Here is a 72,089-nt window from a genome sequence, read left to right on the forward strand (position 1 = left end):
ATTGCAGTGAAAAAGTATCCATATATTAACTCAAGACAAGATACTTCAAAACACAGCAAATTTAAAAAAAAATGGGTGCATTCCATCTGGGACAAAAACACAAACAACAACTGACTGAATTGGGTATGTTTTCACATCCCTCACACATGGAACAGTGCATGATGTACCATGTAAAACAGAATGTGTATATAAACCAAAAATTATTTTTTAGATAATAACTGATAACTGCTGTAATATGTATTCATTTAAAAGACAAAATAATACAAATGAATACCTTTATATAGCACCTTTAATGACAAAGTTGTTCTAAAGTGTTGCACAAGAGAAAATGAGGCAATAAGATTAAGCCAAAAAGATTATCATCTCAGTTTTGACCTGTCAGTCTGTGACAGGGATGGCTGAGGGTGGTGACGTCAGGCCAGAAACAAGAACTACACAGACAGATACTCGGGTGCAAAAGCACACTGTGGCACTGTTTTTATTTTTAAACAAAAATAAATTAAATATTTAAACACAAAAAACACTGCTCACAGAACAAAAATAAATATTCAGACAAAACAAAAGTCTCGAACACAAAAACAAACCAATACCTAAGGTAAGACTGGGCAGTTGCCTTCACTGATCCTTACTTTTACTTTCATTTTAGTTTCATTTTACTCTCTTGCTCCCTTTCTTTCCTCTAGAACACCAACCCTGAACGCAGAGAGCTGCAGGCTTTTATGCTAGTGACCATCTCCCATTTAGCAACAGATTAATCAATTAATTAAATCAGGAGATGGCCAACTTCTGCACGAGTTTTGTCCCCATCCCTACTGCCAAACAATAAAATAAAACGCACAGCTTTTCATTGTGATTTATATACATCAATAAATCACCATAATAATAATAATAATAAATAATAATAATAATAATAATAATAATAATAATAATAATAACAATAATACAATACTCTGGCAAAGTGCCCGCCCCTGTGTATATTTTCTGTTATACATTGTGTGTTGATGTTGGTGTATAGTCATTGGTACATGGGATATAAACAGGTCTGTGTAACAGCAGTGTTTAAAATGTATATTTGTATTTAGGCACGAGGATTGCACAGCACTTCACGTGCAAGTAAAGAGTAAAAATATGTGAGCACGGGGAATTGCACTTTATTAATTCACGTGCAGTTGTACCGCGACTCCAATTGAATGATTGATTAGCAGTCGAGTCTCAGTACAGCTGCATAAAAGCAACATGTTTTCACATACTCTGGGTTGTGTGTTCGGTGAGTGGAGAATAGGATTGGAGACAGAGGTAATTGTAAAAGTAATAAGTAGTTAAATATCTGCTCACCGTGTTTTGTCTGTATAGTCCGTTTTGTTTGTCTTTTTGTTTTGGCGATGAGTGTCGTGTCCTGTGTGTTTTTGTTACAACCTTTTTATTTTCTGTTCTGTTTATTTATTAAATGCTGAGCGAAACCATTCGCTCAGCTCCACCAAACTCCACCTCTCTCTGTCGTTTATTTCCTGTGTCTGGTCTGACGTCACCCACTCCGGCCGTCTTTCTGACAAATACATGCATACAAGCATGGCTTTGCCCAGCCCCCTCTTATAGTGTGCAAGGCTCTCTCCTGCTGCTCTGCCACACAGGCAGCTGTGCTTTTGGAGTGATTTTAACAATACAAAAGTTATGTCTCCCATAGATTTAAAATAACGCGAAGCTGGCATTATAAGTTCACTGAAAACTGATCTTGTATTTGTTATTTTGAGAAATATGATTTTTTTTTCTTTATTTTCATCCTCCTCATAAATATTCTATAACTTCTTCAGCTCACCTAAAATATGTGTTTCCAAACCAGTCAAGTATAAAAATCCAGCTCTGTACCTCGTGTAATCATGATTTTGAACTTTAATTGTTTTTGTTTGTTATTAAGTACAGTAGTACAAGTGAATATCTTGTTGGAAAAACAAAGAACTGGACCAAGGAGAACCAGGGGAGTATTTACACTGCTGGAACTCAGCCTCACAGAACTCTTGGATTAATGGATTGAGGGCTTTTGGCAGGGCAAAAGCCCTCCCTGAGGCATGTGGATGTGTCTGTTGGTTGGATATTGGAGGGGTAGGGGGGAGTTAAAATTTTCCCTGCAAAAACACATGGGTTTACATAGGGTGTATACATAGGATGTATAGATAGGGTGATCACAGGTGTTAGAGACAATTGGTGTTGGTGTTAATGTTGGTGTTAGGAGGTTTGTGAGTGTTTTTGTGTACGCCTTTTATTTTGGTCCTTGCGCCTGTTATTTTGTTATTGTGTTTTGTTTGTGTTCTGTTTACTGCTTTACTTGTTAACTAAACATGCCATTTGCACTTTGAACTGCAGCTTTTCTGTGCCTTGCATATAACATCCGGGCCGTGACATTACCCTGTCATTCTGAACCTGGTTATTTTGGACTTTATTATTTTGTGCTTGGATTATAACTTTGTGGAAGTTGTATTATTTAACACAAACAGTATATAAAAATAAAACACTGTTGAACTTGAACTTTATCAGCCTTGTGTGACTTTTTTTTTCTGTAAATGCTCTTTACCACATCCTTGGATGTCAGACCGGGATTATAGAAAATGAATACAGAAATCTTGCTCAAGTGGCTCCAGTGGCAGCAGTAGAATTGTATTTGGTAACTTTCGAACAGGTAGTAGAAGTCACCCAGTGGCCAAAAGAACACAGGGCTATTAAGCTGGCCTCATGTCTATCTGGGGAAACTCAAGCAGCCTACAGAGCTATGGATGTGGTGGACGCACAAAACTGTGAACTAGCAAAAAGTGCTATACTTCACCGCTTGGGCATAACAGAGGAGTCATATTGGTTGCCCTTCCGGGAGTACGATATTCCATCAGGAACCAGACCCCGGGTGGCCGCACTGACTTTACGCCAACTTTGTTGCTGTTGGCTAAAGACAGAGACCAGGACTGCCAAAGAGATTACGGACTGTCTGGTAATTGAACAGCTGCTTCAGGTCCTTCCCCTGGATGTCACCGCAATCAACTGTCGATCCTGGAAGAAGCGATGTGTCTGGGAGAGGCCCCATCCCAAACCAAGACCAGCGGAGAAAGGTAAACTGCAAGGAGTGCAGCCAGAAACCCTTTCCATGGGTTCCGTGGCTGGCCCCCCGGTGGGTAAAAGAAGCCCCAGTGTCCGGCAACCTGTAATTTGCTATAAATGTCATGAACTGGGTCACATCAGTGCCGAATGCCCCCTGATGGAATGTGATGTGATGAAATCCCAGGGACCCACTCAGGGAAGTAGCAATGTGCATAATCGGGAGAACCTGTGTTTTGTTTCAGTGCAGATTGGGTTTAGGAATAGCCAAACTTTAGCAGGTGTGGGCAATAGCAATATCTTGTATCCATGGAGATGCCAAAATATATCCTACCTTTAAAGTTAGGATCTGTGTTCAGGATCAAAGCTTATTACGTTTATTAAAGTTTATTACGGGGGTGAATACTTATCTAATGAAGAATGTTCAGGTTTTTACTTTTAATTGATTTGTTTTTTCACCCCCTCCAACCCCCATTTTTTCACACATTGAAAGTGTTGAGTAGGTTGTGTAAATCAAAGGGAAAAAAAGTCCCATTTAAATGCATGAAAATTTCAGGTTGTAACACAACAAACTGTGAAAACGTCCAAGGGGGGGGGGGGGTGAATACTTCCTATAGGCACTGTAATTGTATCACTTTTTATCATCGCATTGCATCATGTGTAATTGTAGCAAGGAAAGTTACCTTGCGGCATCGTTGTTAAAATGAGAAGGTGGAATAGAAGTGTCTGCTTAACAAATACATTTCTCTAATTTTTTTTGTCATTTAAACGTAAAGCGTGGAGGATTCTGCAAAACAGATCTTAATTTGGGATCAGTTGACAATATGTGCCAATGAGTATGTACTATGTTTTTTTTTTTATCGTATTTGAAATAGGTGAATACGTAGAAACAAAAGTTATAGAATGTTTACTTTCATCTTTCTTAGTCTGATGTGTAAGTAACTGATCTCTATTGACAGCCATGTATTTAGATAATGCCTTATTGACACAAGTATATTTAAAAATCTGTTTTTCATTTCCTTAGCTTGTAATATAAAATCATGATTAGTCACAGATGGTCTTAATCTAATCTATATGGCAAATGATGTTTCAATGGAAAAGGATGTTAACTGGATGCATTTAGAAAACTATTAGGATCCATAGGTTTCCTGTACAAAGTGGTTGTCAAGCGATGCCCCAGATTCTGAAATTGCTTGTTATAATTAACTGATGGATGTTATTTATAATTGAAAGTTAATTGGATAATTAGTGTCTAAGGCAGATAAATGTCTGTCCAGTGTGTGTGTTTTTTGATGAAATTTTTGTACTGCACTGAAGATGGCCAGTGGCCACAACACATCTGCATGAGCATGAATTATCTTGTTCTACAGTTTCAATTTTCTTTTTTTTTAATAAGAAAGATATAAGCTTGATAGCTGACATTTGGTGAGTGCTTGGTGTTTGATTATTTAATTTTGGGTATTCAATTTAACCTAGAAGAAGGGGTGAACAAAACTCCAAAGAGGGCAACAGTAAGGGGAGTACCTATAATCCCTGTTTTTTTAGATTGATTTGGCCTGGGAATTTAGCAACAATGACAACTTGTGGTTTGCAAAGGAACAGGTCAGGTCAATTGATGGGAAACTGTGGCAAAGTGGCTGCTGATTGTGAACAGGTGCAGAGGTGATGCAGTGCAGGAATAATCGCAGACAGACAATTGCAATCCGGTTTGGAAAAGGGACGTGGTGACCAAACAATAGGTTCTAGCTATACATATCGATGTGTAAAGTACAGAGAACACATGACAGGGATTGCAGCCCAAATAATAAACACACCTTATCCGCCCCACAATAATACTAGCTGTGGTGCGTGCTGTAGTCCTCGTGGTGGGTGATAACAATTATTTATAGTGACTGTGGAGAAGTGTTGATCCGGCTTTGTACTGGTTTGATTGTCACTCATTTCCCATAATTTTGAACGGATTGGGATGGATATAGTGGGGCCTTTACATGGCACAGAGATGGGATATCAATTTATTTTGGTTTGTCATTGTCCATTCATCAACAGTCCAAACCACCTCTGACCATTGTTCCATCATCCAATTTCTGTGTTCTTGTGCTTATTTTAGCCTTTTAGTCTTGTTCCCCTTACAGAGGTATTAATACTGCAACACATCCTTTAAGTCCTGATTTCAAGAGTGGCCTTCGTACTGTTGATGTGACGGACAATGACACCTGTGCCTTCTGCCGGTTCTGTTGTCAATTAAAAATTCTTTCTATTCCTTAATGATATTATTTTCAAGTATTGCTTATCCTTTTTAGACAGCTTTTTTGGTCTTTCATTCCTGGGTTTGTCAATTATTCTACTCAATGTTTTTCCTTCTTTATGCAAGTCAAGCTTGTTATAAAAGTACAATACACTAGTGGAGGCCTTTGAGTAAATTGGAAGGATGCTCAACCCAAAAAACTCCGTAACATTGTAAACACGTAACATACGAACACGTGTGTTACCCCCCACCCCCCCCCATTGTCCCACTGCGTGTGCACAAGGGGGTGGGGGGGGTTATGTAACAGGGTTCTTCTGACTGTTTATTATTATTATTATTATTACTATTATTGTGACGTACTGTTTTGTGTTGGTTTAAAACAAAGCTTGTTGTTTGACAGCATGATGGGGCATCCTCAGCAGCCAATGATTTATTAACATATTGGCTGTTGACCACATGTATGAGAAAGCCTGTGCCGAAGGATAAACTATTCAACTGATAGCCAGTTAATCCCTCGACCACTTAAGCAAAATAAAGAACAAACAATACAGAAAACAATTGCTACTACTTGTTGGGTTATTGTATGCTTTGTTTTGGCCATCATTTTGTGTTGGTTTGTGTACAGTGTTTGGCTTTTGTTTAAATGTTTTATTTATTATTTTCTAAATGCATGCTCAATGCTCCAACTTGCAGTACTAGTCTGTCTCTTCCTGGTCTGTGACATCACCACCAAGCCATCCTGCTACAGCACCCAACAGATGTTAGTTTCTTTGCATACTTTTGTATCTTATCTGCGCATGTTGCTGTCACACTCCCTAAGATTTGCTGTGTTATTAGAACTCCCAAACCATACCATCAGCTTTTATTAAGCCCGCTCCAAACTCGTCTAAGTATCCCAGTAGAATAATTATCCTAATCTCCCCACTGTTCTGTGTTACTGTGAAACTGCAAACCCCATACAGTACTGTTCTAACACTTTCCTTTCCTTGTATTCTGCTGGTCCAAATTCCCTGAACTCTTAATCTGTGGTAAACACTGAACCACAGCTCCCTATTCTGGAATGTTATAAAAATGATAAATAAAAACAATACCTAACACACAAGTAATATAATTTACTGTATTTCTAATAAAATATGTGATTTTTAAAACTGCAATCATAGGTGCTGCCTTCCGAGTTTGCACAAACTGACCTACCTGCATTTGATTTCTATAACTCTTGATGTTTGTGTAGCAACTTCAATTAACGGATCTAATGAATAATTAAATTATTGAAACCGCAACCTCTTTACAAATATGGCTGTTAAGCCACTGATGTGTAGTGCAAGCCATTCCTAGTGTTTACATTTTAGTTTTTTAATATAACTACCTGTGACAGAGAAATATAAAATGAACAGAGCGTCTTGGACTGGATGGCCTGACAATTAATTCCCAGGTTCAAGTGGAAGTCAGATATCTATAAAGGAGGCGGAACTACAGTACACCAAGTCATCGACCTGGAAGGGAAGCAATATAGCAACCACGGATTGGAGAAGAAACAGTTGCACTCGCTAACCAAGGGGACAGGACTGACAGTACAAAAGGGGACGTAGCAAGGCGATCTGTTCCTTTGTTATGGTTTAGCTGAACCGGAAGGAGTTCTGTGATTTATCATGAGCGTTTTGTTTCTTTTGCCATGTCTAAAAATCTACTTGTTTTTTATTATTAGATGGCTAACACAATCTGGAGCTATCGCTACAGGCAACATTAAACCCAAACAACACTGCACCATTGTATTTTGGGACTGCAACCTGTTGTTTTGGAACAGTCCAATACACATTGCTGTGTATTGCCAGGGATTATTCTTTGCAGTCGCCAGATCAGAATTATAGAAATAAAACCTGTCTGGATCGTGAACTTTGTCCGTCTTCTGTTTCATAATCACATCATCACTACACCTGTGCACTGCAAACCACTTTACCACACTACCCCTTCCTTTTTTTTAAATTAAAAGGGCAATATCTTTTTTTTTTTCCTGAGCTGTTAAAGCATTTGCAAAATGCAATCAAAAGGAGGCTAGTGGCGTGAAAGCTGTAACATTAATTGTTCAAAAATATAATAGTTTCTTTATTAATAAATAAACAAATGTTACAACAAGAGATGCACATCACAGGTGCCAGAATAAATAAATAGTGTATTAAACTTTCCACAAAGTTCAGCTTTTAAGTTATCTGGATGTAAAAAGCATCTGTAATATCTGTATTTTTTGGGTGAATGAGTTGGCACTGGTAGCTGCAGGAGCTGGTATGGACGTGGAGTTTGTGGTGTGGAATTTGCTGGTGCAGGCCTTGCTGAGGGCAGGAGCCCAAGGTCAATTGTTTATAATTTTTGGTAATGGAGATTTGAACTGTCCTGGGCTGATAGAGTCTTCAGGGCACAAGTTTGACTGAATCAGAATGCTGTAGCTGTGTAGAAACAGTATTTCGGTCCCACCCTCACCATTACTGTCCGACAGACCAGAATAGTTGCTGTTGCTGCGGCATTCAATGTCTACATATTCCTCATTTTCACTGTAAGTGTGCACCAACTGTTAATTTCTGAGTCTCTGGTGGTACTAGTAAGGACCATCGGGGGACTAACAATTTGTGCTACACATTTTACAGTGAAAGCTATCTAGGTGGTAGGGAAATAGGCCTGTTTAGTGTAGTCTCGGCATGCACTGGCCCAGCAATAACATTCATGTTCCCGCGGACCAAAGACTGACTTTGAAAGAGGTACTGCTGCATTGCCCTCTTCATGGGCCAAGGACTGGGCTGAACTTGAAACCCTGCTGCTGGTATTAGACCACTTCTTTTTATCAGTTTTGTTATGGAGCTGTGTTGGATTGTCTGCCATAATGACCTTTGTTTAGTAAAGGGAAAGATGAAACTGTGACTTTATAATGTCTTATCAACTTGGAAATTGAATTCCCCCACCCCCACCCCCCAAATTGGTTCGCTATCTCTATATAGAATTGAGATTGACAGTCACAACTGCTATACTGGAGTCAGAAAATGATTCAATATTGTTTCTCCGAATAACAGTAATAGTTACAGATATGTGTTTGTACTTGTTGCTCGGCATGACCCTTGTATTTACAGCAATCAAAATGTAATTACATAAAATTATGTTTTCAAATTTTGTTTTAGTTTTTTCTTTAGGTTATGAATTTTATAATAAGCAAAATAGTATTTGAATAAACAAATCCAAATGTATAATTGCTCCATATTTTGATTCATTTGTTTATTGTAATAAATTCCTAAAATAACAAAACATGTCTGCAGGACAAAAGCAGAAAATATACTTACCAGAAAAAACACTGAAGAAAATATACTATATATATTTTTTATTATTATTATTGTTTTTCAATTGCTTTAAAACTTTAGGTAAATACAGAAAATAAATAAGATAATATATCTATCAATTTCTTTTTTAGGGGTTTCAGCAAAAACTAAAGTAATCAAACAGGCAAAATCAAACAGTTATAAGAAACAGTTGACTCACAAATGAAGAATCATATCTTGTTCTATGTTAGGATCATGTATACACAGCCCCTTTTTATATAAGGTAGGCGTAGGGTACATGTCAGTGTTTGCATACATTCTGTGAAAAGAACAAATTCTCTTGACAGTTAATAAAGCATATTTGCATTACATATAACACCCTCTACTCCAACCTATTATTACAATAAAAAACAACCCCTTTTTCAGAAAGTAGGAGTGTCTTTAGTGAACAGAAGTGTCTATAAATAAACATATTATTTGCACAACCCTTTTTCTAAGGAATGCTGTTAGTGCATTGATCAAGACACTGGATACTTCTAAACAATACGATTTTGTACTATTTGGGTATAACTGCGTCTAGAAATAATATTCAACTACTTGGTGGAAATCGTTTAAAGGTAATGGAACTCTCTACAGATCAGAGACTGGCAAACACAGAACAGTTTTGCTACCCATCAGTTAATGGATCTTGTCCTAAAGATATTTATTCAACGACAACTTGGATTCTGCTCTACATTTTGTTTGTGGCTGGGATGCTGGTTACAATATTTGGCAACATGGTGGTCATGATTTCCATCTCTCACTTCAAGCAGCTGCACACACCGACAAACATGCTTGTGCTGTCACTGGCCCTTGCAGATTTCCTTCTGGGGGTATGTGTGATGCCATTCAGCATGATCAGATCTGTCGAAACCTGTTGGTATTTTGGAGATGTGTTCTGCCTACTGCACTCCAGCTTTGACATGTTTTTGACTTCAGTTTCCATTTTCCATCTGATATCCATTGCTGTTGACCGCTATTATGCTGTATGTGATCCACTGCATTATTCTTCCAAAATTACCATACCTATAGCTTGGCTGATGGTTGCAATAAGCTGGGTGATTTCAGCAATATACACATACAGCCTGCTTTATTCAAAGGCAAACATACAGGGGCTAGAAGAGTACATATCCTCTGTATCTTGTGAAGGAAACTGTGTTCTTTGGTTCAATAGATTATGGGGAACATTGGACACATTAATAGCCTTTTTCATGCCTTGTTCTGTAATGTTGGGCTTGTACGCCAAGATCTTTGTAGTGGCTAGAAGACATGTGAAGCAAATTGAGTCAATGACTGACCAAATGTATTCTGCTGAAGAGAAAAAAAACAAAATGTCTCAAAGATCGGAGAGAAAAGCAGCAAAGACTTTAGCCATTGTAATGGGTGCCTTCATCCTTTGTTGGCTGCCTTTCTTTGTTAACTCTGTTGTTGATCCATATGTTGAATTTTCTACCCCTCCAATTCTTTTTGATGCCTTTGTATGGTTAGGCTACTTTAATTCTACTTTTAATCCAATCATTTATGGTTTCTTTTATCCTTGGTTTCAGAAAGCACTGAAATTGATTGTTACCTGTAAAATATTTAGCCAGGATTCTTCAAGCATGAATTTATTCCCTGATCATGTTTAAACATGTAATCCAGCACCAGTGGGACATGTTGAGGTGATTTTTTATTTTATTATTTTTTTTTTAATTAGTTTTCTGTTTATTGTACTCTTTGTGTAAAATATCATCACATTTTAAGGTTAAACTAATTAACTGAAATGTTGAAAAAGATAGTGGGATATGTTCAGTTGATCTAATTTGCAGTTAATGTATATAATAAAAAATAAATGTAATTAATCAATTGAATGTATTATTTTACTATTTGTTTTACAATGCAGTCATTTTTGTTTTTGTCAATACCAATGTGTATAGATTATGCACTGTAAATCCCACTTCTTGCGCCTTAGTAAATTAAAAAAATATATATTTTATTTTCCTAACTGGTGTCTGTCTTAACTGCCTTACATTATTATTATATTACATATTATTATTATTATTATTATTATTATTATTATTATTATTATTATTATTATTATTATTATGTTCTGCAGCTGTGCATTCCCATGTCTTTTTATTTTGGTTGGGATATTACTAATTCATTTTTATTAGAGCAGTGTTATCTGAATTTGTGTAATAATACACTTTGTGTAATATACATGTCCTATGTTTAATTTCCTACCTGCTCTATTGTAACACGCATGTTTCATCCTGTGTACTAGGCAGCAATGTTATTTTTTAAAGCTAAACAATATACGTTGTAAAAATAAATGACAGCGTTGCTGTAAGTCCATCTAGTGCATCTGATGGGCTTTGTGAAAAAAATATAGCACTCTCTTAGTGTATACTATTATTCTCCAGTTTTCAGTTATTTATACTTTTATTGCTGTTTTTGCAATGTTTTCTAATTATTTCAACAAAAAGAGAGATTTTTTTTTTTGAAAAAAAAAAAGAAGCTCACAGTATTAGCCTTGTATTGTGCACAGAAGGTGAATCCTATGCAAAACTCAATTCACCTAGCTTTTTTGTTCCAAATAATGATTTAAGCACAAACAGGGAATTAAACACAACACATAAAATACCATATTAAACAGGTAAGGAACTTAACGTTATGAAAATGTAGGAAAAAATGAGGGCATCCCTTTATTATTTGTTAATGCGATAATGTTGATGGATGTATAGAAAGCATATAGCCCTGGAAACAAAAGAACTGGCAAAGAAATGACAAGGCAGTCACAACACATTACAGCAGCTGAAAGGCCAGCAAAAGGGGAGTCCACATTAGATTATCGTGTCCCATCTAGAAATCCATCCCTTACCTCCACAAAATATAACAATCTAAATATTAACCCCGTTGCAATGCGATGTGTGCAGTCACAGATTTCCTCCTAATGTCAGACCCTGTTTACATTACAGCTGCCGTACTACATTGCATCTCAGCCCTGCACCAGACTCCACAACTGATTAGCTTGGGAGAGGTAGTTACAGGGACTTACCTACCCAAGGGAGTCAATTACCACCCTTTTCCAGATATCTCAGGCTTTAATGTATTCCATGATAGGGCACAATGATTACAGTGTACCCAGTGTACCAACGAGTAAGCAATAACAATTAAGGATGATGGCATTTCTTTGGGAAGCTGGTCAGCCATGCTGCACGGTTATTCATTCCCATGGAAATGCCCAGGTATGATATAGCTATTATAATCAGTTTTTAAAATAAAAATACATTGAGAACAGTTTTACCTCTGTTTGTTTCATGAGCTCATACTTTGAATATTTTGTTCTATAGGGGCATTCATAGCAGTCAAATTGCTTATTTTGGTATTACACCATTGCCAATTAACAGATCATTGTTTAGCTTTACTGAAAAATATACTTTAATATTTTAAAGAAAACATGTTTGAATGTCAGTCTTTTTAGAAAGTGCAGATGCTGATGCCTACTGTACTACAATGAAGCTTAAACGTATTTCAAACATGAGCAATGACCACACATTTGTGTATATATTGTGTATAACAATATATTTATGTCAGAGGCACTAAACTGGCTGAGCAGTGCAAATCAGTAGTGGATATTTGAGTCAAACAGAAATAGGTTTGACACAGTGTATTTATTCAGAGACTCTGTTCAAGCAAAATATTGGTAAACATATGTAGTGTACTGTATATCTTATGATTGAAAGTTATTCTACTATATTTTGTTTGTTTGCATGTGAGACGTTTTGAAACTGTCCTGACATTCATAAGAATAAATCAGAATGTTTATTCCTAAATATTGCACCAGGTGAATCAAGCTCAGATATGTTTATGTGCTGAAAGAGAGAGAGAGAGAGAGAGAGAGAGAGAGAGAGAGAGACTTTTAAATCCATTTATTCTATAAATTAGAATACAATATAAAAACTACAGTAACAAAAGTACAAAACAGCCGGGCGCAGCCAGTAATGTCCGCTCCAAAAAAAACTGCACAAGGCATTTCTGTATCTCATTTAACAAAACCAGGGGAGGATCTAGCCGCTCTTTAAAAAAAAAAAAAAAAAAACAAACCAAAAAAAATAGCCACTGGTTCATTCCCAAAATAAATACCTAAAAGTTTGACCCCAGTTTTGTTCCAGCTTAAAACTGAAGGTGGTATTGAAGGGGAGGGGTGGGGTATCCTCCCCAGCTGCCAACAAGAAAAGCTTCGATTTTGCCCAGTTTATTTGTGCTGAGGTAGCCTTTCCGTTCATTATAATGCATTACTCCAGCACAGCGACATCTCGGTCAGTTGTGACAAACACGTTGAGTTCATCTGCATATGTGGAGAACTTGACAGGGGTTGCATTGAGTGCAGCTGGTACTGCCAGTCCAGGCAGTTTCTCCCTCAGCTGGTGTAGGAGGGGCTCTATAGAGAGGCCATAGAGCATCCCTGAGAGGGAACAGCCCTTCCGTATCCCCTTCTGCACAGGGAAGGGGACAGTCAGACCATTATTAATCTTCACAACACTAAAAACATTGTGATAAAGGAGTCTTATAAACGAAGTAAAAACAGGGCTTTTAAAAAACGAAACAGATACTCATGGTCAACAGCTTTTTCCTGATCAAATGAAGTTAAACCAAAATCAACATAATGGACATTGGATACATTAAAAAGATCTCTAAATAAAAACAAATCATCAAAAATCGATCTCTCGGGCACACAGTACGACTGGTCTGTGTGCACCACTGATCCAATGTTGGTCTTTAGGTGATTAGCGAGAGCCTTGCAAAGCCGTTTGTAATCAGAGCACAACAAGGAGACAGGGCAACAGTTCTTGATGATACAGATGTCTCCTTTCTTGTGTAGCAGTGTTATGACTGCCCTGTGGCAGCTTCCCATCCCGAACATATTCCTACAGGACCTGGTACAGGTCCTCACCAATGCAGCTCCAGAACTTTTTGTGGAATTCTGCAGGCAGTCCATCCAGTCTGGGAGCCTTCCCTTTGGGGAGCTGCGCCATGGCTGCAGTGAGCTCTGGGAATGCCAGCGGAGTGTCCAATCTGCTGCTCTTCTCCTTGTCCAGGCTGGGGAGATACTGGAGAAGCCTCTCTATCTCTCCCAGGTCGCAGCCCTCAGCCTTGTAGAGATCAGTATAAAAGTTCACTGCACATGCCTGAGCTCCGCAGGGCTGGAGACCTCTCCCCCCCAAATAGACTCAGAAAACACATTGTCTTGTGCTCCGCTGTCTTCCTCTCCAAGCCGAAGAAGGCGGCTGTGGGGGCGTCCATATCTTTGAGTTCAGTTAAGCGGGCTCTGAGCAGAGAGCCCTTCACTTTCTTCTCCAGCAGGCTGCCCAGGAGCTGCACCCTCTCCTGCAGGCCCAAATACGCCCCCCTCATTGCTCTTGCTGGTCTGCTGGCTCTTAAACTCAACAATCTCTCTCTCCAGCTCACTGACCATGGAATCCACTGACCTGGTGACATTTTATCTGTATTGTTGACAGAAAAGTTTTATTAGAATATTCCCTATATCCCACCACTGTCTTAAACTACTATAATTAGTTTTTTCATTTTGCCAATTTTTCCAAAACAATTCAAAATAATCAGTGAAGTTTTTGTCCTGTAGCAGATTGTTGTTAAAATGCCAATATGATTTGGATTGTGATTTGGTTGGTAGTGAAACAGTGACGGAAACAAAAAGATGATCAGAAAAGCTACTGGCTGCTATACTACTTTTAGTGAATTTGTTAATATGCTGTTGTGGAGTATAGAACCTATCCAGGCACGCCCCTGACAGCTGATTTTGATTACATTTGATCCATGTATATTGTCTACTTGTGGAATGAAAAATCCTCCATATGTCAACCAGGTCAAAAGTATTTAACATAGTGGCCAGCTCTCTGACAGATTGGGGATGGGGTTTCCACCACGAGGAAATTATCCGTACTGCAACCCCTGAGTACCTGACTGAGCTTTTTAAAAAATAAAATCCTCTCCTCCTCAACATTTGATGGATAAATATTAATAAAATCAATAAAAATACCAGCGTGTTTTATCTGTACTTTTAAAAGTCAACCTTGAACAATCTCCACAATAGATAAAATCTCCGCCCCAAATCCTGGAGAAAATAAAACAGCAACCCCAGCACTAAAATTAGAACCATGGCTTAAAATACAGTCGTCCCTCCACTCAGACTGCCAGTGAGACTGATTACTGCTGTCTGCATGTGTCTCCTTGTGGCAGGCTGGCGAGTGGATAGAGGCCCAGAGACAGACTGCAGTTCAAAAAAATAACTATTTTATTATAAATAAACAAAAATAAAGTGCACAAGGGCAAAATAACAGATACTCAAACACAAATAAAGCAAAAACAAAACTCACAAAAATAAAGTTTCCAGGCTGGGCAATGCCTTCACTGGATTTAGAAAATTCAAAAACCACAAAACAAACACCAACCTGCTTCCTCAGCTCCCTCTCCCCAAATGAGAAGCAGAGGCCTCCTTTTATATCAGGTGGCTGGGCGCTGATTGATCGTTAATCAACCTAATCAACTAATCAACCCCAGCCACCTGAACATAATAAACCCAGGCAGGTAGGGGAAGTTAACCCCATCCCTGCCAATTTCTAAAGAGCAGAGCTTTGCTCTGCCACACACCTCCCCCCATGTACAACGTACACCGGCCGCAATCGGCCAACTCCCCCCCCCCCCCCCAAGAGTCCAATTATGTCCCTTGGGTGGGCTGTTATGGTGGGTGGTGGTGGGCGGGGTTGATGTCGGAGCCCCCAAGCCTTCTTTGGTTGAGGGGGCCCCGAATCTCCAAGGTAGCACGGCGACGGCGGCCCGGCTCCCTCTGGTGGCGGAGGCGGCGGCGGCGGCCCGGCTCCCTCTGGTGGCGGAGGCGGCGACGGCGGCCCGGCTCCCTCTGGTGGCGGAGGCGGCGACGGCGGCCCGGCTCCCTCTGGTGGCGGAGGCGGCGACGGCGGCCCGGCTCCCTCTGGTGGCGGAGGCGGCGACGGCGGCCCGGCTCCCTCTGGTGGCGGAGGCGGCGACGGCGGCCCGGCTCCCTCTGGTGGCGGAGGCGGCGGCGGCGGCCCGGCTCCCTCTGGTGGCGGAGGCGGCGGCGGCGGCCCGGCTCCCTCTGGTGGCGGAGGCGGCGGCGGCGGCCCGGCTCCCTCTGGTGGCGGAGGCGGCGGCGGCGGCCCGGCTCCCTCTGGTGGCGGAGGCGGCGGCGGCGGCCCGGCTCCCTCTGGTGGCGGAGGCGGCGGCGGCGGCCCGGCTCCCTCTGGTGGCGGAGGCGGCGGCGGCGGCCCGGCTCCCTCTGGTGGCGGAGGCGGCCCCTCCCTCTCGGGCTCTGAGAGCAGCGGCGGCTCCTCCCTCTCGGGCTCTGAGAGCGGCAGCAGATCCTCCTCCCTCTCGGGCTCTGAGAGCGACAGCAGATCCTCCTCCCTCTCTGGCTCTGGGAGCGACGGCAGCTCCTCCTCCCTCTCTGGCTCTGGGAGCGACGGCCGATCCTCCTCCCTCTCTGGCTCTGGGAGCGACGGCAGCTCCTCCTCCCTCTCTGGCTCTGGGAGCGACGGCAGCTCCTCCTCCCTCTCTGGCTCTGGGAGCGACGGCAGCTCCTCCTCCCTCTCTGGCTCTGGGAGCGACGGCAGCTCCTCCTCCCTCTCTGGCTCTGGGAGCGACGGCAGCTCCTCCTCCCTCTCTGGCTCTGGGAGCGACGGCAGCTCCTCACCCCTCTCTGGCTCTGGGAGCGACGGCAGCTCCTCACCCCTCTCTGGCTCTGGGGGCGACGGCAGCTCCTCACCCCTCTCTGGCTCTGGGGGCGACGGCAGCTCCTCACCCCTCTCTGGCTCTGGGGACGACGGCAGCTCCTCACCCCTCTCTGGCTCTGGGGACGACGGCAGCTCCTCACCCCTCTCTGGCTCTGGGGACGACGGCAGCTCCTCACCCCTCTCTGGCTCTGGGGACGACGGCAGCTCCTCACCCCTCTCTGGCTCTCGGGAAGGCGGCTCACCCCTCTCTGGCTCTCGGGAAGGCGGCTCACCCCTCTTTATTGGAGTGACCGGGGCATCTCCCATGTCTACCGCCAGGTAATTAACCACCATGAGGGCAACCTCTGGGAAGGAGGCCGGGTGGTGTTGTTCCTCCCACTGTTCCCACCTCTCCCCATCTCGACGCCACAGCGTGTTGATAACTATGGGGAGATCGTGGACGAGGTCTGCCTCAGGGTGCATCAACCAGTCCCAGATCTCCTGGGACGGTGGTGAAGGTGGTGGTGCTGGAGGTAGTGGGGTGGCCCCTGATGCCCGGGGTGAACACTGCACCTCTTCCTGGGCCTGGTTGTAGGGGCATCCTGCCCAGTTGTGGCCGTCCTCCTCACACCGGCCACACCAGTTTGCCGGTGGCACGTCTGGGCAGGACCGCCAACGATGGTCCTCCTTCCCGCACCAGGAACACCAGGGGAAGAGGCTGGCCGGGTCCTCCAGCGGTGGCTGCAGCAGCTTACATTTCTTCAGCTGCTGCTTGTCCTGCCTTTTCCACTGTCTGCTCTTCTTTCCCATTTTTTTTTTCAAAAAAAATAAATAAATAAATAAATACTGCTCTGAGCCTCTAGGTGGTGCTATCCCACTGCTGACACCAAATGTGGCAGGCTGGCGAGTGGATAGAGGCCCAGAGACAGACTGCAGTTCAAAAAAATAACTATTTTATTATAAATAAACAAAAATAAAGTGCACAAGGGCAAAATAACAGATACTCAAACACAAATAAAGCAAAAACAAAACTCACAAAAATAAAGTTTCCAGGCTGGGCAATGCCTTCACTGGATTTAGAAAATTCAAAAACCACAAAACAAACACCAACCTGCTTCCTCAGCTCCCTCTCCCCAAATGAGAAGCAGAGGCCTCCTTTTATATCAGGTGGCTGGGCGCTGATTGATCGTTAATCAACCTAATCAACTAATCAACCCCAGCCACCTGAACATAATAAACCCAGGCAGGTAGGGGAAGTTAACCCCATCCCTGCCAATTTCTAAAGAGCAGAGCTTTGCTCTGCCACACTCCTGCAATAAAACACTTGCTGTTTAAAAAGTTAAATTGTGCTTTTATTAAAATGCCTGCACCCGTTCACGTTAAAAGAGCCTAAAATATTTTTTTCCATTGATAAAAATAGATTATTCAAAAATAACAAACACGTTAAAATAAGTTTTCTTAATAAAATTAGCCATTAAAAATGTTTAGATGCAGCTAAAGTTTTCCGAACTGAGCTATTTTTTAAGTCTGAACCTTTTTTTCTGTTCAAACTCATTTATAGACGATTTACTTAATATTAAGTCTGCAGAACACTAAAAAAGTCTCTAGTCTGGGAAGAAGGATTTAATGTCTCTTTAACGCCTCTTATCTTTTGTTCTTTCAAGAAAATCGCTGATCTCGTTCAGTGAATAGTTTCCCTCATTGGCTGGCCATGATGTCAGAGAGCTGTGAGGTGTCGGAGAGCCGGTCCTCCCATCCATCCTCGTCCGATCCCGTCAATTTGTCCTCCTCCTCGTCCACATAATCACCATCAGCTGCCGGCATCTCCGCTACCGACCCCGCATGCTGAGGAGTCTCATCACTGGAGGAACGCCAACAGGGCCTACCTGAGCCCGGAGGCTATCCCCCCCAACACCGCTCCATTTCAGCACTGGGTCCTCAGACACGAGATCTGCGGGTTGAGGCCTGCCTTTCTCTTGTTCTTCAGAGTGGAGGGTTGAGACCCTACGCCACTGTCACGAGAGACCATAAAGGGCCCCCACACAGACCCCTCCTCGCTCGCTGCCAGGCCGGCAGCAGCAGGAGATGTTCTTTTTTTAAGTTTTTTTTTTTTTTACGACTGCAGTGTACACCCCCTCCTTTTCTGCGTCGGCCGGTGCTGCAGCCCCCGGTTCGGCTGTAGCCGCGCTGATATCCGGCTCCTCTGCTCTCTTCCCCTGGAGCTGCGGCTCCACCTCATCTCTCTGAACCACCCCGGCTGCCTCCCTGAAACCATCACTACTACTTGTCCCTGCTTCAGATTGTAGCTTGGGGCAGGTCCGTTTAAGGTGCCCCTGTTCCCCACAAGAAAAACATTTAAAAACCTCTGTGCTGGCAAAAACAACATAATCCCTGCCCTCTATGTTAAAACACCAAGCTACATTTAGACTTTTTTCCAGCTTATCAAGCAGTACGAATACTTTGATCGGTGACATTATTTTACCATATCTGGAAAGCTTTCTTTCAATCAATTAATTATTAATAAAAGGGGGAATATTTGACAATATTACTTTGGTAAGAGACGTAGATAACGGTGTTACAGTTGCCAAATAATCATTCAACATAAATCCCTCTTCCACAATTTTGTTAACCAGATTTTCTTAGTTAAGGAAAACGACTATGGCTTTGTTCATCCATGAGGCAGATTTGATCTTTTCAAAACCAACCACCCCTCTCACGGCAAGCAGCACATCTTCAACAGAATCATTATTTTCGGAAAAAACTTTAAAACCATGGCGCCTAGTAAGCCCCACCCCAACCCACCAGAGTTGGAGCCCACAAAAAAATACTTTTTAAAAAATGTTTAATAAATATATAATAAAATAAATATAGAAGTAAATACAGCTCACCACTACTGCTCTCACACAGCTCGCAAACCTTGCTTGCAGCAGGCCCCTCACACAATCCTCAGAGAGAGAGAGAGAGAGAGAGTGAAGGTGCAAACTAGACTACCTTCTATAAATTTCAGGGGATCGACCTTACCATTCAACCAGTAACATAAAACAATGAATTTATCTGAACTGAAGGAGATAGAAAATGTACAGTATTGTTTTCCATCTGATAACTCTACCTGTCCCAAAGAGAAACGAGCCACAGAAATAAATGCAATTCTTTACATTATTGATTAGGTGGAAAACTGATTACAGTGTTGAAACATGGTTGTGGTCATTTCCATCTCTCATTGCAAGCAGACCCATGCACCAGCTAACATCCTTGTGCTTTCACTGGCTGTAGCAGATTTTGTTCTAGGACTATTTGTGATGCCATTCAGTAGGGTTAGGTCTATAAACCTGTTGGTATTTTGGGGATACAGTCTGCCTTCTTTACTCCAATATTGACCTGGCTTTGTCAACTATTTAATTTTCTATTTGATATTCATTGCTGTTGATCGTTATTTTGTTGTGTGTGATCCATTGCTGTACACTGCCAAAATAACAATGTGTATGTCATTGCTGTTTGCTGCGATTAGTTGGACAGTTGGAATACTTTACATATGTGCGATAATTTATATTAAAGGCAATTCTGAAGGTCTGGACGGTTTTGGTGCTTGTCCAGCAGACTGTATAATTATTTTTAATGCTGTATGGGGAACATTAGATACAATGGTCACATTGTTCCTACCATGTTCTTTGATGCTATGTCTTTACACAAAGATTTTTAGGGACTGATGTAAGTATAAGCACAGTGCAGCTGCAAAATCAGTCAATTATTTTGCACTGCAGCCTATGTACGATTACTCAGCATGCACAAATAATGAGCCGCAATCATGATAATGAGGGTCGCAATGAGCCCCGCCTGTGCATCGGGGTACTTAGCGGCCACACTTACAGCCCAGAGGTGAGGTCAGTTAGGAGTACAGTGAGCAGTAGGCGCTGTATGAGATTTGTGGAGCACAAAAATCAAACCAAACAAAAACATATGTCATGTCCAACCAAGCTATTTCAGTTTTTATTTTTAATTAATTTTCTACAAATTTCTAGAATATTTTTTTTAACTTGGAAGCTGTGGGGTAGGATGTGCAGATAAATGAAAAAAAACAAAACAATTTGAATGCATTTTAATTCCAGACTATAAGGCAACAAGAGGTGAACATTTTGAAAGGGGGTGTATACTTTCTATAGGCATATATATATATATATATATATATATATATATATATATTGAGGGCCGCGATATAGCGAGAGACCCATAGAAAAACAAATAGGCTAATAACAAATACTGTACAACCACTCCCTCGTTTTATCGGGGGCGTCAGGGTCCAATATAAATCCTCTACGCAACCGTTATTTTCTCATTTTGTGTGTAAAAAGCAGCACACCATTTTAATTCATACTGTGGAGGGTAATTGCTTCTCATCAACTTCAGTCTCCAACTAATTTCACGACTCTTCCTCTCCTTTTTCAAATGCACAAACCCACTGCACTGAAAGAATCCATTCACAATAACAACATAGGAGGCTTGTTGCTAGGGAGCTGACGTCACAGCCTTGTGGCTTTTGCTAGTGCATTGCTGCCGCACGTGAACACCTCGTCGGCTAAAATACAAACCGCTTCAGCAAGTAGATATTTAATTTGCTTTGTTTTTCATTGTTTTGTATGTTGCTGTTTGTGATGTGCAGTACGAAATACAACAAACAGTAATTCTAAGAGTCTAAGTATATTGCAGCTAAGGCATATGCAGTTAGACAGTAAAAATGGGGAGCCAACTCCAGTACCGCGATATAACCGAATCCGCAGTATAGTGAGGGGCAATATAACAAGGGGTCTGCCTGTGTGTGTGTGAGTGTGTGTGTGTGTGTGTGTGTGTATATATATATATATATATATATATATATATATATATATATATATATATATATATATATATATATATAGATACAGATATATATAAAACTGTAATCTGTTTATAATCTAATTATTTATTTGTCAGGCTTTTTGTCCTGACTGTAGCAAACACTACCCACTCATTTATTCTTCATTTGTAACAATAGCAGGTTTCTATTGCCAAGCAATGACCTCTGGGAAAAATCATGCAGTATTAATCTATATGAATTACAGGGTTGAAGAAAGCCTATTGGCAGAAAAAAATAAATAAAACTGCAGATTTCACTGGCTTCAAATTAAATTGTCAGTTTATTCAAACTCAACTCCTGGGAGAGGGGGAGGATCTACCTGTTACATATATATAGAGAAAGAAAGAGAGAGAGAGATTCAGTGAAAGCTTCTGGTTCACTCAGATGAGGCTACAGTCTGGTTTGTTTGTTTTTTTTTTCTTGGCAAAGAAAAAAGAATAGATTTGAAATTGGAATGGAAATAATTGAGCTTCAAGAACTCCAAACAATGCAGCTTTGTTTCCAGTCTGGCAATGTATCCTGCCCTAAAGAAATCCGTCCAACAGCAATCTATGTAATATTGTATATTTTTTTGACTGGTGTGGTGATGCTTACAGTGTGTGGAAACCTTGTGGTGATCATTTCCATCTCTCATTTCAAGCAGCTCCATACACCAACCAACCTCCTTGTGCTTTCACTTGCTGTAACAGATTTTCTTATAGGAGCAATTGTGATGCCTTTCTACATGATTCAGTCCATAGAATTCTGTTGGTATTTTGGTGACATATACTGCTCAATGCACTCTATATTTGGTCTGTTGCTGACTTCAGTTTCTATTAGTAATTTGGTATTTATTGCCTTTGATCGATATGTTGCTGTGTGTGATCCATTACTTTACTCTACTAAAATAACAATTCCTACAACGTGGTTGTTTGTTGCAGTTAGTTGGCTCTTTTCGCTATTTTACACAATGTTAGTAACTTATTTTAATACTGATGCAGGACTATATTCTTGTCCTAGAGACTGTTCGATGGTATTTGATGCAACATGGGGGGTAGTAGATTTGGTGGTCACATTTCTCTTGCCTTGTTCTGCAATGGTTACTCTGTATACAAAAGTGTTTATAGTTGCAAAAAGGCATGCAAGAGTAATACAGCAAATGAGTTCTGCTGATGGAAGCAAAGGCAACATACCTAAAAAGTCTGAAAGAAAGGCAGCAAAAACATTGGGGCTTGTAGTGGCTGTCTTTCTTCTTTGCTGGGTACCATATTACATTTACACTGTTGCTGAGGCATACATACATTTTACTTCTCCAATAGTGACAAATGCTCTCACATGGATAGTTTATTTTAACTCCTGCATGAATCCAATTATTTATGCTTTGTTTTATCCCTGGTTTAAGAAGTCACTGGAACTCATACTAACATTCAAGATATTTCAACCAGCATCCTCTCTAATAAATCTGTTTCCAGGAAACCACTAGAATTCACATGTTCTATTAGCGAATTTGTGGGGATCACTTTCATACAGTTATCAAATGATCTAAGAATATGCACTGGAAACACATAAGTGCATTCCTGTAAAAGTTTTTGCTGTATTACTCTTGCATTCCTGTAAAAGTTTTTTCAAGCAAGCCTGTGTAGAATTTTTTTTTTTTAGCAGTAACTCCTGTTGCTTTGGTAACAAAACGAATAACAGTTTGCTAAAAGGAAATGATTATTACTTTTATTGTTAATATTATAATGTAATACTTAATGTAACAATGCGCCTATCTGTTTTAAAATGACAAAGTGATTAGTAAAATGTGTTTTGATCTAAGAAATGCTTGGTTGCTGTTTAGAATTTGCATTTGATTGCTATAATTCAATAAATAAATCTTTGTGAAATGTAATGAAACCTGTAACACAGGGGCAGGTAAAAGTGCAGTGGACCATGGGTAGAATGGTATCATGGACGTCACATTTTTTGTATTTTGACTTATCAGTGGTGCCACAATTGTATAAACTATTAAAAAAGTAATAAGGGTGTATAATTATTATTTTTACCTTTTGCTGTCGTGCCTTATCGTTACATCGTTGTACGTAATGGCTCATGTGTGGCAGAGTGTCTGTCTCTTAAACCAGTTCTGCCTCACACATCCAAGTGCTATGTAAATACATATGTGTAAATAACTGATTTATTATTGTTTATTACATTCATTCATACTCCAGCTCAAATAGGTTCACATAATGTACATATACACACATTTAAATAAGAAAAACAAAGATAATACTATTATTTGATGAACTTAGGGGAAAAGTTATGCACACAGACTAAGATTTGAGAATGAACAAGATTGCAAAGCAATGGTACAAAATAATCAATCATTATATATATATATATATATATATATATATATATATATATATATATATATATATATATATATATATATATATATATATGTTTGACGTCCAGTTATATTTTGGACACAGGGGAAAACAGACAACTACTGGCAGATTCTTTTTTTTTATAAGAACAGATGAAACCTTAGTTAAGTATGCCACCACAGTCTTTAACGAAAGTACAAAAAATCTCTATGAACGGAACAAAGAATTTCACTGCAGATTCATGTTTGAAGAGCCTGGAAATCGCTTGTGTCCTGTAGCTTCACTAGAGAACTACTTGTCAAAACGTCCAGAAAATCAGTCTGCCTTTTCTCTTCACCCTACCAAAGGAGAACAAAATATGTTTAATTATCGTGGTGTATGGTATGGGCTAGAACCAATGGGAGTGAATTACCTAGCATATTTCCTAGAATTGCCTAGAATATGCAGAAAGGCAGGCACCACACAAATATACTCCAATCATTGCATCTGCAGTACTGTAATACAGAAAACTGTCCAATGCTGGATTGCAAGCGAGAGAAATTATGTGCGTCAGCGGTGACAGATTGGAGAGCTCCCTGCAGGCTTATTGGGAAAATCGAAAGCTCTGGAGCAACATCTTGACGGAGGAAAACTTCACAGCATCGGCAAACAAAAAAATAAGATCAGATGAAAGCAAACTCCATTCCTGCACTTCAATGCCCCTTCTGCAACAACTGATAGTCACTTTAAGAATTGTACAGTTAACAGCAACATTCAAATTAATGTCTACAAACACAAAACTGCAACTCAAAGAAAAATCTTACCTGCGTATCAGTAGTTCATAGGAACTATTTTCTGTTGCGGAAGGTTATCTTTCACATTTCTTAATAAATCTTCAGAAATCAAATCTATTTCGCTTGTATTTTTTTATATTTACGTTAGTAAATCGGTTTTATAAAAGCATTAAGGTACTTGAGGGCATGGGTTACCATGTATATTGCCACGCCTCATACCTAACAACACACCAGTGACAATATCCACACCTTAATGCTTTACTATGCAGCATATACATGCTGAAATGGATTGAGTTACAATGTGCAAACAAACTACAACAAACTGAATAACCTTAAAATTAAAATGTGTTGATTATGTGTTTTAATTAATTTATTTTATTTTTTTAAAAAGTGGATTATACGGCAAGTAAACACCATGAATAAATATCCACAAGTTTAATGAATTAATAATACATTTAAAAAAATAAATAAATAAATAAACATTTAAGTAGTTATATTTTTGTTGGTTAAACATTATATACAAGTAAAATTATGCAAATTAACTTCAACTGAACTGATTACTCTTGAAACAGATGCTTTTACTTTTGTACTCACCTAGATATGGGTCATTGAGAAGGAAGGTCTGTAACAGTCCCAGAAACTGGGAATACATTTTTGGATCGTTGAAATCAAAAACATAGTAGACTGCTACTAAGACAGCTACAGCATCTAGTTTGGTCTCTGACCTGACAGAACACGGTAACAATGCACCCACTACCACTGCCTCCTTCAGTCTCCTGTCTTCAGAGAATAAGACTAAGGGTGGTGCTGTTCCTTTTGTTGTTGCTGCATGCTTTTCAACCTCATCGTCAGGGATGTTCTGCAAACATGAGCAAGACAATGTCTGAGTAAAAACATTTCTATATATACAGTGCCTTGCAAAAGTATTCAGACCCCTGACCAATTCTCTCATATTACTGAATTACAAATGGTACATTGAAATTTAGTTCTGTTTGATATTTTATTTTTAAACACTGAAACTCAGAATCAATTATTGTAAGGTGACATTGGTTTTATGTTGGGAAATATTTTTAAGAAAAATAAAAAACTGAAATATCTTGCTTGCATAAGTATTCAACCCCTGTGCTGTGGAAGCTCCCAGTTTGCACCGATGAAAGAAATTGCCCTAACAAGGACATAATTACCTTACCATTTGCCTCCACAAGTGAACCATTAAAGTTGCTGTCACATTTTCTGGATAAAAACCCCACTGTTGAAGGATCATTGGTAAGGCTGTGAATCTGAAGGAAAATGAAGACCAAAGACCATTCTATAGAAGTTAGAGATAAAGTAATACAAATGCATACATTAGGGAAAGGGTACAAAATAATATCCAAGTGCTTGGATATCCCAGTGAGCACAGTTGGATCAATAATCAGGAAGTGGAAGCTGCATCACAACACCCAGGCAAGAAAAGGCTGTCCCTCAAAACTCAGTGCTCAAACAAGAAGGAGACTTGTGAGAGAAGCCACAGAGAGGCCAACAATCACTTTGAAGGAGCTACAGAGTTCAGTGGCTGTGATTGGAGTAATGGTGCACCAGTCAACCATATCAAGAGCTCTACATAACACTGGCCTGTATGGGAGGGTGGCAAGAAAGAAGCCGTTACTCAAAAAGTACCATCTGAAAGCACGTCTGGAGTTTGCCAGAAAGCATGAGAGTGACCCAGCTGCGATGTGGGAAAAGGTTTTGTGGTCAGATGAGACCAAGATAGAGCTTTTTGGCCAAAACTCAAAGTGCTATGTGTGGCGCAAACCTAACACTGCCCATGCCTCAAGACACACCATCCCTACAGTAAAGTATGGTGGTGGCAGCATCATGCTGAGGGGATGCTTCTCATCAGCAGGGACTGGGCATCTTGTTACAATTGAAGGAAGAATGGATGGAGCAAAATACAGGAAAATACTGCAAGAGAATCTGCTTCAGTCCGCTAAAAAACTGAAGCTTGGGAGGAAATTCACCTTTCAGCAGGACAATGATCCCAAGCACAAGGCCAAAGCAACATTGGAGTGGCTCAAGAACAAAAAGGTGAATGTCCTACAGTGGCCCAGTCAAAGTCCTGATCTCAATCCCACTGAGAATCTGTGGCACTATTTGAAAATTGCGGTCCACAAGCGTCGTCCAACCAACCTGAACAACCTGGAGCAAATCTGCCAAGAAGAATGGGCCAAAATCACTCCGACACTGTGTGCAAAGCTGGTACATACTTACCCCAAAAGACTTAAAGCTGTTATTGCAGTGAAAGGTGGCTCTACCAAATATTAATGTGTGGGGGTTGAATACTTATGCAAGCAAGATATTTCAGTTTTTTATTTTTCTTAAAAATATTTCCCAACATAAAACCAATGTCACCTTACAATAATTGATTTTGAGTTTAAGTGTTTTAAAATAAAATATCGAACAGAACAAAATTTCAATGTACCATTTGTAATTCAGTAATATGAGAGAATTGGTCAGGGGTCTGAATACTTTATATATATATATATATATATATATATATATATATATATATATATATATATATATATATATATACAGTGCCTTGCAAAAGTATTCAGACCCCTGACCAAGGCACTGTGTGTGTATATATATATATATATATATATATATATATATATATATATATATATATATATATATAAAGTATTCAGACCCCTGACCAATTTAGTAGTGTCCAATTATTTAGTTTCGCTCAGCTCACTGCTACCACCCCTGCCCCTGACGGAGGGGCGAAGACGATCACATGCTGTCCTACACGGCATGTGCCGTTAGCCGCCCACTTTTTTTACACACTGCAGACTCAACATGCAGCCATCCACAGCTACAGTGCAATAACAATTATTTGATTTCATGTTTTCTAATTATTTCAACAAAAAGAGAGGTTTTTTCTTTTAACTGAGGCTGGGAAGCACACAGTATTAGCCTTGTATTGTGCACAGAAGGTGAATCCTGTGCAAAACTCACTTCACCTAGCTTTCAGTTCAGCAACCATTTTTGTTCCAAATAATGATTTAAGCACAAACAACAGGGAATTAAACACAACACACAAAATACCATATTAAATAGGTAAGGAAGTTAACGTTATGAAAATGTAGGAAAAAATAAGGGCATCCCTTTATTATTTGTTAATGTGATAATGTTGATGGATGTATAGAAAGCATATAGCCCTGGAAACAAAAGAACTGGCAAACAAATGACAAGGCAGTCACAACACATTACAGCAGCTGAAAGGCCAGCAAAAGGGGAGTCCACATTAGATTACCGTGTCCCATCTAGAAATCCATCCCTTACCTGCACAAAAGATAACAATCTAAATATTAACCCCGTTGCAATGTGATGTGTGCAGTCACAGATTTCCTCCTAATGTCAGACCCTGTTTACATTACAGCTGCCGTACTACATTGCACCTCAGCCCTGCACCAGACTCCACAACTGATTAGCTTGGGAGAGGTAGTTACAGGGACTTACCTACCCGAGGGAGTCAATTACCACCCTTTTTCCAGATATCACAGGCTTTAATGTATGCCATGATAGGGCACAATGATTACAGTGTACCCAGTGTACTAACGAGTAAGCAATAACAATTAAGGATGATGGCATTTCTTTGGGAAGCTGGTCAGCCATGCTGCATGGTTATTCATTCCCATGGAAATGCCCAGGTATGATATAGCTATTATAATCGGTTTTTAAAATAAAAATACATTGAGAACAGTTTTACCTCTGTTTGTTTCATGAGCTCATACTTTGAATATTTTGTTCTATAGGGGCATTCATAGCAGTCAAATTGCTTATTTTGGTATCTAGTTCTAAGCTTATAATGTTAGAATTTATTTATTTATTTATTTATTTATGTATTTTAAAAACTGAAATGGTAGCACTCTGACAAATTACACCTTTGCCAATTAACAGATCATTGTTTAACTTTACTGAAAAATATAATTTAATATTTTAATCAAAACATGCTTGAATGTCTGTCTTTTTAGAAAGTACAGATGCTGATGCCTACTGTACTACAATGAAGCTTAAATGTATTTCAAACATAAGCAATGACCACACATTTGTTGAACTATATATTTATGTCAGAGGCACTAAACTGGCTGAGCAGTGCAAATCAGTAATGGATATTTGAGTCAAACAGAAATAGGTTTGACATAGTGTATTTATTCAGAGGCTCAGTTCGAGCAAAATATTAGTAAACGTCTGTAGTGTACTGTATTTCTTATGGTTGAAAGTTATTCTACTATATTTAGTTTGTTTGCACGTGAGACGTTTGGAAACTGCCCTGATATTCATAAGAATAAATCAGTATGTTTATTCCTAAATATTTCACCAGGTGAATCAAGTTCAGATAAGTTTATGTGCTGAGAGAGAGAGAGAGAGAGAGAGAGACTTTGACTTTTAAGATCCTTTATTTAAATATTCCAAATAAAATCCATTAAAATTCAAATAAAGGTAAAACACAACAAAAGTTAAGATTCCTACTGCCTGAGCAAAATTTAAAAAATCCTAAAATATATCGTGTTCTCCTTAAAAACAGATTTTAAACAAAATAAAAGGATCATTAAAAAATCAATATTAAACAGTGTTTTTTTCTTTGTTGAAAACAGATAAAAGCCAAAATAAAACACTGTAAAACAAAAATTAAATAAAATTAGAACAAAAACTGGAGCTCCCCCTCCTCACTCACAGCACACAAGGCGTCTCCCACACACCACCTCTCCTGAAAGTCCTCCAGGTTACTGACCAGTTTAAAATACTCAAACTCTACTCTGATCTGGCTGACCACGAGCACCCTGAACTGAACCACTAAACTGGTCAGTCCAGAACCAGAGAGTTGATTTTTCCTTGTCTTTAAAATAGCCAATTTTGCCTGTCCAAATAAAAAATTAATAAGAACACACCTGTTTTTCATTTTAAAACTGTATAGAACCCCAAAAATAAAAAGCTCCTTACTAAAAACGACCCCTAAATTATTCAGGATTCCCTGCAGTAAATTAAAAAGTGGCCACAGCCTCTCACACTCACTGTAGGCATGAAAGAGAGTTTCCTCTGCTGAGCAAAAAGCGCACTGCTCACTGATGCTGGGGTCCACTCTATGGAGAAACCTGCCTGTGGACACAATGCAGTGTAGAATCTTCCACTGCAGGTCCCCCACTCTCTTGGCGAGAGGCGGCTTGTACAGCACCCTCCACACCGGCCTGTGCCCCTCCTCTACAGCCAAGTAAGCTCGCCACTTAGAGTCTACCAGACCCCTTAGCCTACTATACTCTGTGGCTTTAACACACAATTTGTATATCTGTTTTCCATTCATTGTGTGAAAGATAATTTCCTCCACATTCTGCAATTTAAGCAAAGTCCCTCCATTCTCTCCACCGCCCTCACCTTCCTCACCTACTGCTGGTGACACGATCATCCCTGGAAATAAGGAAAGCTGTCTCTGCTCTGTGCCTCTGGACAACTCCTCCCTCAGGACTGCCTTGAGCCGCGGGGAGAGGCAGCCCCTCAACTCACCCATCAGTCTTTCTGCAAGCCTCTCTGAGTGCCAGCCTAGCTGTGCAGTTAGCTGGGAGGCAGTTAGCCAGCAGGAGAGCTCAAGGTTTAACAGGTGGACCATCCTGGTTACACCTGCTTTTAAAAAACTGGCACAGAGCGTCATCGACTGGAGGAACTTAACTGGAAAGAGTGGATTAAAAAATAGGGGCTCCTCAAACAGGTCCTGCCCTGTCAAGGACTCCACATCCCTTTCCACCCTCACCAGCTGCCAGGCTTTTAAAATACTTTGATAAAAAGGAGGAAGTCCTGCTTTACTAAAACTGGTGTTCTCAATTAAAAACAGGTGTTTTCCTAACCCCAGCCCCCCAAATCTATTGAGAAGGAAACAGGCCAGCCTCTTCCAATGAGCCTCCTCCTCAGTGTACAGGAGTCTCTGAACCGCCTGCAGTCTGAAGGCTGCCACCCTGCTGGCAATGCTGACTAGCCCCTGCCCCCCCTCATCACTAGGGAGGTAGAGGACTGCCGGCCTCAAACTGTGTCTCCCGCTCCAAAAGAACTCCAGCAACACTCTCTGGATCTCCTTCACCAGGCCCTGGGGTGGGTCCAAGCATACCAGCTTGTGCCACAAGCTAGAGGCCACCAGATTATTAATAACAAGCACCCGGCCCTTGAAGGACAGTTGAGCCAGCAGTCCCTTCCACCTCTGCAGCCGCCCCCTCACCCTATCCAACAAACCCTCCCAGTTCTTTTTCATGTAGTTTTCTGTTCCGAGGTGCACCCCCAACACTTTAATACCTGTTCTGTTCCATTTCAGCCCCTCAGGCAGGAAAGGAGGGGTGCCCTCATCCCAGCCGCCTGACAGGAAGGTGTCACATTTTGCCCAGTTTACTCTGGCAGAAGATGCTCTCTGGAACTCATTTAGAGTCTGCTGCAGCGCTTGGACATCTGCATCCCCCCTCACAAACACAGTCACATCGTCTGCGTAGGCAGACACCTTCACTGTGGCAGAGGAGGGTGTGGAGGGCGAGGAGGGCACTGTCCATCCAGCTAGCCTGACCCTCAGCAGGTGCAGCAGGGGCTCTATAACCAGTGAATACAGCATACCAGACAGGGCACAGCCCTGCCTTATACCCCTGCACACTGGGAAGGGCTGACTCAGCCCATTGTTGATCTTTAAAATACTAAAAATGTTGGAATATAAAAGCCGAATATAAGAAATAAAACCAGGACCGAACCCGAAGGCTTCCAGTGTATGAAAGAGGTAGGTGTGGTCGACTCTGTCGAAAGCCTTCTCTTGATCCAGGGAGACCATTCCTACATTAAAATCACAAATATCACTTACAGTTAAAAAATCTCGAATAAAAAACAAGTTATCAAAAATAGAGCGACCCGGTATACAATATGTTTGATCCATATGTATTACAGTTCCAATAACACTTTTTAATCTATTAGCGATTGTTTTGGATAAAATCTTTAAATCAGAACATAAAATTGACACAGGTCTCCAATTTTTAAGCTGGCATAGGTCTCCCTTCTTGGGCAGCAGTGTAACCACTGCCCTACGGCAGCTAAGAGGCAGTTCCCTGTGGCTGAGGCTCTCTCTCAGAACCTGGAGCAAATCCTCCCCCATTATATCCCAGAAATTATTATAAAATTCTGCTGGCAGTCCATCGATCCCGGGAACCTTTCCGCTGGAGAGCTGCTTGACAGCGGCGGTCATCTCCTGGTGGGTCAGCGGTGCGTCCAGCTGAATCTGCTCCTTCTCACTGAGGCTGGGTAACCCCTGGAGCAGCCGCTCAGTGTCCTCTATGTTGCACAGTTCTTTATTATAAAGTTCCTTGTAAAAACGCACCGCCTCTCTGCTGATTTCCTCCCGGGTGTGCAGTTCTTTCCCACCAGGAGTCCTGATACAACACAGCTGTCTACTGTCCGCTCTCTTCCTCTCCAGGTTGAAGAAGAAACTAGTGGGGGCATCCATGTCTCTCAACTCCATGAATCTGGAACGCACAATCGCCCCCTTCACTCTTTCCTTCAGCAAGCTCCCCAGCGCGATTTTCTGCTCCTTTAGGTTCTCCAGGGTCTGTTCTTTAAATTCTGAATTTAAACTTTCCTCTAGGAGGAGGATTTTGGACTCCAGTTCTCTCACGGCTGTGTTCAGTGACCTGGTTGCATTTATAGTATATTGTTGACAAAAACATTTAATTTGTATTTTGCCAATGTCCCACCACTGTCTTAAATCTTTATATTGTGCTTTTTCTTTTTTCCAAATTATCCAAAAAAGTTTGAATTGTTGCTTAAATTTTACATCTTGTAATAATTTTACATTGAAATGCCAGTAAGATGCTCTGTGGGGTTCTGATTGAATTAATACTGTAATTAATAGACAGTGGTGGTCAGAGAGACTACTGGGGATGATTCTTGCTTTGATAAATTTATTTAAATCGTTTTTTGAAGTATAAAACCGGTCTAGTCTTGCTCTATATACACAGTCTGTGTGATACTGAGACCAGGTGTATTGTCTTGAACTGGGGTGCAGGCATCTCCATATGTCAACCAGGTCACTGGACTCTAACAATGCAGCCAACTCTCTGGAGGACTGAGGGTGTGGTTCATCATTATTTCTATCAATATTAAAATTAACAGTACAATTAAAATCTCCTCCTACTACCACCACATCATTATTATTAATATTAAAAAGAGCTTGCTTTAATTTCTTAAAAAATAAAATTCGTTCGCCCCCTCTATTGGGGGCATAAATATTAATAAAAACATACACTGTACTGCCCAGCCTAGCTCTTACTTTTAAAATCCTCCCTTTCTCGATTTCATCTATATCTAGTAAAACTGCCCCCAGGCTGGGTTTAAAAAGCACGGCTACTCCTGCACTGGTACTAGCGCCGTGACTCATCACGCACAGCCCCTTCCACTCCGCTCGCCACGCCTCCTCATTCTCCTGATCCGAGTGCGTTTCCTGCAGAAACACCACCCCCGCCTGCTTCTGCTCTAAAAACTCGACTAGCTGCGCCCTCTTAAAAGACTGTCTGCAGCCGTTTAGATTAAAAGAAATAAAAACGCACCTTTCCATCATAGCTAAAAAAACTAACACACTAAAACAAGTAATAAAAGAAGTTTCATAAAACACAGCCATTTTTAAACAAGAGATTTTGAACCACTTTTAAGATCCTTTTTAATTTTCTGAACAATTTTTTTTAATCTATAACGTTTTGGCTGATCAAATTCTTCTATTGTGGCTTTCCTTGTTATAACGTGAGCGGAGTGGAGAAATAACCTTAGATCAGGGAAAAAACTCTCTATTTCTACTCCCCTTTTCCCTTTTGTTTCTATCATAAAATCATTTACCTGCTCAAGTGTGTATAACTTTTTCTTACTGACGGGTTGGCTATCAGGGATGTCTGAGATAAGCGAGGAGTCAGAGAGCTCCCCCTCCATCTCATCCGCGCTGTCCTCTCGCTCGCCCCCGAGAATCCGTTCCTCCGCAGCTCCCTCCGACTCCCCGACACCGGTCTCTGCTACAGCCGGCACCATTTCAGGCGGCTGAGATTCAGCTAGCGGAGAGTCTTGCACCGCGCCCGGCTCACCCTGCGCTGTGCTCTCTTCCTCCGCGTTGGGAGGGACTGACGCCCCGCCTGGAGCCCGCAGTCTCCCTGTCTGCACGGGTTCGGAGTTCTGCACTGGCTGCGCTCTGCCATCCGGCAGCTCTGCAGCCTTCCGCTGAATTCGTGTCTTTTTCGCTACTACCTTGAATGATTCTTCACCATTCTCAGTAGTAGCGGTATTATCCTCCGAACCCGTCAGTGACAGGCTGCGGCTGGGTCTCTTTGTGCGAGGCCGTGGTGTTGGTGGTTCTGCTCCGGTTTCCCTCTGGATCGCCCCCTCCTCGGTCAGCACGGGCTCGCTCTGCGGCTGCGCTGGGGGAGCCGACTCTTCCTCCCGCTCACCCCCAACACCCCCGACTTCCTCCCCGCCAGCATCGCCCTGATCCTGCCCTGTCTCCGCTCTAGCCTCCTTTCTCGGGCAGGCTTTTCTCTGGTGTCCCTGTTCTCCACAGTAAAAACATCTCATCGTTTCGGAACTGACAAAAACTACACAATTCATCCCTTCCACGTTAAAATTCCAGGCAACATTAATGACTTGGTTAGGATCATTTAGTAAGACAAACGCCTGCCTTCTAAACGACATGACGTGCCTAACACTGTTATTTTTGCACCCCAGCGGGATTCCCTTAATCGGGGACACCAGTTTACCAAAACGAGCTAAATTCTTTTCTAATTGCTCATTTTTTAAAAACGGAGGCACATTAGAAATAATAACTTTCGTAACCGGGGTTACTAGAGGGGAAACCTGAACAAATTCACCTTTTACTGTAAATCCTTCCTCTACCAGCTTGTGTACCAGAGACACCTCCACTAAAAATATTACCAGCGCTTTATTCATTCTTGACGCCGACATAATATTTTCAAACCCCACCACCTCTCCTACTGCCAGCAGGCACTCCTCCACCGAAACCCCGGGGTCAGGCAGGCAACGGACCCCGTGTCGGCGGGTGAGAGCCCCCAGCCCTCCTGAACGAGACCCCATAACGGGATCTCCAAACACCCTCCAAACAAACAAACAAACACACACACACCACTAACCTACGAACAAACAAACACACAAAAAGAACAACTAAGTAACTATCAAACAAAAACAAACAAATAAATAAATAAATAAATAAATAAATAGATAAATAAATAAAGTTTTAAATTTCCCGGTCCTACCGCACCGGCGTTCCACCTCTCTGCAAGCCCTTCCCACAATCCTCCACTAGAGAGAGAGAGAGAGAGAGAGAGAGAGAGAGAGAGAGAAAGAGAGACTTTTAAATCCATTTATTCTATAAATTAGAATACAATATAGAAACTACAGTAACAACAGTACAAAACAGCCGGGCGCAGCCAGTAATGTCCGCTCCAAAAAAAACTGCACAAGGCATTTCTGTATCTCATTTAACAAAACCAGGGGAGGATCCAGGCACACCAGCTTATGCCAAACCATGGAGGCAACAAGACTGTTAATGATAAGGACACTACCCCTGAAGGAGATCAGAGAGAGGAGCCACTGGTTCATTCCCAAAATAAATACCTAAAAGTTTGACCCCAGTTTTGTTCCAGCTTAAAACTGAAGGCAGTATTGAAAAGCTTCACTTTTTGCCCAGTTTACTTGTGCTGAGGTTGCCTTTTCATACACTCTAATGCATGACTCCGGCACAGCGACGTCTCGGTCAGTTGTGACAAACACGCTGAGTTCGTCAGCATATGCGGAGAGCTTGATAGGGGTTGCATTGGGCGCAGCTGGTACTGCCAGTCCAGGCAGTTTCTCCCTCAGCTTGTGTAGGAGGGGCTCTATAGAGAGGGCATAGAGCATCCCTGAGAGGGAGTAGCCCTGTCGTATCCCCTTCTGCACAGGGAAGGGGACAGTCAGACCATTATTAATCTTCACAACACTAAAAACATTGTGATAAAGGAGTCTTATAAACAAAGTAAAAACAGGGCTTTTAAAAAACGAAACAGATACTCATGGTCAACTCTATCAAAAGCTTTTTCCTGATCAAGTGAAATTAAACCAAAATCAACATTATAGACTTTGGATACATGTGGCAAAGTGGCTGGTGGAGGGGAACAGGTGTAGCGGTGATGCGATGCAGGAGTGACAGGCAGACAACGATATCCAGTGAAAAAGTGCTTTTATTTGTAATCCAGGTCTGGTGACCGTCAAATAACAAATCCCCGGCCATACACAACAATGTGTAAAGCGCGGGGATAGCAATAACAGGGCACAGTCCCAAACAAAAACAAACACACGGTCACCAGTCCTGGGTTAGTGCAGACGTGCATGTGCGATGGTGAAGACATGGGTAATTCATGACGGTTGGTGCAGTGGTGATTCGGTTCGTGCTGACCCTTGCAACAGCTCCGGATTTGTGCGTTTAGCTGTCTAGTGGTGAAAATAAAGACAGTTATTTACACAGACACAAACAACACACAACACTCTTTCCTTTTAATGAGAGCTCCTCTCTCGATCCTTCTCTCTCTCCAGCGTTTTACCCAAACGAAGGAAAACATCAGTGTTACCCTGGCCCCTATATGTAATCCAGCATGATAGCTAGCTAAATGGTTGCAGCTGCCTTATTACTTGCAACTGCCCCTCGTACCTTTCAAATTAATACGGTCTTACAACAGAGTCTTGCTTCTTTCCAGGCTGACCCACTTCCCGGTCCCGGGGAAACGAACTGTCAGGCCAGCCCTTCCAGATACTTCTCCTCTCGTTCTTTAGCGCCCTCACAGGTCGGGAGGAAGATTTTTCACCAGAACTCATATTTCCGTCACAATACATTAAAAAGATCTCTTAATAAAAACAAATCATCAAAAATCGATGTCTCAGGCACACAGTATGATTGGTCTGTGTGCATCATTGATCCAATGTTGGTCTTTAGGTGATTAGCGAGAGCGTTGGAAAGCCGTTTGTAATCGGATCACAGCAAGGAGACAGGGCGACCGTTCTTGATGTTACAGATGTCTCCTTTCTTGGGTAGCAGTGTTATGACTGCCCTGCGGCAGCTCCCCATCCCGAACATATTCCTACAGGACCTGGTACAGGTCCTCACCAATGCAGCTCCAGAACTTTTTGTGGAATTCTGCAGGCAGTCTCTCCAGTCCGGGAGCCTTCCCTTTGGAGAGCTGCACCATGGCTGCAGTTAGCTCAGGGAATGCCAGCGGAGTGTCCAATCTGCTGCTCTCCTCCTTGTCCAGGCTGGGGAAATACTGGAGAAGCCTCTCCATCTATCCCGGGTTGCAGCCCTCAGCCTTGTAGAGATCAGTATAAAAGCTCACTGCAACATGCCTGAGCTCCGCAGGGCTGGAGACCTCTCTCCCCCAAGCAGCCTCAGAAAGCACATTGTCTTCCGCTCCGCTGTCTTCCTCTCCAGGCCGAAGAAGGTGGCTGTGGGGGCGTCCATATCTTTGAGTTCAGTTAAGCGGGCTCTGAGCAGAGAGCCCTTCACATTTTTCTCCAGAAGGCTGCCCAGGAGCTGCTTCCTCTCCTGCAGGCCCAAATACGGCCCCCTCATCGCTCTTGCTGGTCTGCTGGCTCTCAAACTCAACAATCTCTCTCTCCAGCTCACTGACCATGGAATCCACTGACCTGGTGACATTTTATCTGTATTGTTGACAGAAAAGTTTTATTAGAATATTCCCTATATCCCACCACTGTCTTAAACTACTATAATTAGTTTTTTCATTTTGTCAATTTTTCCAAAACAATTCAAAATAATCAGTGAAGTTTTTGTCCTGTAGCAGATTGTTGTTAAAATGCCAATATGATTTTGATTGTGATTTGGTTGGTAGTGAAACAGTGACGGAAACAAAAAGATGATCAGAAAAACTACTGGGTGCTATACTACTTTTAGTGAATTTGTTAATATGCTGTTGTGGAGTATAGAGCCTATCCAGGCGCTCCCCTGACAGCTGATTTTGATTACATTTGATCCATGTATATTGTCTACTTGTGGAATGAAAAATCCTCCATATGTCAACCAGGTCAAAAGTATTTAACATAGTGGCCAGCTCTCTGATAGATTGGGGATGGGGTTTCCACCACGAGGAAATTATCCGTACCACAACCCTTGAGTACCTCACTGAGCTTTTTAAAAAATAAAATCCTCTCCTCCTCAACATTTGATGCATAAATATTAATAAAATCAATAAAAATACCAGCGTGTTTTATTTGTACTTTTAAAAGTCGACCTTGAACAATCTCCACAATAGATAAAATCTCCGCCCCAAATCCTGGAGAAAATAAAACAGCAACCCCAGCACTAAAATTAGAACCATGGCTTAAAATACAGTCGCCAGTGAGACTGATTACTGCTGTCTGCATGTGTCTCCTGCAATAAAACGCTTGCTGTTTAAAAAATTAAATTGTGCTTTTATTAAAATCCCTGCACTCGTTCACGTTAAAAGAGCCTAAAATATTTTATCTCCATTGATAAAAATAGATCATTCAAAAATAACAAACACGTTAAAATAAGTTTTCTTAATAAAATTAGCCATTAAAAATGTTTAGATGCAGCTAAAGTTTTCCAAACTGAGCTATTTTTTAAGTCTGAACCTTTTTTTCTGTTCAAACTCATTTATAGACGATTTCCTTAATATTAAGTCTGCAGAACACTAAGAAAGTTTCTAGTCTGGGTAGAAAGATTTAATGTCTACTCGCCTCTTACCTTTAGTTCTTTCAAGAAAATCGCTGATCTCATTCAGTGAATAGTTTCCCCCATTGGCTGGCCGTGATGTCAGAGAGCTGTGAGGTGTCAGAGAGCCGGTCCTCCCATCCATCCTCGTCCGATCCCTCCGATTCGTCCCCCTCCTCGCCCGCAGAATCTCCATCAGCCGCCGGCATCTCCGCTACCAACCCCGCATGCTGAATGAGTCTCATCACTAGAGGAACGCCAACAGGGCCTACCTGAGCCCCGAGGCTATCCCCCCCCAACACCACTCCCTTCCAGCACCAGGTCCTCAGACACGAGATCCGCGGGTTGAGGCCCGCCTTTCTCTTGTTCTTCGGAGTGGAAGGTTGAGACCCTACGCCACTGTCATGAGAGACCACAAAGGGCCTCCACACAGACCCCTCCTCTCTCGCTGCCAGGCCAGCAGCAGCAGAAGATGTTCTTTTTTTAAGTTTTCATTTTTTTACGCCTGCAGTGTACACCCCCTCCTTGTCTGTGTTGGCCAGCGCTGCAGCCCCCGGTTCAGCTGTAGCCGCGCTGGTATCTGGCTCCTCTGCTCTCTTCCCCTGGAGCTGCGGCTCAGGTCTCGGCGGCTCCTCCACCTCATCTCTCTGAACCATCCCGGCTGCCTCCCTGAAACCATCACTACTACTTGTCCCTGCTTCAGATTGTAGCTTGGGGCAGGTCCGTTTAAGGTGCCCCTGTTCCCCACAAGAAAAACATTTAAAAACCTCTGTGCTGGCAAAAACAACATAATCCCTGCCCTCTATATTAAAACACCAAGCTACATTTAGACTTTTTCTGGGTTATCAAGCAGTACGAATACTTTGATCGGTGACATTATTTTACCATATCTGGAAAGCTTTCTTTCAATCAATTAATTATTAATAAAAGGGGGAATATTTGACAATATTACTTTGGTAAGAGACGTAGATAACGGTGTTACAGTTACCAAAGAATCATTCAACATAAATCCCTCTTCCACAATTTTGTTAACCAGATTTTCTTAGTTAAGGAAAACGACTATAGCTTTGTTCATCCGTGAGGCATATTTGATCTTTTCAAAACCAACCACCGCTGTATGGGGAACATTATACACAATGGTCACATTGTTCCTACCATGTTCTGTGATGCTATGTCTTTACACAAAGATTTTTAGGGACTGATGTAAGTATAAGCACAGTGCAAACAGTTTCAGCTGCAAAATCAGTCAATTATTTTGCACTGCAGCCTATGTACGATTACTCAGCATGCACAAATAATGAGCCGCAATCATGATAATGAGGGTCGCAATGAGCCCTGCCTGTGCATCGGGGTATTTAGCGGCCACACTTACAGCCCAGAGGTGAGGTGAGTTAGGAGTACAGTGAGCAGCAGGCGCTGTATGAGATTTGTGGAGCACAAAAATCAAACCAAACAAAAACATATGTCATGTCCAACCAAGCTATTTCAGTTTTTATTTTTAATTAATTTTCTACAAATTTCTAGAATATTTTTTTTCACTTGGAAGTTGTGGGGTAGGATGTGCAGATAAATGAAAAAAAACAATTTGAATGCATTTTAATTCCAGACCGTAAGGCAACAAAAGGTGAACATTTTGAAAGGGGGTGTATACTTTCTATAGGCACCATATATATATATATATATATATATATATATATATATAGATAGATAGATAGATATATATATTATTATTTATATATATCTATATATATATATATCTATCATATATATATATATTATTAATGTGTGTGTCCCACAGTGGTGGGTGAGCCGACTCGATAATATAAATCTGCTATATATATATATATATATATATATATATATATATATATATATATATATATATATATCGAGGGCCGCGATATAGCGAGAGACCCATAGAAAAACAAATAGGCTAATAACAAATACTGTACAACCACTCCCTCGTTTTATCGGGGGCGTCAGGGTCCAATATAAATCCTCTACGCAACCCGCTTTTTCTCATTTTGTGTATAAAAAGCAGCACACCATTTTAATTCATACTGTGGAGGGTAATTGCTTCTCATCAACTTCAGTCTCCAATTAATTTCACGACTCTTCCTCTCCTTTCTCAAATGCACAATGGGTCTGTACGTGTGACTTTCTTAGGTAAGTGTTTTTGTTTGTATCCTCCGAACAACGATCCCTCGACCTTGTGCCAGGTAGGAACACCGAAAACGATCCACGTAACGACGGGGCGTGCACTTGTGGAAGCCAGCCTGAGGGATTTTATGGTTATGGCAGCAAGTAGATTTTAATTTGCTTTGTTAAACGAAACAAAAAGTTTTTGTAAACATACAACGACACACACTACACGTCAAATGCAACAATGTTAATTTTGTCATAAGATTCTCAGATTCATATAACAGCGATTCCGTATACGTCAGTTAGTCATTTTTAAAAATCGGGGAGCCCCACTCCAGTAGGCGCGATATTAACCGAATCCGCAGTATAGTGAGAGGGGCAATATTGTTCACCCCCAGCCCTGTGTGTGTGTGTGTGTGTGTGTGTGTGTGTGTATATAAAACTGTAATCTGTTTATAATCTAATTATTTATTTGTCAGGCTTTTTGTCCTGATTGTAGCAAACACTACCCACTCATTTATTCTTCATTTGTAACAATAGCAGGTTTCTATTGCCAAGCAATGACCTCTTGGAAAAATCATGCAGTATTAATCTATATGAATTACAGGGTTGAAGAAAGCCTATTGGCAGAAAAAAATAAATAAAACTGCAGATTTCACTGGCTTCAAATTAAATTGTCAGTTTATTCAAACTCAACTCCTGGGAGAGGGGGAGGATCTACCTGTTACATATATATAGAGAAAGAAAGAGAGAGAGAGATTCAGTGAAAGCTTCTAGTTCACTCAGATGAGGCTACAGTCTGTTTTTTTTTTTTTTTTTTTTTTTTTTCTTGGCAAAGAAAAAAGAATAGATTTGAAATTGGAATGGAAATAATTGAGCTTCAAGAACTCCAAACAATGCAGCTTTGTTTCCAGTCTGGCAATGTATCCTGCCCTAAAGAAATCCGTCCAACAGCAATCTATGTAATATTGTATATTTTTTTGACTGGTGTGGTGATGCTTACAGTGTGTGGAAACCTTGTGGTGATCATTTCCATCTGTCATTTCAAGCAGCTCCATACACCAACCAACCTCCTTGTGCTTTCACTTGCTGTAACAGATTTTCTTATAGGAGCAATTGTGATGCCTTTCTACATGATTCAGTCCATAGAATTCTGTTGGTATTTTGGTGACATATACTGCTCAATGCACTCTATATTTGGTCTGTTGCTGACTTCAGTTTCTATTAGTAATTTGGTATTTATTGCCTTTGATCGATATGTTGCTGTGTGTGATCCATTACTTTACTCTACTAAAATAACAATTCCTACAACGTGGCTGTTTGTTGCAGTTAGTTGGCTCTTTTCGCTATTTTACACAATGTTAGTAACTTATTTTAATACTGATGCAGGACTATATTCTTGTCCTAGAGACTGTTTGATAGTATTTGATGCAACATGGGGGGTAGTAGATTTGGTGGTCACATTTCTCTTGCCTTGTTCTGCAATGGTTACTCTGTATACAAAAGTGTTTATAGTTGCAAAAAGGCATGCAAGAGTAATACAGCAAATTAGTTCTGCTGATGGAAGCAAAGGCAACATACCTAAAAAGTCTGAAAGAAAGGCAGCAAAAACATTGGGGCTTGTAGTGGCTGTCTTTCTTCTTTGCTGGGTACCATATTACATTTACACTGTTGTTGAGGCATACATACATTTTACTTCTCCTCCAATAGTGACAAATGCTCTCACATGGATAGTTTGTTTTAACTCCTGCATGAATCCAATTATTTATGCTTTGTTTTATCCCTGGTTTAAGAAGTCACTGGAACTCATATTAACATTCAAGATATTTCAGCCAGCATCCTCTCTAATAAATCTGTTTCCAGGAAACCACTAGAATTCACATGTTCTATTAGAGAATTTGTGGGGATCACTTTCATACAGTTATCAAATGATCTAAGAATATGCACTGGAAACACATAAGTGCATTCCTGTAAAAGTTTTTGCTGTATTACTCTTGCATTCCTGTAAAAGTTTTTTCAAGCAAGCCTGTGTAGAATTTTTTTTTTTTTAGCAGTAACTCATGTTGCTTTGGTAACAAAACGAATAACAGTTTGCTAAAAGGAAATGATTACTACTTTTATTGTTAATATTATAATGTAATACTTAATGTAACAATGCGCCTATCTGTTTTAAAATGACAAAGTGATTTGTAAAATGTGTTTTGATCTAAGAAATGTTTGGTTGCTGTTTAGAATTTGCATTTGATTGCTATAATTCAATAAATAAATCTTTGTGAAATGTAATGAAACTTGTAACACAAGGGCAGGTAAAAGTGCAGTGGACCATGGGTAGAATGGTATCATGGACGTCACATTTTTTGTATTTTGACTTATCAGTGGTGCCACAATTGTATAAACTATTAAAAAAGTAATAAGGGTGTATAATTATTATTTTTACCTTTTGCTGTCATGCCTTATCGTTACATCGTTGTATGTAATGGCTCATGTGTGGCAGAGTGTCTGTCTCTTAAACCAGTTCTGCCTCACACATCCAAGTGCTATGTAAATACATATGTGTAAATAACTGATTTATTATTGTTTATTACATTCATTCATACTCCAGCTCAAATAGGTTCACATAATGTACAGATACACACATTTAAATAAGAAAAACAAAGATAAAACTATTATTTCATGAACTTTGGGGAAAAGTTATGCACACAGACTAAGATTTGAGAATGAACAAGATTGCAAAGCAAGGGTACAAAATAATCAATCATTATATATATATATATATATATATATATATATATGTGTGTGTGTGTGTGTGTGGGGGGGGGGTTGAATACTTATGCAAGCAAGATATTTCAGTTTTTTTATTTTTCTTAAAAATATTTCCCAACATAAAACCAATGTCACCTTAAAATAATTGATTTTGAGTTTAAGTGTTTAAAAATAAAATATCGAACAGAACAAAATTTCAATGTACCATTTGTAATTCAGTAATATGAGAGAATTGGTCAGGGGTCTGAATACTTTTTATATATACTATATATATATATATATATATATATATATATATATATATATATATATATATATATAGGTCATACATACAGTCCCCTTGGTCAGGGGTCTGAATACTTTGCAAGGCACTGTATGTATATATATATATATATATATATATATATATATATATATATATATATATATATATATATATATATATAAAGTATTCAGACCCCTGACCAATTTAGTAGCTCACTGCTACCACCCCTGCCCCTGACAGAGGGGCGAAGACGAACACACGCTGTCCTACACGGCATGTGCCGTTAGCCGCCCACTTTTTTTACACACTGCAGACTCAACATGCAGCCATCCACAGCTACAGTGCAATAACAATTATTTGAGAGGTTTTTTCTTTTAACTGAGGCTGGGAAGCACACAGTATTAGCCTTGTATTGTGCACAGAAGGTGAATCCTGTGCAAAACTCACTTCACCTAGCTTTCAGTTCAGCAACCATTTTTGTTCCAAATAATGATTTAAGCACAAACAACAGGGAATTAAACACAACACACAAAATACCATATTAAACAGGTAAGGAAGTTAACGTTATGAAAATGTAGGAAAAAATAAGGGCATCCCTTTATTATTTGTTAATGTGATAATGTTGATGGATGTATAGAAAGCATATAGCCCTGGAAACAAAAGAACTAGCAAAGAAATGACAAGGCAGTCACAACACATTACAGCAGCTGAAAGGCCAGCAAAAGGGGAGTCCACATTAGATTATCGTGTCCCATCTAGAAATCCATCCCTTACCTGCACAAAAGATAACAATCTAAATATTAACCCCGTTGCAATGTGATGTGTGCAGTCACAGATTTCCTCCTAATGTCAGACCCTGTTTACATTACAGCTGCCGTACTACATTGCACCTCAGCCCTGCACCAGACTCCACAACTGATTAACTTGGGAGAGGTAGTTACAGGGACTTACCTACCCGAGGGAGTCAATTACCACCCTTTTTCCAGATATCACAGGCTTTAATGTATGCCATGATAGGGCACAATGATTACAGTTTACTAACGAGTAAGCAATAACAATTAAGGATGATGGCATTTCTTTGGGAAGCAGGTCAGCCATGCTGCATGGTTATTCATTCCCATGGAAATGCCCAGGTATGATATAGCTATTATAATCGGTTTTTAAAATAAAAATACATAGAGAACAGTTTTACCTCTGTTTGTTTCATGAGCTCATACTTTGAATATTTTGTTCTATAGGGGCATTCATATGCAGATGCTGATGCCTACTGTACTACAATGAAGCTTAAATGTATTTCAAACATAAGCAATGACCACACATTTGTGTATATATTGTGTATAACAATATATTTATGTCAGAGGCACTAAACTGGCTGAGCAGTGCAAATCAGTAGTGGATATTTGAGTCAAACAGAAATAGGTTTGACACAGTGTATTTATTCAGAGGCTCAGTTCGAGCAAAATATTAGTAAACGTCTGTAGTGTACTGTATTTCTTATGGTTGAAAGTTATTCTACTATATTTAGTTTGTTTGCACGTGAGACGTTTGGAAACTGCCCTGATATTCATAAGAATAAATCAGTATGTTTATTCCTAAATATTTCACCAGGTGAATCAAGTTCAGATAAGTTTATGTGCTGAGAGAGAGAGAGAGACTTTTAAATCCATTTATTCTATAAATTAGAATACAATATAGAAACTACAGTAACAACAGTACAAAACAGCTGGGCGCAGCCAGTAATGTCCACTCCAAAAAAAACTGCACAAGGCATTTCTGTATCTCATTTAACAAAACCAGGGGAGGATCCAGGCACACCAGCTTATGCCAAACCATGGAGGCAACAAGACTGTTAATGATGAGGACACTACCCCTGAAGGAGATCAGAGAGAGGAGCCACTGGTTCATTCCCAAAATAAATACCTAAAAGTTTGACCCCAGTTTTGTTCCAGCTTAAAACTGAAGGCAGTATTGAAAAGCTTCACTTTTTGCCCAGTTTACTTGTGCTGAGGTTGCCTTTTCATACACTCTAATGCATGACTCCGGCACAGCGATGTCTCGGTCAGTTGTGACAAACACGCTGAGTTCGTCAGCATATGCGGAGAGCTTGATAGGGGTTGCATTGGGCGCAGCTGGTACTGCCAGTCCAGGCAGTTTCTCCCTCAGCTTGTGTAGGAGGGGCTCTATAGAGAGGGCATAGAGCATCCCTGAGAGGGAGTAGCCCTGTCGTATCCCCTTCTGCACAGGGAAGGGGACAGTCAGACCATTATTAATCTTCACAACACTAAAAACATTGTGATAAAGGAGTCTTATAAACAAAGTAAAAACAGGGCTTTTAAAAAACGAAACAGATACTCATGGTCAACTCTATCAAAAGCTTTTTCCTGATCAAGTGAAATTAAACCAAAATCAACATTATAGACTTTGGATACATGTGGCAAAGTGGCTGGTGGAGGGGAACAGGTGTAGCGGTGATGCGATGCAGGAGTGACAGGCAGACAACGATATCCAGTGAAAAAGTGCTTTTATTTGTAATCCAGGTCTGGTGACCGTCAAATAACAAATCCCCGGCCATACACAACAATGTGTAAAGCGCGGGGATAGCAATAACAGGGCACAGTCCCGAACAAAAAAACAAACACACGGTCACCAGTCCTGGGTTAGTGCAGACGTGCGTGTGCGATGGTGAAGACACGGGTAATTCATGACGGTTGGTGCAGTGGTGATCCGGTTCGTGCTGACCCTTGCGACAGCTCCGGATTTGTGCATTTAGCTGTCTAGTGGTGAAAATACAGACAGTTATTTACACAGACACAAACAACACACAACACTCTTTCTTTTAATGAGAGCTCCTCTCTCGATCCTTCTCTCTTTCCAGCGTTTTACCCAAACGAAGGAAAACATCAGTGTTACCCTGGCCCCTATATGTAATCCAGCATGATAGCTAGCTAAATGGTTGCAGCTGCCTTATTACTTGCAACTGCCCCTCGTTACCTTTCAAATTAATACGGTCTTACAACAGAGTCTTGCTTCTTTCCAGGCTGACCCACTTCCCGGTCCCGGGAAACGAACTGTCAGGCCAGCCCTTCCAGATACTTCTCCTCTCGTTCTTTAGCGCCCTCACAGGTCGGGAGGAAGATTTTTCACCAGAACTCATATTTCCGTCACAATACATTAAAAAGATCTCTTAATAAAAACAAATCATCAAAAATCGATGTCTCAGGCACACAGTATGATTGGTCTGTGTGCATCACTGATCCAATGTTGGTCTTTAGGTGATTAGCGAGAGCGTTGGAAAGCCGTTTGTAATCGGATCACAGCAAGGAGACAGGGCAACAGTTTTTGATGTTACAGATGTCTCCTTTCTTGGGTAACAGTGTTATGATTGCCCTGCGGCAGCTCCCCAGCCCGAACATATTCCTACAGGACCTGGTACAGGTCCTCACCAATGCAGCTCCAGAACTTTTTGTGGAATTCTGCAGGCAGTCTATCCAGTCCGGGAGCCTTCCCTTTGGAGAGCTGCGCCATGGCTGCAGTGAGCTCTGGGAACGCCAGCGGAGTGTCCAGTCTGCTGCTCTTCTCCTTTTCCAGGCTGGGGAGATACTGGAGAGGCCTCTCCGTCTCTCCCAGGTCGCAGCCCTCAGCCTTGTAGAGAGCAGTATAAAAGCTCACTGCAACATGCCTGAGCTCCGTAGGACAGGAGACCTCTTTCCCACAGGCAGCCACAGATCCGCTGTCTTCCTCTCCAGGCCAAAGAAGGCGGCTGTGGGGGCGTCCATATCTTTGAGTTCAGTAAAGCGGGCTCTAAGCAGAGAGCCCTTCACCTTCTTCTCCAGCAGGCTGCCCAGGAGCTGCTTCCTCTCGTGCAGGCCCCGATACGCCACCCTCTTCGCTCTCGCTGGTCTGCTGTCTCTCAAACTCAACAATCTCTCTCTCCAGCTCACTGACCATGGAATCCACTGACCTGGTGACATTTTATGTGTATTGTTGACAGAAAAGTTTTATTAGAATATTCCGTATATCCCACCACTGTCTTAAACTACTATAATTAGTTTTTTCATTTTGCCAATTTTTCTAAAACAATTCAAAATAATCAGTGAAGTTTTTGTCCTGTAGCAGATTGTTGTTAAAATGCCAATATGATTTTGAATGTGATTTGATTGATAGTGAAACAGTGAAGGAAATAAAAAGATGATCAGAAAAGCTACTGGCTGCTATACTACTTTTAGTGAATTTGTTAATATGCTGTTGTTGAGTATAGAGCCTATCCAGGCGCTCCCCTGACAGCTGATTTTGATTACATTTGATCCATGTATATTGTCTACTTGTGGAATGAAAAATCCTCCATATGTCAACCAGGTCAAAAGTATTTGATACAGTGGCCAGCTCTCTGACAGATTGGGGATGGGGTTTCCACCACGAGGAAATTATCCGTACTGCAACCCCTGAGTACCTGACTGAGCTTTTTAAAAAATAAAATCCTCTCCTCCTCAACATTTGATGCATAAATATTAATAAAATCAATAAAAATACCAGCGTGTTTTATCTGTACTTTTAAAAGTCAACCTTGAACAATCTCCACAATAGATAAAATCTCCGCCCCAAATCCTGGAGAAAATAAAACAGCAACCCCAGCACTAAAATTAGAACCATGGCTTAAAATACAGTCACCCCCTCCACTCAGACTGCCAGTGAGACTGATTACTGCTATCTGCATGTGTCTCCTGCAATAAAACGCTTGCTGTTAAAAAAATTAAATTGTGCTTTTATTAAAATCCCTGCACCCGTTCACGTTAAAAGAGCCTAAAATATTTTTTCCATTGATAAAAATAGATTATTTAAAAATAACAAACACGTTAAAATAAGTTTTCTTAATAAAATTAGCCATTAAAAATGTTTAGATGCAGCTAAAGTTTTCCAAACTGAGCTATTTTTTAAGTCTGCACCTTTTTTCTGTTCAAACTCATTTATAGACAATTTCTTTAATATTAAGTCTGCAGAACACAAAAAAAGTTTCTAGTCTGGGAAGAAGGATTTAATGTCTACTCGCCTCTTACCTTTTGTTCTTTCAAGAAAATCGCTGATCTCATTCAGTGAATAGTTTCCCCCATTGGCTAGCCGTGATGTCAGAGAGCTGTGAGGTGTCGGAGAGCCCGTCCTTCCATCCATCCTCGTCCAATCCCGTTGATTCGTCCCCCTCCTCGCTCGCAGAATCTCCATCAGCCACTGGCATCTCCGCTACCGACCCCGCATGCTGAGGAGTCTCATCACTGGAGGAACGCCAACAGGGCCTACCTGAGCCCCGAGGCTATCCCCTCCCAACACCACTCCCTTCCAGCACCAGGTCCTCAGACACGAGATCTGCGGGTTGAGGCCTGCCTTTCTCTTGTTCTTCAGAGTGGAGGGTTGAGACCCTACGCCACTGTCATGAGAGACCATAAAGGGCCCCCACACAGACCCCTCCTCGCTCGCTGCCAGGCCGGCAGCAGCAGGAGATGTTCTTTTTTTAAGTTTTCATTTTTTTACGACTGCAGTGTACACCCCCTCCTTGTCTGTGTTGGCCAGCGCTGCAGCCCCCGGTTCGGCTGTAGCCGCGCTGATATCCGGCTCCTCTGCTCTCTTCCCCTGGAGCTGCGGCTCAGGTCTCGGCGGCTCCTCCACCTCATCTCTCTGAACCACCCCGGCTGCCTCCCTGAAACCATCACTACTACTTGTCCCTGCTTCAGATTGTAGCTTGGGGCAGGTCCGTTTAAGGTGCCCCTGTTCCCCACAAGAAAAACATTTAAAAACCTCTGTGCTGGCAAAAACAACATAATCCCTGCCCTCTATGTTAAAACACCAAGCGACATTTAGACTTTTTTAAGGGTTATCAAGCAGTACGAATACTTTGATCGGTGACATTATTTTACCATATCTGGAAAGCTTTCTTTCAATCAATTAATTATTAATAAAAGGGGGAATATTTGACAATATTACTTTGGTAAGAGACGTAGATAACGGTGTTACAGTTGCCAAATAATCATTCAACATAAATCCCTCTTCCACAATTTTGTTAACCAGATTTTCTTAGTTAAGGAAAACGACTATAGCTTTGTTCATCCGTGAGGCAGATTTGATCTTTTCAAAACCAACCACCCGTCCCACGGCAAGCAACACATCTTCAACAGAATCATTATTTTCGGAAAAAAACTTTAAAACCACGGCGCCTAGAAAGCCCCACCCCAACCCACCGGAGTTGGAGCCCACAAAAAAATACTTTTTAAAAAATGTTTAATAAATATATAATAAAATAAATATAGAAGTAAGTACAGCTCACCACTACTGCTCTCACGCAGCTCGCAAACCTTGCTTGCAGCAGGCCCCTCAAACAGTCCTCAGAGAAAGAGAGAGAGAAGTGAAGGTGCCAACTAGACTACCTTCTATAAATTTCAGGGGATCGACCTTACCATTCAACCAGTAACATAAAACAATGAATCTATCTGAACTGAAGGAGATAGAAAATGTACAGTATTGTTTTCCATCTGATAACTCTACCTGTCCCAAAGAGAAACGAGCCACAGAAATAAATGCAATTCTTTACATTATTGATTAGGTGGAAAACTGATTACAGTGTGTTGAAACATGGTTGTGGTCATTTCCATCTCTCATTGCAAGCAGACCCATGCACCAGCTAACATCCTTGTGCTTTCACTGGCTGTAGCAGATTTTGTTCTAGGACTATTTGTGATGCCATTCAGTAGGGTTAGGTCTATAAACCTGTTGGTATTTTGGGGATACAGTCTGCCTTCTTCACTCCAATATTGACCTGGCTTTGTCAGCTATTTAATTTTCTATTTGATATTCATTGCTGTTGATCGTTATTTTGTTGTGTGTGATCCATTGCTGTACACTGCCAAAATAACAATGTGTATGTCATTGCTGTTTGCTGCCATTAGCTGGACAGTTGGAATACTTTACATATGTGCGATAATTTATATTAAAGGCAATTCTGAAGGTCTGGACGGTTTTGGTGCTTGTCCAGCAGACTGTATAATTATTTTTAATGCTGTATGGAGAACATTAGATACAATGGTCACATTGTTCCTACCATGTTCTTTGATTCTATGTCTTTACACAAAGATTTTTAGAGACTGATGTAAGTATAAGCACAGTGCAAACAGTTGCAGCTGCAAAATCAGTCAATTATTTTGCACTGCAGCCTATGTACGATTACTCAGCATGCACAAATAATGAGCCGCAATCATGATAATGAGGGTCGCAATGAGCCCCGCCTGTGCATCGGGGTATTTAGCGGCCACACTTCAGAGGTGAGGTGAGTTAGGAGTACAGTGAGCAGTAGGCGCTGTATGAGATTTGTGGAGCACAAAAATCAAACCAAACAAAAACATATGTCATGTCCAACAAAGCTATTTCAGTTTTTATTTTTAATTAATTTTCTACAAATTTCTAGAATATTTTTTTCACTTGGAAGCTGTGGGGTAGGATGTGCAGATAAATGAAAAAAAAACAATTTGAATGCATTTTAATTCCAGACTATAAGGCAACAAAAGGTGAACATTTTGAAAGGGGGTGTATACTTTCTATAGGCACCATATATATATATATATATATATATATATATATATATATATATATATATATATATATATATATATATCGAGGGCCGCGATATAGCGAGAGACCCACAGAAAAACAAATAGGCTAATAACAAATACTGTACAACCACTCCCTCGTTTTATCGGGGGCGTCAGGGTCCAATATAAATCCTCTACGCAAACCGTTTTTTCTCGTTTTGTGTGTAAAAAGCAGCACACCATTTTAATTCATACTGTGGAGGGTAATTGCTTCTATCAACTTCAGTCTCCAACTAATTTCACGAGTCTTCCTCTCCTTTTTCAAATGCACAAACCCACTGCATTGAAAGAATCCATTCACAATAACAACATAGGAGGCTTGTTGCTAGGGAGCTGACGTCACAGCCTTGTGGCTTTTGCCAGTGCATTGCTGCCACACGTGAACACCTCGTCGGCTAAAATACAAACCGCTTCAGCAAGTAGATATTTAATTTGCTTTGTTTTTCATTGTTTTGTATGTTGCTGTTTGTGATGTGCAGTACGAAATACAACAAACAGTAATTCTAAGTGCCTATGTATATTGCAGCTAAGGCATATGCAGTTAGACAGTAAAAATGGGGAGCCAACTCCAGTACCGCGATATAACCGAATCCGCAGTATAGTGAGGGGCAATATAACAAGGTGTGTGTGTGTGTGTGTGTGTGTGTGTGTGTATAGATATTTATAGATAGATAGATAGATAGATATAGATACAGATATATATAAAACTGTAATCTGTTTATAATCTAATTATTTATTTGTCAGGCTTTTTGTCCTGACTGTAGCAAACACTACCCACTCATTTATTCTTCATTTGTAACAATAGCAGGTTTCTATTGCCAAGCAATGACCTCTGGGAAAAATCATGCAGTATTAATCTATATGAATTACAGGGTTGAAGAAAGCCTATTGGCAGAAAAAAATAAATAAAACTGCAGATTTCACTGGCTTCAAATTGTCAGTTTATTCAAACTCAGCTCCTGGGAGAGGGGGAGGATCTACATGTTACATATATAGAGAGAAAGAAAGAGAGAGAGAGAGATTCAGTGAAAGCTTCTGGTTCACTCAGATGAGGCTACAGTCTGGTTTGTTTGTTTTTTTTCTTGGCAAAGAAAAAAGAATAGATTTGAAATTGGAATGGAAATAATTGAGCTTCAAGAACTCCAAACAGTGCAGCTTTGTTTCCAGTCTGGCAACGTATCCTGCCCTAAAGAAATCCGTCCAACAGCAATCTATGTAATATTGTATATTTTTTTGACTGGTGTGGTGATGCTTACATTGTGTGGAAACCTTGTGGTGATCATTTCCATCTCTCATTTCAAGCAGCTCCATACACCAACCAACCTCCTTGTGCTTTCACTTGCTGTAACAGATTTTCTTATAGGAGCAATTGTGATGCCTTTCTACATGATTCAGTCCATAGAATTCTGTTGGTATTTTGGTGACATATACTGCTCAATGCACTCTATATTTGGTCTGTTGCTGACTTCAGTTTCTATTAGTAATTTGGTATTTATTGCCTTTGATCGATATGTTGCTGTGTGTGATCCATTACTTTACTAAAATAACAATTCCTACAACGTGGCTGTTTGTTGCAGTTAGTTGGCTCTTTTCGCTATTTTACACAATGTTAGTAACTTATTTTAATACTGATGCAGGACTATATTCTTGTCCTAGAGACTGTTTGATAGTATTTGATGCAACATGGGGGGTAGTAGATTTGGTGGTCACATTTCTCTTGCCTTGTTCTGCAATGGTTACTCTGTATACAAAAGTGTTTATAGTTGCAAAAAGGCATGCAAGAGTAATACAGCAAATTAGTTCTGCTGATGGAAGCAAAGGCAACATACCTAAAAAGTCTGAAAGAAAGGCAGCAAAAACATTGGGGCTTGTAGTGGCTGTCTTTCTTCTTTGCTGGGTACCATATTACATTTACACTGTTGTTGAGGCATACATACATTTTACTTCTCCTCCAATAGTGACAAATGCTCTCACATGGATAGTTTATTTTAACTCCTGCATGAATCCAATTATTTATGCTTTGTTTTATCCCTGGTTTAAGAAGTCACTGGAACTCATACTAACATTCAAGGTATTTCAACCAGCATCCTCTCTAATAAATCTGCTTCCAGGAAACCACTAGAATTCACATGTTCTATTAGAGAATTTGTGGGGATCACTTTCATACAGTTATCAAATGATCTAAGAATATGCACTGGAAACACATAAGTGCATTCCTGTTAAAGTTCTTTCAAGCAAGCCTGTGTAGAATTTTTTTTTTTTTTTTAGCAGTAACTCCTGTTGCTTTGGTAACAAAACGAATAACAGTTTGCTAAAAGGAAATGATTACTACTTTTATTGTTAATATTATAATGTAATACTTAATGTAACAATGCACCTATCTGTTTTAAAATGACAAAGTGATTAGTAAAATGTGTTTTGATCTAAGAAATGTTTGGTTGCTGTTTAGAATTTGCATTTGATTGCTATAATTCAATAAATAAATCTTTGTGAAATGTATTGAAACCTGTAACACAAGGGCAGGTAAAAGTGCAGTGGACCATGGGTAGAATGGTATCATGGACGTCACATTTTTTGTATTTTGACTTATCAGTGGTGCCACAGTTGTATAAACTATTAAAAAAGTCATAAGGGTGTATAATTATTATTTTTACCTTTTGCTGTCATGCCTTATCGTTACATCGTTGTACGTAATGGCTCATGTGTGGCAGAGTGTCTGTCTCTTAAATCAGTTTCTGCCTCACACATCCAAGTGCTATATAAATACATATGTGTAAATAACTGATTTATTATTGTTTATTACATTCATTCATACTCCAGCTCAAATAGGTTCACATAATGTACAGATACACACATTTAAATAAGAAAAACAAAGATACTATTATTTGATGAACTCTGTGGAAAAGTTATGCACACACACTAAGACCTGAGAATGAACAAGAGTACAAGGGTACAAAAAAATCAATTATATATATAAAGTAATACAAAAATGTAAATACAGTATAATCGTAAATCTCGAAAAACTACTCATTTCTAAATCTTTTGTAGTCATTTTTGTATTACTTTAGTATAAATACATGTTAATTTGGATTCATATATTGTTTTTTTCTGACTTTATGTGAACGAAAAGACACACATTTGCCCGTTTTCCCATTAGAAATAATGATATTTTGAAATATCAATGTCCTGGTCACAAAAGCAAAGTTTGTGGGGAATAATAGCCATTTTCTATACTTTTGAGGCATAAGCTATTAGGAAATAACACTTACTACCCAGGAACAACAACAAAAAAAAATAATTGTTACACGGTGTATCGTGGTGTATGGTATGGGCTAGAACCAATGGGAGTGAATTTCCTAGCAACAGTGTTGCCTAGAATATGCAGAAAGGCAGGCACCACACAAATATACACCAATCATTGCATCTGTAAAACCTGAATACAGAAAACTGTCCAACGCTGGATTGCAAGCGAGAGAAATTATGTCCGTCAGCGGTACTTGAGGGCGTGGGTTACCGTGTATATTGTCACGCCTCATACCTAACAACACACCAGTGACAATATCCACACATTAATGCTTTATTATGCAGTATATACATGCTGAAATGGATTGAGTTACAATATGCAAACAAACTACAACAAACTGAATAACCTTAAAATTAAAATGTGTTGATTATGTGTTTTAATTAATTTATTTTATTTTTTAAAAAGTGGTTTATACGGCAAGTAAACACCATGAATATCCACAAGTTTAATGAATTAATAAATTAAAAACAAAAAAAAAACACATACATTTAAGTAGTTATACTTTTGTTGGTTAAACATTATATACAACTTAAATTAAGTCGGAAATTTGAAATTATGCAAATTAACTATAACTGAACTGATTACTCTTGAAACAGAAACTTTTTTAAAATTTTAAAATCTGCAGACTGACTCTTTCAATGAAGCTGTTCCTTTCATTGTTTTACAAAGTGTTTTAAAAGAACACTTTTTTTTTGATTTGTCACCTAGATATGGGTCATTGAGAAAGAAGGTCTGTAACAGTCCCAGAAACTTGGAATACATTTTTGGATAGTTGAAATCAAAAACATAGTAGACTGCTATTAAGATAGCTAAGAATCCTGGTTTGGTCTCTGACCAGACAGAACACGGTAACAATGGCCCCACTACCACTGCCTCCTTCAGTCTCCTGTCTTCAGAGAACAAGTGTGGTGCTGCTCCTTTTGTTGTTGCTGCATGCTTTTCAACCTCATCGTTAGGGATGTTCTACAAACATGAGCAAAACAATGTTTGAGTAAAAACATTTTAAAAATTAGCTATGTGGAGATTTATATATATATATATATATATATATATATATAGAGAGAGAGAGAGAGAGAGAGAGAGAGAGAGAGAGAGAGAGAGAGAGTACATCTATATGAAATGCCCTCAAAATTGTGAGTAATTATAGTTGCCCTTACTGATTCGTTTTACAAGCTTTGACTGACTTTCAAGTATCCTTTCCTCATGCAGGACTAAATTGTTTAATGACTTTTGAAAATAAGGCAATTTACAAACATATTCCACAATGGAACAGTAAAAAATTACTCTGCATTAAAATAAATAAATAAATAAATCATCCATCTACAGCAAAAGGAAAGCTTCCCCTAGAGTCAAAACACTATTCTTTGCATAGCTTACATCAAGTTTTTTTTTTTTTTTTTAAAAAACCTCTCCAGCACAATTAAACCTATTTTTGAGAATATCAGTGTTAATATAAATAATAAATCACATCCCAGTAAATCTTGTAAGATAAAAATAAAATAATAATAATAAAGAATTCCACGTCCAGATAATCTTTGTATCAATAGCATTGTGTAAGCCACTGAATGTTAATAGTAGAATGACGTACCTGTTTCTCCACAAAAACAGTCCTAGTCTTTTCTCCCTTTCCCTTGTCATATTTGGTGTTGTTTTCCATATAGCGGAAAACATCATATATATATATATATATAAATATTATATATATATATATATATATATATATATATATATATATATATATATATACACACACACTGAGTGTACAAAACATTAGGAACACCTTCCTAATATTGAGTTGCACCTCATTTTGCCCTTAGAACAGCCTCAATTTGTCAGGGAATGGACTCTACAAGGTATCGAAAGCGTCCCACAGGGATGCTGGCCCATGTTGACTCCAATGCTTCCCACAGTTGTGTCAAGTTGGCTGATGGTGGATCTCTACTCTAAATAGCTCATTCCATCTCATCCCACAGATGCTCAATTGGATTGAGATCTGGTGACTGGGCAGGCCACTGCAGTAAGCTGAATTCAATGTCATGTTCGTGGGACCATTCCTGGACAATCCTAGCCTTGTGGCATGGGGCATTATCCTTAAATCTTTTGTCTTGCCCATTTACCCTCTGAATGGCACACAAACACAATCCATGTCTCAATTGTGTCAAGGCTTAAAATTCCTTCTTCAACCTGTCTCCCCTTCATCTACACTGATTGAAGTGGATTTAACAGGTTACATCAATAAGGGATCATAGCTTTCACCTGGATTCAAAACAAGGGAAAAGGTCCGTGACTGTTTTCATGTCCCCACAGGGGACTGTGGACAATCACATTCAACGTCCTTCGTGTGTGTCTTTTGAAAGCATTTTTATATCATTTTCATTAGGCTGTGGTTTTGCCCATTCCTTGGAAGGCTCTGACACATTTCTCTCATAGCCATCACTGTTTTATCATTGTTGCATTTGAGCAGTGATCTGTTGCAACAGTGAAACGCCTTTGTTTTTTTAGTGGTGTTTCACCTCCAGAAGACTTTCTTTTCTCACTACATCTCAAATGTTGAATGTGAGTACTTAAGGATTTGCAGAAGACAGACTGTGAAATACATTAAAACACTGTCAAGAGAAGAGCAGGGGGCTGGAGTCTCTGTGAGTTTGCCAGAGAGACTGACTACAGGTACACAGAAAACATTAATAATAATAATACACTAAAAAATAGTTTGAGAGTAACTTTAAAAATGCACTTAAAATAATTTAAATTGGAAAATTCCTCTATATCAAAATAACTCTGGACAAATGTTCACAGACATACCCACGGTTCATTTCTTTCCTGTTTGATTGTGGGATAGGTCTGGTAAAGCTTGTGTCCAATGCTGCGATATTCTGCACTTTGGCCAATGTGTGGAAATAGCCCCAGGTAGTAGCGTGCACTTTCCTCAATCATTTTTTACCATACCTTGGCAGATTTATTTTACTTCAGATGTCTTTTTACATACTCGCTTAATGGAGGCAATGGGTCTATGCTTTGGCCTGTGAATAAAATAAATGAAAAAAAAAAAAATCACAACAATAAAATTTAATTGTTTAGATGACTCCCTGTGACAGAGATGGAATGACGCTTGGTGTTAGATCTCCCTCCCGATCTAAGCGGGTACTAGATAAATGGAGCAGAATACCATGGACTAAAAGGCATGACACTTTATTCCCTTGGGTAGGTGGGAGCCAGCCAGCTAGAAAAGGGACTGAGCTATGGTACCCAAACTCAATGATCCGAATGGAAAACGGGGTGGCATCTGCGGATTGGAGGAGTGGATATGCTCGTTAACCAAGGGGTCATGAGCGAGGGTATAAAATATGGGTTTAGCAAAGTAATCTGTTCCTTTGTAAATGGTTGGAGTTAATCTAAAAAGGAGTAAAAGCATTGCTGAAAACCATGAGTGTTTGTTTTGTGTTTGTAAAGTGCCGACTGTAACTGTTGTTTGTCTTTTTAGACTATCAGTAACACGATCTGGAGCTGGAGTACAAGCCAGCATTAACCCAGACATCACTTAAATTCAATCACTGTCTTGTGTTTTGTGCTTAGTGTGACTGTATATAAAACCTGGACTTTTGGTTGCAGGTTAAACCCGGGGATTACAATTATACGCCGCTGTATCACTCCAACATTTATTATTTACAGGTGTTTGCCTTAGGGCTCTGGACATTGTCGTTATTATCAATAAACACCCCTGCAACTGAAAGGAACTGTCTGTGTGTTTTGTACCTGCACTGCACTGCACTCACCTGTATCCACTCATCACATTGCCACACTCAAGGACACATAAAAAAATACAATGATCACCATAGTTCAAGACATTATGATAAAAAATAAACAAATAGTTACAAAATAAATAGTTTATTACTGGTCATGCCTACTATTTTAAAACTTTTAAACATGTCAATTATTTTACAGATACCTTTATACATGCTGAATTCAGTCACTGTTTCTGTCACTCACTCACATGTTTGCATTTCATTTGGAGGTTTTTTTTTTTTTTCAATTTTCCTGTGGGTCTGACTTTGGTTCTGTCCATACATCTCCCTTCGCCAATAAAATTTAAATTTCATCCCCCAACCAGTTTAAAATGGCGTCATTGTCCACTTCCGTTACATCACTATTGAGCACAATTCCCTTTGGCTTGGATACATTTAGTTTCAATGAGGCTTTAAAAATCAGAAAAAAGATAAGAAAACAAACAAATACAATAGATTTAAACACAAAAGTAATGTAAGCTTTTGCTTTTAAAAGTGGTTAGTTGTTAGGTTAGTTCAAAGGTTTATATAAACCTTAATGTTACATGTCGGCATGCTTTTCTTTTAAAATAAATGGTTTGATTACCTTTGACTATTAGTTCCTGAAGTGTGTCTGTCAATACCAGTTTCTTCTTTTGCCGTCTGCAGTCCCACACTTTAGAGTGACATTGTTTACGAAAATAATAAGGTTGAATTAAAAAAAGAAAATATATCATTTTAAATAATTGAGATATTTGACTGCAGGTTATAAAGAAACTTACTTGTTTAGTTTATATCTTATACCACATGTTCATGTGTGGTAGCATATCGGTTCATGACACACAGTTTGCCATTGTAGCAGTGCAACCTGAGCGGTCAATTGCAATGCAAGTCTGTGTGTGTGTGTGTGAAACAATTGTCATGTTTGTAGGCTGTGAATGTGGCAATCGAAGAAAATAACCTCTGTCAATTGCACCACAAAGTAGACTTCTCAATCACAAACAAATACAGATTGTAAAATGCAAAAAATTAGGAACGTCATCAACATATTTAGATATTAGACCACATCCAGTAATGTATTCATAGTCATCTATGACAATGCCATTACAGCTGTACACTTCAAAGGTGCTCCCAATCTGCCTACAATACATATCTTCAAGATTAGGGTAAAGTGCCCTAAAGTCAGATGTTAGTCCATCTTTTATAATGTTTTCTGCTGCAACTGCTTGTAGCACATATACAACTGGTGTTGCTTTTCCATCACTGTTCAGATGTGCTTTTTCGATTATTTCAGGTTTACTACCTTCTTCTAGATAATTGTAATCTGCAATGTACAAGGTACAATACTTTCCAAGAGCACATGCATAGGGTTATGTACCAGGCTTCGTTGCTAAGAGGAGAGCTTTTGTACTGGACACTTCAACAGATTAATTACAGTCGCATTTTCCTTTTACAGATCTAAATTAATTAACTGTAACACATTGTGACAAAGTGCCCACCCCTGTGTATATTATCTGTTATGTGTTGTGTGTGGTGTGTTTAAATGTTGGTGTATAGTCATTGGTACACGGGATATAAACGGGTCTGTGTAACACGAGTGTTTAAAAATGTATATGTGTATTTAGGCACGAGGATTGCACAGCACTTCACGTGCAAGTAAAATGTAATAATATGTGAGCACGGAGACTTGCACTTTATTAATTCACGTGCTGGGATTAAAGTGAATAATTAATTGGTAATTGAATCCAAGCACAATAGTATATATAGATGCACGTTGTGACGTAATCGCGGTTGGGTTTTCGGGATTGGAGAGAGAGAGAGAGAGAGAGAGAGAGAGGAGAGAGAGAGAGAGAGAGAGAGAGAGAGAGAGAGAGAGAGAGAGAGAGAGAGAGAGAGAGAGAGAGAGAGAGAGAGAGAGAGAGAGAGAGAGAGAGAGAGAGAGAGAGAGAGAGAGAGAGAGAGAGAGAGAGAGAGAGATTTCAATTGTTTGTGTAGCGTTCGTCCACTCTGTGTTTTGTCCGTGTCTATTCGTTTTGTTTGTCTGTTTATTTTGGCATAGAAGTGCCGTGTCCTGTCTTTTGTTTGTTAAACCCTTTTATTTTACAATAAACCGGCGCCAGCCACTGCCATCATCATTTCATTTCATCCGTCCTGTGTTTTGTGTATTTCATTCCTTTTCCTGGTTCTGACGCCGCCTACTTCGGCCGTCTTTGTGACACGTGGTGTCCTGCGTGGGGTTTAACAGCGCCTCCAAGCGTCAGACCAGGAGAGGTTTTTTGTGTGGAAGAAAAAAAAAAAAAAAAGGGGGGGGCGTCTTTGGATTACAAAAAAAGAAAGAAAGAAAGAAATGGAGAGAAGCAGGAAAGAGGATAAAGAGGTGAGGGACAGGGAGGAGGGGTGCCGCCTAAGGGCCAGACATCCCCGGCGATGTAACCAGTCCTTGCCGGGGTGCCTCCTCTGCAACCAGGACCATCTCTTTGCCAACTGTCCCTTCCGCTGCCCCTACAAAGAGGGAGAGGAGGAACTGCTGCAGAAGAGGAAGGCAGAGGTCCCACCACTGTCTCCAGAGCCGCACCAGTCTCCTGCAAGTGAGGGAGAGCCGCACCAGTCCCCTGTAACAAGGGGAGACTACACGCCGCTCCCACCTCCATGGGCAGGAGCAGAGCAGCAGGAGCTGCCTCTGCCTCCGTCACCTCCACCGGCAGGCACAGAGCAGCAGGAGCTGCCTCTGCCTCCGCCACCTCCATCGGCAGGAGCAGAGCAGCAGGAGCTGCCTCTGCCTCTGCCTCCTCCACCGGCAGGCACAGAGCAGCAGGAGCTGCCTCTGCCTCCTCCACCGGCAGGCGCAGAGCAGCAGGAGCTGCCTCTGCCTCCTCCCCCAGCAGAGGGTGAATGCCTGCTGGGTCCCCGTTCCCCAGCAGAGGGTGAATGCCTGCTGGGTCCCCGTCCACCAGCAGAGGGTGATTGCCTGCTGGGTCCCTTTTCCACCAGCAGAGGGTGAATGCCTGCTGGGTCACTTCCCCCACCAGCAGAGGGTGACTGCCTGCTGGTGTCCCTTCCCCCACCAGCAGAGGGTGAATGCCTGCTGGTATCACTTCCCCCACCAGCAGAGGGTGAATGCCTGCTGGTAGCACTTCCCCCACCATCACGAGGAGAGGAGCTGGAGCTTCCTTTGCCTCCACCTCTATCAGGGGGAGAGGAATAGGAGCTGCCTCTCCCTGGACCAGGACTAGATGCTGGCGGTCCTCAGCAGCCCTTGTATAGGCTGCTGAGGGAAGCACGGGGAAGAACCTCCCGGCCGCAGTGGCCGAAAAGAGGGCCAACACCCGCACCCCAGCTTGTCCTGACTGCCAGCCTCGCTTCGCCCAGGGATGCCAGCCTCGCTTCGCCCAAGGATGCCAGCCTCGCTTCGCCCAAGGATGCCTCTGCATCGCCTGGGGTTGCCCGCCGCTCTGCATCGCCTGGGGTTGCCCGCCGCTCTGCATCGCCTGGGGTTGCCCGCCGCTCTGCATCGCCTGGGGTTGCCCGCCGCTCCGCATCACAGCCGGAAGTACTGTGGCCGGAACCCCACGAAGGGGAGCTGCCGGCCACGAAGAAGGGGGAGGAGGTCTGGAGACCGCCAACCCCAGCAGCAGTTTCGCTGCCGGAGGAGGGGGAGGAGGTCTGGAGACCGCCAACCCCAGCAGCAGTTTCGCTGCCGGAGGAGGTCTGGAGACCGCCAACCCCAGCAGCAGTTTCTCCGCCGGAGATCGTGGGGGAGGTCCGGAGACCTGCTCCCTCTGCAGTTTCTTCCCTGCAGGAAGAACGGTGGTTGAAGCCCCACCAAGGGGAGCTGCCGGCGCCGAAGGAGGGGGAAGGTCAGGAGACCACACCCCAAGCAGCCTTTCCGCTGCTAGGACTACCCTGGCAGGAGAATGCTACCCTGCTGACAGCATTACGACCTGTGGGCCCCTGGAAGCCTCTGGTCCTGGCCAAGGACTTTGGGCGGGACTTTTGGGCTTTTAAGGGGGGAGGTGGCCATTGAGGCCATGTGTGCTTTGCACAGGGGGGGTATATGTAACAAAGTGCCCGCCCCTGTGTATATTATCTGTTATGTGTTGCGTGTGGTGTGTTTTAAATGTTGGTGTATAGACATTGGTACACGGGATATAAACGGGTCTGTGTAACACGAGTGTTTAAAAATGTATATGTGTATTTAGGCACAAGGATTGCACAGCACTTCACGTGCAAGTAAAATGTAGTAATATGTGAGCACGGGGAATTGCACTTTATTAATTCACGTGCTGGGATTCAAGTGAATAATTAATTGGTAATTGAATCCCAGCACAATAGTATATATAGATGCACGTTGTTACATACTCACGGTTGGGTGTTCGAGAGAGGGAGAGAGGGAGAGAGGGAAGGGGGGGGGTAAATATAGATTTCAATTGTTTGTGTAGCGTTCGTCCACTCTGTGTTTTGTCCGTGTCTATTCGTTTTGTTTGTCTGTTTATTTTGGCGCGAAGTGCCGTGTCCTGTCTTTTGTTTGTTAAACCCTTTTATTTTACAATAAACCGGCGTCAGCCAGTGCCATCATCATTTCATTTCATCCGTCCTGTGTTTTGTGTGTTTCATTCCTTTTCCTGGTTCTGACGCCGCCCACTTCGGCCGTCTTTGTGACACACATTCACATAGAATTAAACTTAATTATTTAACTTGCACACTTTGCATGTGAAATTACTTTTTGTGAAACTTGAAGTAGCTATAAGTGTATGAAGAATATTGGTGTATGAAGAATTTCTTTAAAAGTAAACATGCCATATAAATCTATATACCATTAATAAGGTTAATGTGATATATTCTAAGATTGTCTGCATCATTTCAGTTAGGTTGGGTTCGTGTCTGTGTGTGCGTGTGCGAGCTAGGTGCTAGCGAGGTCACAGCCTGCTTGTTGTTGAAGCTGCTGTTTGTGTGTAAGGAGACAGGCAGTGTCATATTTCAATTGCCTGCTAGCCAGCATGAGTGTACTGAGAGCTTTTTGAATTGTGTTTGTGCTTAGAGACTTAAGAGATTTACTTTCTGACTTTTCTGATTTCTGTTTATTATTTCTGTGCTTATTAAAATACTACTATTGATTAAACATTCTTTGTGTTAGCACGTGTATGTGTTTTCATAGTAAATCCTCGATCTTTGTTACACGTCAATTAAATGTTATTAATAAGAGAACTAATCAACCCAGATAAACATTAAATGATCAATTATTGAATTGTTCCTACATCATCCATGTTCTACAAGCCTTGAGTGCAAAGCTCATACTTCCTTTAACCCCCCCTAGCCAGTAAGATGCTAGTGTGTCTGCAGCAACAAAAATAAAGGAACCCTCAATATTGTGCTCTCTGTCATTTATAGTAATTGGATTTCCTTCATTGGACAAAGTTTTTACTGTATCGATAAAGTCTTTCAACAAAGGTTGAGGTCCAGATTTTTATAAGTCTACTAATTTTGCTATGACAAGCAGCTGTATAGTATCAATTTTTGACCTACATTGTGGTAGAGTATTAGCCAGACTGAAGTAGAACATTGTGATTTTATGTTTCTTTACATGGCACCCAACTGGATTCACTATTTCAATGTCATCAGTGTGTTATATAATTTGAGGTGGTGAAAGATTCCTTTGGAACAGCTCCTGCTTTTGAACAAATTCTCCATCACATACATCATGCATAATTTTGTTTTCAGTCGGGTGAGATTTCATTACACATTTCCATATGTCTGGTATTTCAAGAAGGGCTTTTAGATTCTCAGCTAATGGGATGATGTACCCCATGTGCTTTTTCTGAATAAGACATCCCTTGGCTGTGAAAATTGAACTTTGCAATGGAACAGGAATTGAGTGCACAAAGTTGAAGTTTTTGTTGTAGTATTTCAGCCTTTTCTTATTACCGTTTGGCTCAAAAATGTAATTTATGAAACATGTGTCAGCACCTCTGTCATTAAGGTTTTTTTTTTTTATGGAGGAAACATGTTTATCTACAAGAAAGGAAGTGGATGAGAGAACTTAATTTACTGTACAGCTCTTTCTGATAACTTATGTTCAGCTTGTCATGCTAATGCAAAGGTTGCTTTGAAGTTTCTCTTCACTGTCAGCATCAGAAAAACAACATGTAGTGGGCTCCTGAGTGGCGCATCGAGTAAAGGTGCTCTGTGTGGAGTGCAGGATGCACTCCCAGGGGGAGGGAGGGTTAGGTCAGCCACGGTGTCCCCAGCTCAAAACACACCAGCAATCCCTGTGGCCTGGCCGGGCCCCTGTGGGCTTGCCTTTAAGCTGCTCAGGTCTGCGTTGCCCTCCGACACTGTAGCTGTGGGTGGCTGCATGAAGAGTCTGCAATGTGTAAAAAAGTGGGCCGTTAACGGTACATGCTTTGGAGGACAGCATATGTTCGACTGAGTCAGGGGCAGGGGTGGTAGCAGTGAGCTGAGCTAAACTAAATAATTGGACACTACTAAATTAGGGAGAAAACAACAAAAACAAATTGGCAACTACTACATTTAAAAAAAAGAAAAAAAAAAAAAAAATTTAAAAATGGGCTACATTCACAAGGAAATTCATCTTCACACCAGTCCCCATCTCCAATCTCAATGGAATGTGCGACTACATTTTTGTGCTATAAGTGTTCCAGTTTCTAATAGAATATGCACAGTTGCCCACACTACAATGAACTATAAAATTTGGGTCACGTTTATGAATTCTAACTATATGAGAGTGAAATGTCTTGAATGTGTTACTTACAAAACAAAGGGAACATTTAAAAATATCTATTAGAAGTGTGTTCATTTCAAAAGGAGGAATCAATTAACAAGAACAATTCCATCTTCTCCAAGGTTAACAAACATTTAAACAAACACCTGCCAATACAGGATAATATTGTACATTATGTTTGCGTTTTTTTTTATCAAAAAAATTTCTTACAGTTTCTGCAAGATTTGCTTGATGCTGGTAGGTCACCTTCCACATTGAAGTTGTATTTAGCAGCTATTGCTGCTTAGATTCGGTATCTCCAGGTGTGCATTTTTTGGCTACCCAGTTTCTTAAAGGCGTGCACAGATTACATCCCCAAATGCAGCCTTCATACTGTACTGGAGGCTCTCATGAAGGCCCCATCATCATCTGAACCCACACACTCCATAGAGTTGAAGTATCTATCTGTGAAGACAGTCTTCCTCTTGGCTATCACCTCTGCTAAAACGGGTCAGTGAGCTGCAGGCGGTGTTGGTGCACAGCTCCTGCATGCATATTTGGGACGATGGCAGCAGGCTGTCACTGTGTGCAAACCCTGCCTTCCTCCCCAAGGTGATCACAGCCTTCCACCTGAAGCAGTCTGTGAAACTGGATTCCTTCCATACACCCACATTTTCTTCAGAGGATAAGAGATTAAATTTCCTCTGCCCAGTGCGGGCATTGAGATGCTACGTATATAAGACAAGAGCTCTGCGTCATTCTGACCAGATTTACTGTTGTGTTAAATATTAATGATGCAAACAAATAAAACACAATCAGTACGTTCATTTGCAATTCTATTTGGTCAGTTCTGAGAGGGCATCAACAACTTATTGGATGTTGTTGCGCTGTTTTGGGTGATTGAGCCGGCTCATAACATCCAGTTCACTAACTATATTTATTAACAGAGGATGGACACGCGTTGTCTTCGGACATAGCTGGAATCAAAAAAAGAATGGGACTTAATTCAGTTAGACATTTAAGTAGCTTACTTGCTCTTTGTGTATCTTTATGGTAAGTGGATTTATACAGAACTGTAAACCCACAAGAAATATACAACATGGAAGGCTAGACACAGCAAAAAACAGCCCACATTAAGTTGAACTACACCACTGTTAATCATAAAACCACCCATCAGCCACTACTTTCTGCCGTCTTCAAATCCACAGTAACAACTGACCTGCTCCCTTGCAATATTTATAGTGATGTCACTATAAATGAAATGTTGGTTTCCATGCAAAACTGGGCATGGATTTTCCCATGTGTTTCATCATTTACCCTATCCCTCTCTTTGGCTGTTTTTTTCAGCCACAAACCTGATTTACACAAGTAATTCTTCCAAACGTGCACACGCATAGTCATTTCACATGTAAATTGCCTTGCATGGAAACCCCATGATCGACTACTCTGTTACCATGAGCTTGTGTTGACACTTTGTTTTAGAAGTGCAAGTCGTGTTGTGAGATTAGCTAACAGACGAGGAATTAACAATTTAAGATCGGAGCACATGGAGAGGTATCTTTCTTACATGCCATGTACAATTAATTTAAGCAAAGTTTAGAAACTAGATTTGAAAGGTGGCAGACATGAATACTAAACAATCCTAAATAACCATGGCACCTATGTATGAAGGTCTGCCAACACACTTTTGATAACATTCAATAAAAATTGATCTAAAAAGGTTTAATTTCCATTATTACAAAAAAAAAAAAAAAAAAGACACGTTTGTCCAAGTCAGATTAGTAATTCTGGGATCTAGAAATATTTCCATTACCTCACAAGTGTGATCAAAGATGACCAGATTATCCATTTCAATCTGTTATACCCCATGATAGTTCTATTAAAAAATGTAGCTTTATTTTGTGTTTGTTGAACAGACTTTTTCCTCTTACACCAAAATCAAACCATTACAATTCTTTGTTTCTTAGTAAAAACATTTGTTCTTCTGAAATACTTGTTTATGTTTTCTATTCAATTTTGTAAATTGTAATTTCTCCATATATTAATCCAATATTTCTACTTGTACTGTGTTTATTAGCATCTTAACGCTCTGTGGTGTGCAGCAATGATTCTTACCTTTTTCATCACTTCTACACAGTTTGTTAGTAGCTTGCCTTTGAATGTCATGGTGATCAATAGGAGATGTACCTATATTTTTCATTTTTAATATGATTCCCATTCAAAATAAAATAACTTCAGCAAAAGTTGTTAGAGTTTGATAGGTTCAATGATACTTGGCCTTTGGTTTCGTAATTTAGGTAGTCACAAAAACCCTAGAAGGAATTATTTTCCAGTAACTCACTGAAGCCCATCGATTTATATATGTGCGTTTTGTCTGTTATTTGCACAATAAATTGTGACTTTTATTCAAGCTGTTGGACGGAGTTGTTTCATTGAGTCCCAAACCAAAAGAAGAAAAACCAGGTTATGAAATTTCAGTCTTTTCTCTAACAGTATTCAGAGTGACTGATCTTTCATTTCCATGTACTAGTAACACAGGCTTAATTCAATGTGTGGTCCTGCTAGCGCCATGAACCCATTGCTATGGCAAGCTCACAAACACTATAGGTCAACCTGTGGTAAACGCTAACAGTAAGACAAGCTTTCACGGGGATGGTTTTGCAAACTCCAGATAGCTCTAGTCCTACATTAGTTTATCCAAGTTAAGATGAGGTATTCCAAACGTATTGATAAATCCAAGTTAAGATGAGACAGTTGTTAACGTATATGCCAAATCAGGGTAAGCAAATATATATATAATATATATATATAGATATATATATATAATATATATATATATATATATATATATATATATATATAGCAAGCAAGTATACTTGTACCAAAAGAGTTTGGTTGTAGTATATTACAATTGTACTATCCTATTTTGTCACAAGTGTGTCATGTGTTACTTGTTTGTACACTCTTAGCAAATTAATGGTACAACCATAACATTATTGTTATTATTTTTAATAGAAAAAGTGTTTGCTTTTATTGTTATGATGTTAAGTTTGATCTTGAACTTTAATGATGTGCATTTGTTTGCTTGCATTTTGAAAAACAATTTGCATTCATGTAGCAATTAAAAAAAGTTTGTGAGAAGGTAAGTTTTCAGTATGCTAATTTATCAAAAAGATTTTGTATATTCATTTGTAGTACCTGCACTATACTGAATTGTCAGAGAAAAGCCATAGTTCACAAACACTTAAAACAACTTGAAAAGACATTTGATTAATGTATAATCAACATGGAAAATTTGAACTAAAACTAGAATGAAAGGTTCTGAAGAAACTTTGTCAAACTGGGTATTTGATAGAGCATATGTTGTTTCCTATTTGTGTTCCATAGTAACCATAACCCTATGTAAGCTCTAAGGAGTTATAAGCCGTCCAACATTTTGTGATCCCAAAAAGAGTTCAAAATAAAGGTTTTACATCAACTTCACTCAATAGTTTACTTAACCAGTGTACAGGGCTAGATGACAGGTACTAGCATACACAATCAGAAAAGGACTACACAACAAGGTTCCCCGAGTTAATCAAAACAAGTTTAGGGGCTCATGCCCAGTACCCCAAAATCCAGAAGTACAATCTGCACAGAAAAAAAAAAAGTATAAATCTTCAGAAATAATACAATAACTATCCAAGTTTCATATTAATCAGTGGAAAGCTGTAGGAAATGTGTTAACGAAAAAAGGTCAGACATGAGAATAATGATAAACAGAGGAGGAGGTGTATAACGGGAGACCTGCGCTGACTGAGCACATTCGTAGTGCTGCGGAAAGAGGGCAGCAGCAGGGTGTGTGGGGTTTCCCCCTCTCCGAGTGGCTGAGGGGCGGGCTTTGGAGGGTTGCTGCACTAATAAAATGACGCTATGGGGTTCTCTTGGTTCTGCCCCCTCGGAGTCGAAATGAGTCAGCCTGCTGGTGGAAGCTCTGCTGCCGGACCGAGCACAGCCAGAGAAGAGCAAGCGAAATAACCAAATAATTGATTAAAGAAAAAACAGAAAGGAAATATTTTTGCAACGGGGAAAAACTTGGACAGACCCCGATTAGTGTGTATAGATGGAGGGAACACAGCAGTGAAGGACGGAGACCCGGGCCGTGCGGTTAGCGGTCGGGGTAACGCTGCCGAGGCTACAGTGGAAATACCAATCCTCAGTTGTTTTTTTTTTTGTTTTTTTTAAAGAAATTCAGTGCAATAGTTTTGTGCAAAAATGGTGTTGTTCAGTGGAATTGAAATGGAATTGATAATTCCATTCACTAAAAAAAATGCCAATTCCAATTCAATTCCGCTTCCAAAGCTTAGAAATTTTCTCAATTCCAAATCATTACCAATTCCACACTTGATCACTGTGGAATTGACCTCTGAATTTCAATTCAGTTTATAATTGACCCCAACACTAATCAGAACCTTAACAAAAATAACCGATTTTTAATCACTACAATTCTAATGTATGGTAGAAAAACTATGATAAAAATAAACAGGATGTGTGGCCACACAACAAACAAATACAACAACAAGGACAACTTAAATAATTAAATAGGAATAAAATGCAAATAATAATTATATGTACATATGCATACATACACACACAGATACATACATACATACATACATAAATATGTATACACACATATAAATGTAATTGTGTAATTTTGCAAATTGTATTTAGGTAGAAAACCACTATCCTAGAATCAAAAAACAATGGACTCATAGGGATACTGGTTTTCTACCTGATTACAATGTATAATATTGCATATTTGTGTGTGTATATACACTGAACAAAAATATAACAATTTCAAAGATTTTACTGAGTTACAGTTCATATAGGGAAATCAGTCAATTGAAATAAATTAATTAGCCCCTAATCTATGGATTTCACATGACTGGGAATACAGATATGCATCTGTTGGTCACAGATACCTTAAAAAAAAAAAGGTAGGGGCGTGGATTAGAAAACCAGTCAGTATCTGGTGTGACCACCATTTGCCTCATGCAGCACAACACATCTCCTTCGCGCAGAGTTGATCAGGCTGTTGATTGTGGTCTGTGGAATGTTGTTCCACTCCTCTTCAACGGCTGTACGAAGTTGTTGGATATTGGCGGGAACTGGAACACGCTGTCATACATGTCGATCCAGAGCATCCCAAACGTGCTCAGTGGGTGACATGTCTGGTGAGTATGCAGGCCATGGAAGAACTGGGACATTTTCAGCTTCCAGGAATTATGTACAGATCCTTGCGACATGGGGCCGTGCATAATCATGCTGAAACATGAGGTGATGGCGGTGGATGAATGGCACGACAATGGGCCTCAGTATCTCGTCACGGTAAAATGCAAATGTGTTCGTTGTCCATAGCTTATGCCTGCCCATACCATTACCCCACCGCCACCATGGGCACTCTGTTCACAACGTTGACATCAGCAAATCGCTCACCTACACGACGCCATACACGCTGTCTGCCATCAGTTTCTGCAGAAATTCTTCGGTTGTACAAACCCACAGTTTCATCAGCTGTCCAGGTGGCTGGTCTCAGACGATCCCGCAGGTGAAGAAGCCAAATGTGGAGGTCCTGGGCTGGCATGGTTACACGTGGTCTGTGGTTGTGAGGCTGGTTGGACGTACTGCCAAATTCTCTAAAACAACATTGGAGGTGGCTTATGGTAGAGAAAAAAACATTCAATTCTCTGGCAACAGCTCTGATGGACATCCCTGCAGTCAGCATGCCAATTACACTCTCCCTCAAAACTTGAGACATTGAGTCTGTGGCATTGCGTTATGTGACAAAACTGCACATTTTAGAGTGGCCTTTTATTGTTCTCAGCACAAGGTTCACCTGTATAATGATCATGCTGTTTAATCAGCTTCTTGATATCCACACCTGTCAGGTGGATGGATTACGGAAAATTTCTGGGATCTTTTATTTCAGCTCATGAAACATGGGACCAACACTTCACATGTTGCTTTTGTATTTTTGTTCAGTGTATTTATGTATGTATGTATGTGTCTGTGTATGTCCGTATGTATGTATGTATGTATGTATGTATTATATATTATATATATATATATAATATATATATATATTATATATATTATATATATTATATAATATATATATATATATATATATATATATACTTAGACACTGCTGTGCAAAAGTTGCACAACTTACTCAAAGCCTCCCGTAGTGTTTTCTACTGTTATAACAACCTTTGCTTCCATAAAGAAGGAAAAACATTGCGTGAAACAGCTTACACCCCTTGATTTTCAAGGTGTGGTATCCGAAGTATAATCAACAAGTACAAAGAAACATCATCTGTAATTGACAAACCCAGGACTGGAAGACCCAAAAAGCTGTCTGACAAGGATGAGCAATACTTGAAGATAATATGCTTAAGGAATAGAAAGAAGACAAGTGTTGCATTGACAACAGAACTGGCAGAAGGCACAGGTGTCGTCCTTCCATCAACAGTCCAAAGCACCTTTGACCATAGTCCAATTTTTGTGTTCTTGTACATATTTTAGCTTTTTAGTCTTGTTCCCCATTCTTAACAGAGGTATTCTTACTGCAACACATCATTTAAGTTCTGATTTTAAGCATGACCTTCGTACTGTTGATTTGATGGACAACGACATTATGTGATTAATTATATAATATATATATATATATATAATATATATATTATATATATATAATCTGGACACACACACACATGTAGGTATATGGGCAATACATTTCTAACTCCCAATTCTGGAAAACTGAGTTTGCTGGGGATGAAGCAATACAGTTTTCACTTTGCATCAGTTATTACATATCAGGAAATGTCTCTCATTTCTCTGACTAAAGTATATATAATTCCTGGATCCCAAAAAAAAGAAAATAACAATAATAATAATAATAATATAATAATAATAATAATAATGTTACAAATAGTGAAGCAGCGACAGACGGGACAATTCTTAATAATAATAATAATAATAATAATAATAATAATAATATATAATAATAATAATACTTTCCTGAAACGGTTAATGTAGGCCAAGACTATTAATATCTATAACGTTTCTGTTACAATGGTAAACCTAAACTGCTGTAATTTGAATATGTACTGTGTAGTTTGACAAACAGTGCGCATGCGTATACACCAATCAGCTGACAGGGGCATGATTCAGTCAACAAGAAACAGACGGAAGAGAATAAGCTACAGAATCGCGGTAAGGAAATGTTAACACAGAAGTGATTTTATATGTCATTACAAAATAAA

The 72,089-nt window shown here is 40.3% G+C and overlaps 4 protein-coding genes and 1 pseudogene across 4 annotated transcripts in view; all 5 read left to right on the forward strand.

Annotated features, from left to right (window-relative positions):
* Window positions 1–9,245: 9,245 nt before the first annotated feature.
* LOC121316657 (trace amine-associated receptor 13c-like) lies at window positions 9,246–10,292 on the forward strand. The gene has a single exon (XM_041251697.1). The coding sequence runs from the start codon at window positions 9,246–9,248 to the stop codon at window positions 10,290–10,292; it is 1,047 nt and encodes a 348-aa protein (XP_041107631.1).
* An 11,465-nt stretch (window positions 10,293–21,757) lies between these two features.
* On the forward strand, window positions 21,758–22,765 carry LOC121316658 (trace amine-associated receptor 13c-like). Its single transcript, XM_041251698.1, has one exon. The coding sequence runs from the start codon at window positions 21,758–21,760 to the stop codon at window positions 22,763–22,765; it is 1,008 nt and encodes a 335-aa protein (XP_041107632.1).
* An 18,438-nt stretch (window positions 22,766–41,203) lies between these two features.
* On the forward strand, window positions 41,204–42,214 carry LOC121316659 (trace amine-associated receptor 13c-like). Its single transcript, XM_041251699.1, has one exon. It carries the CDS (start codon window positions 41,204–41,206, stop codon window positions 42,212–42,214), a length of 1,011 nt encoding a protein of 336 aa, XP_041107633.1.
* Window positions 42,215–52,247: 10,033 nt separating this feature from the next.
* Window positions 52,248–53,121, forward strand: LOC121316660 (annotated as a pseudogene).
* Window positions 53,122–71,962: 18,841 nt separating this feature from the next.
* The window catches only part of LOC121316928 (syntaxin-7-like), a 24,209-nt gene continuing 24,082 nt past the window's right edge, over window positions 71,963–72,089 (forward strand). Inside the window, exon 1 of the mRNA XM_041252311.1 lies at window positions 71,963–72,039. The gene's annotated coding sequence lies outside the window, so the exon portion shown is untranslated. The remainder of the gene's footprint in view (window positions 72,040–72,089) is intronic.

This window comes from Polyodon spathula, chromosome 6 (assembly GCF_017654505.1).
Source record: "Polyodon spathula isolate WHYD16114869_AA chromosome 6, ASM1765450v1, whole genome shotgun sequence".
Lineage (NCBI taxonomy): Eukaryota > Metazoa > Chordata > Actinopteri > Acipenseriformes > Polyodontidae > Polyodon > Polyodon spathula.

Bases quoted from the DNA above. Each gene is read 5' to 3' on its own strand.
- LOC121316657 (XM_041251697.1), top strand. From the start codon at position 9,246: ATGGAACTCTCTACAGATCAGAGACTGGCAAACACAGAACAGTTTTGC.
- LOC121316658 (XM_041251698.1), top strand. From the start codon at position 21,758: ATGGAAATAATTGAGCTTCAAGAACTCCAAACAATGCAGCTTTGTTTC.
- LOC121316659 (XM_041251699.1), top strand. From the start codon at position 41,204: ATGGAAATAATTGAGCTTCAAGAACTCCAAACAATGCAGCTTTGTTTC.